Consider the following 72,089-nt stretch of genomic DNA (forward strand, 5'->3'; position numbering starts at 1 on the left):
GTAGTAGTGTCCATCTCTATCTCTAGAGGCCTTCCCTCGTTCATCCTTTTCTCTCACAAGATAAACTACTCATACAAATGCATCTTGATGTTCCGTGGAACGCACGAGGATGTTTCCTTGGGGGTCTCTCCAGCGCGGCGTGGCCGTAGTTGCAAGTTGACGCCCCTTGAGATGCCGACGTTGAGGGGCACTCGGATTTCCTCCGATGAGCAGGTAAGATGAGTTTGATCACGTAGTAAATGCATTCTAAAGACTACTTCCGTGTCCATTTCCTAATTCTCCCCCTGCCCACTGTTTCACAGGTTAGGCTCGGTGCGAGTGGAGATTGGCTTGCATATGTACGGGAGGGTACCAACATCAATTTGCACAACATTTACAACGGTGACACCGTTCCCGTAGAACCTTTGTCCAACATTGGGATCAGCCATGCAACGGGCCACCGCATGAATTGGTACGATGGAACCACGGTGAGATTGAATAAGATAGCACGAACCTTGCACATGGCGGTCAAAGGCGGACCATGCTGTCTGCGGCCGATTTGTTGCCGTACGAGTAGGAAGACGCTGTGCTCCTTTCTAACCGCATCTTCGCGGTGACAAACCAGGGGACTTATTTTGTATGGGACACATCCTACGATATACTCCCTCTCTCCCAGTTTATTTGTTTTGAATCTTTTCGTTTTATAAGTTTCAAATTCAAATTTAGAGCTCCCCATCACATGTTGAGATTACAATGTCCATTAAATCGTTGCGTGCATGTATAGTAAAGAAACAAATCTCGAGTTTGGCACGAGTTCGTGCTGCGGGAGCACCACAAGCCCTGGCGCAGGAGTTACATTTCCCTCTCAGGGCCGTCGGGACTGAGCTTCAGCGCCTTACTACACCTACCTTTGAGTCAATAACATGTGGACCCGATAGGTGACTGGTCCACATGTAATGCTCCCGTAGGCAGAGGGGCAGTGGGGCCAAGAGGGGTGAGCCGCAGGTCGGGGGACGTGTGGTTTCATGGGTTCGAGCGGCGTCGTGGGAATCGCGGGTGGCTGTGGTAGAAACTTGATGCTCGCCGCATTTTAGGTGGCCCACATGTCATGCACACAAAGGCAGAGGGGCGGTGCGGCCGAGAGGGGTGAGGCGCACGTCGGGGGGCGTGGTGCCGTGGGTTGGAGAGGCGTCGTGGGAATCGCGAGATGAAACGTGATGGTCGCCGTAGTTGAACTTCCATGGACAAGCTGTCATGTCTACGGACACATGCACTGCATACCGATCACTGGAAGGAGTAGCAGAGAAAGCTATATATGCGGATAAATAGTTCCTTATAGTCAAGCGGACCCACGCTACTACTCTGTTCCAAAGACATGCACACCATCGAAATAGTCCATCTATATCAATATACACCGAGAGGGAATAATTTTTTTTACAAGAGAGGAAATAGTTCATCCATCCATAATGCCCTCCTGCTGGTGCAGCCTTTTCTTCTTCTTCTTCTTCTTCTTCTCATTCTCTGTGGGAGACGGCTTCGCAACAAGCTCTTTGGACCTTGCAGCTATCTCGAAACTCACACGGGCATCGAGGGCAGCATATTTTATCCGCTCGTACGTCAAGGGATAATTCTCCCATCCAGACGACCTTAATGCCACCGTCTCGTCACCCTTCTGAAGATTTGTACCGAGCACAAAATTTGCTACGTCGAATAGGGATGGTGTCTGTTTATCACAATCTTCTACAGGAATTTTGATTCTGGTTTGTAGGTCAGCGATGCTTTTCAAATCAAGGTTGTACGGCTCCAGCTTCTGTTTGTCCCCTTCGATGGCTGCCCCACAGAAGTATACGTCCTCCCGAGACAAGAAATCGTGAAGCTCACCTGGTATGGAGGGCGAGTGTATGATGTGGTACACCAAAACATCATCTTCGAGGCACAGCTGAAGGACGGCGGCGCGCTGGATCTTCCCAGGGGCACGCTCCGTGTACTCTGCGTCGAGACCGATGACCCTCGTCTCTACCTTTTCGAGGGAGTTGGATACATTGTTGATCCACTGCCGAACAACCCTTGGGTGGACGGTGACGGTGGCAACTATGCGCATCGAGCCTTCGACGAGGACATGTTGGACGCTAAAAACCTGCATCTCGATCTCTTTCGCCATTTGGAACCGCTGGAACGGAGGGCTATGGTTTGGAGAATTAGGATTAGATGGCTAGTCTAACTGAAGTAGTAGATGATTATTTAAAGAGGTTAAAACAATGTGAACGCAGTGGGGTTTGGATGCAAATGAAGACGAAGGGGAGGTGAAGAAGCCGAGGAGAATCGGTTCCCGATGGAGAAGTAAATGGGAGAAGTGGCGTGCAGGCAGTTGATTAGACGGCTAGGTAGACTAAACGAAAAGGCTATGCGGGTAGACTGATGAGTCGTACCTGTTCGTGTACGTGCCCATCCTTCCTGATAGGTGGGACCTATGCAAACAGATAAAAAAATGTGTCGTAGTTTTTTTTTGAGCGCGTGAGTGGGAGACACAACATTCTCTGGTTAAGGAATACTCCCTCCGTTTAGGTGAGTATAAGTCACCTTATGAAAATCAGGTTTTCCCAAAACCTTTAGGCGTGGAGCATTAACTTCCTGCTCGATCCCCTCCCAGCCTCGTTAGCTAGCGTTCTCTTCCTCTGCTGCCGCGTTCTACCTTTCCATTTTTCCTCTTCTCAAGTGTGGAACGATCTGCATGCCGTCCTTGATGCACCAGAACGACCACTGCATGCATCGCGGCAGGGCGTTGATTGGGCATGCACGAGAATTTGGTTCTGCTCGCAATATGGATGATACCTGAACGATGAAGTGAACAGGCATGCTAGCACGAGAGACCTATTTCCGCTATACAATATTGGAGTACTCATGTTCCTACTAGTACTAGTAGTAGTAGTAGTACAACTGTGGTACACTTGATGGTCAAAATACTATTCATCCGGTCCTCACAGTGAAGTGACAACACCCTGCGCCTGACACTAGTCCAGGCGGCGTGTTCGGGTTACCAAAGTCAGCCTCACCCTGTGCACTGTGCAGTCTGTCACCGCCGCTGTACAGCACATTGGCGCCTCGCCTCGTCTCCCTCTCCGCTCCCATAGCACCACTCCATCTCCATTTCCTTCTCCGTCTCCGTCTCCGTCTCCATCTCACTGTGCCCCCGTGTACCGTCGCCTCACTCGCCTCCCCCAGTACCACTATTCCCTCGCTAGCCGCTCCAGCACCGACATCCTTCTCCCCCGTAAATCAAGCCCCCTTCCAAACTCCACCATGGCCGAACGCGAACCGCGCAGCATCCATATGAGCCGCGATTGGAGCAATCTCCCCAGTGACATCCTCGACCTCTGTTGTTCGTGTATGGATATGTTGAGCGCCCTGCGGCTGGCTGCATGCTCGAGGGACATGCACACGGCCATCGTCGAAGCGAGGCCTAAGCTTTTCAAGACACCCTGCTTGCTGCTATCTGGTCTTGCGAGATTGGCTCACCATGATACGGAGGCGTGCATGATGCCCCTCGACTTCAATCCGATCTCCATTAGCCGAAACTTCTTTGCAGGTATGTAGTGGGTCGCCGTACATCATTTCCCTCGACATCGATCCGATCACCATCGCCCGAAACTTCTTGGCAGGTATGTACTGGGTCGGCATGAACTCCCACTGGATGGCTGCCTTCAGAGAAGACGGTAAAAAGTTGGTGCTCGTGAACTTCCAGACCTCCCATGAGATTATCCTTCCTCCGTTGGATTATATAGAGTATTACCATCGCGGTCCAAGTCATCTAGATTACTACGTCAGTTGGACGGACCTTGTTTTGCAGAAGATTGTAATCTGCCAAGTGCCCACACGACATGCGAATTACGCAGACTTCAAGCTAATTGCCTTGTTCGACCGCGGACTCGCCTATCTTTACGCCGGTGCCTTCTTTAGCTGGAGACAACTCGGCTCGCAGTGGATCATCGTCAAAGCTGATACACACTTCTGTGATGCTATTGAACACAATGGCATCATCTACGCGATCGACAAAGCAGATGGCACCACGTATTGCTGGGACGGCGCGTGTAAGTTGTTTCCGTCTCATGTTAATGATGACGCCATGACACTGTTTGAACTTTTTGTGATGATTGGCATATCCCTGTTTGAGCAGAATTTGAGTAGAACTATGGCAATGTATTAGAGACGCCGTAAATCAGCTATATTTGGAATGAGTTAATTCATGCGATTGTGACCATGTCATTACAGCCAATTTGTACCCTGAATAATCAAACGGTTAGGAATATATGGATATTATCCTTATTTTACAGTAATCTATATACTACTACTAAATATGAGTGTGTATCAATGGCCATGTTAGTTTCCTCATTTTCATGATGTAGAAACATGCACCACACTGTTGGTTTCATCTAACCATACATTAGGGAAGTAAATGTGCATATGGAGAACTCTATATTTGGAAGTAGTGAAATCCTGCAATGCTTACCATGTGTACATACCTATATTCGCCCTTCAGCAATCAATGGCTAGAATAATATCCTCACAAAATTTTGCCCACAGAACACGAGTATATAACAATGCATGGTCTGTTAGTTACCTTGAAGAATTTGTTTGTGAGGACAGAACATGATTACTCCCTCCGTTCCCAAATATTTGTCTTTCTAGAGATTTTAACAAGTGACTACATACGGAGCAAAATGAGTGAATCTACACTCTAAAATATGTCTACATACATCCGTATGTTGTGTCTATTTGAAATGCCTAGAAAGACAAATATTTGGGAACGGAGGGAGTACATAACATGCATGACATGGTAGTTTCCTGTGAAGAATCGATTGCGAGATAACATGAGTATAACCATGCATGGCACTTCTATATTTTCGAACCCAGTATACATTTCCCTGTATTTTCCTCCCAGTTCCAACAGGGACATATCAATGTTGTTTCTTGCATTATCCTACTCATACTCTGAACAATGCTGATCTTACATTAACAATGCCTGTCCTTTTTGATATGATGCAGTGTCCCTACAGTTACTGCCCTTTGTAATCACACCACCTTTGCCAAAAACAGGGAAGCACAACTGGTTCCTCGCTCGATCAGACGACGGCAAAAGACTGATGATCATTCGGACACATGAGCCGGAAAAGTTATATTGCAAAAACCCCACTGTATACAAGCACCGTGTAATACGTGAGTATCCGGACAGTGGCTGTTACGTCTATGAGCAGGATACCAGCTTGTTGGGGCCTTTAGGATTTTTTAGTTGGAGGCGGGTAAACAGCCTTGGTTCACACTCTCTGTTTCTCGGACTCAATTATCCGATTAACCAGGAGATCACCGTTGGCAAGGACCTTGATGGCAGAGAGGCTCTGTTTGCTATGGAAAACTGTGTCTACACGGCGAGCCCTAGGAGTTCGGGAGCAAACTCCCCTGATTGTCAACGATACAGCCTGCAGCCAAAAGAAGGTGAGAATGACAAAGGCATCCGGATTAACTTTGATCCTTGGATGTCTCAATTACGACAGGCAGTGATGTGGTTCAAGCCTTCAGGTTGATAGGTAATTGGGCTGTTGCATCGAAAGGGTGGAGTACTGGTGTCTCCGGATCACTGGTCGCTGAAGCGGGGCTGCAAATTATGATGGTGTTGGATCATCTCTTCGAATGACTTTGTTGTCTTTGCTGCTGGTTCTGGATGGGTAGTTCTTTCTTTTGTTATGCATATTCCTTGTCATTTGGTCATCCTCGTCTATGTCACTCTTACTATGTAATAGTTGCTTCTGTTTAGAATGTCATTCTCGTCTGGATCACGAGAGTCTGAGCGCTGCAGATGGGTGCGTTTTGGTGGTGTAGCAAGACTTCTTATGAACTATCATGTCTTGCTGTTTATGTCAGTAGTAGTCACTAGTCAGTGTTTGAATGTTGTATATATCGTTGTTTCGAACTGTTTATTGTCTCGAACTACTGGTGGGCTAAATGAGGGCATCACCATTCTCCAGTGTTCAGAGTATATCTCCTTTTTTCAAGTTATATAATTTGAGCTCAGTGTCTTTTCGATGATGTACACTTGTTTGGGCCAGTGAGGTGTCGTTGAATATGGGCCGAGTAGTAACGCAATGCCAAACAGGTCAATTATGACTCTCAGGCCGGGCTCTCAAAAGATCCTGAAAAAAAGGCCGGGCTCTCCAAAAAGAAAGAATAAGGACTCTTAGGCCGACATGTGGGCGCCACCGGTGTTTTCGTGCGCTTGCGCGCCGAGAGCATATTGGCGCGTGCTCGAAATTCATGCTACCTTTTCATCCCCAGTCTCCCGCCCCTCCCCCACCTCTGGAATCTCGATTCCTACTCCAGTTCCCCCAAATCCCCCTCCTGTACTCCCTGTACTCAAGCGCACTATCATGTCGCCGGTCAACGCGGATCTCCGAGCCGGAGATCCTGAGGTCCGTCCTGCCTTCGGTCGCTGCGTGCTGTCGCTCAACAGTGGCATGGCGGCGCTTGACGACCAGTTTGCCGGCAAAGTGCTGATGGTAACCATCAACGGCGACCGGCCTCCCGTCTCGCCGGACGACCTTGTCAAAGCTCTTGGCATTGCGCACGGCATCCAAATAAGTGACTTGCTCGTCGAAGTCTGTCCGCCACCGGCTGATTTCTTCGTCAGGTTCCGGACAACTTTCGACTGCAGTCGTGTGTTCGAATCTTCCCGGCGTTTGTTCTGCGATGGCGCGCTGGTGAGCTTTGATCGGTGGCACCCAGGATGGGGCTCGGTGCCCTCTGAGCTTGAGTTTTTAACAAAGCTTACCTTCCACGGCATGCCTCGACGTGCTTGGAACAGCGAGTCCATGAACGAGCTTATCAACGACCTTGGAGGTGAGCTCGTAAGTATGTTTGTTCCTCCAGACAGCTGGGCTCTGACGGTTATGGCATGGATGAAGAAGCCGTCCACCATACCGAAGGTGATTGGTGTTGAGATACCGGTGCAGGAACCGGGGTTGTACTATTCGTCGCCACCAAGGCCGCCGCGGACCACGTTAGGGATGTACCTGTATCGAGTGTTCGTGCATGTCGAAGAAGTGGTCAATCCATCAATCGAAGTCCTGCCGCCGCCGCTGGTGCCAGGGTCCGTCGACGACGTCCATTACAGGAGTCAACGTCAGACTTTCCCCGTGTTGCTCGGAACGATGGATGGCACAGGGCCTACTCCATCGCGCGGCGGAGGCCACTGCTTCTTTGGGAGAAGAGGCAGGGCTGGCTGCCTGGATGTGCTCTAATTTGAGGTAACAACTGAATCTTGTCAGATACTAGTTAAATCCGAGCTATGGGTGTGAAGCACTGATATGCCAGTACATTTGATTGTGACCTGTTCTAATTTTGTACCTGAACTTTTTTTAGAAAGGGTTGTACGTCAACTTAATGTGCTAGCAGAACTTATTGTGTTGTCTGTCTGTTTTCTTTGCACAACATTCAAGATATTTCCCGTCATTGATAAAGACGATGAACCGTTATGTACGACTTCGTTGGTTTCAACATAGCCCTTCCCGTAGCGATCCACTGCTTCCATCCTGATTGTGCCGCCTGCGTGAAATTTTTGTATGCAAGTTCAGTGTGCTATGATGTTCTATATGATTGTGTCAACTATATAAGTTTTTACTGAGCATCAGCAATGCATATGGCTGAAAGATGTATTTACGAGCATCGACCGATGGGTCTCTCTCTCTATCTCTCTCTCTCTCACACACACACGCACACACACGCGCACACGCACAAGTGGGACCCGTTGAATTATTTATTTGCTCGTGACAGCTTTTAATTAGGTTCCACTGTAATCTAACTTTTTTCTTAAGTTATTAATTGAGCTCAGTGACTTCAAAAAGTTGTACAGAAGCCTTGTTTGGGCCTTTCCGGCGTCGCTGAATGTGGGCTGAGTAACCATGTTAGGTTGTACTGTACTACACAGGCCTTTTTTTCAACATCAGCAATGCAACTGGGCCGACAGTTGTACACAATATCCGGGTCAACTTGTTATTCTCCGCCCCGCTGGGCTGCAAACTTTCCTAGGAGGTATGCATTAGGCTTAACAAGAAAATGGACTTTAAGAAATAATAAATGGGATGTAATTATAATAACTGGACAGTTACTATGCACCAAACACGTAATTAGTTTGAAAAATATATTATTTTTGGAATTTGAAAATTTTAATTTCATTACTTGTTGCGCGCGCAATATTTCGTTGGATTTTAACGTAATACAACTTTATTTTGAAATTATATTTAACCTGACTAGAAATTTCGGATAAAAATATTTCGGATCCCATCAAAATGTGGGAATTTTTTTTGAATTCTGTTTTGAGCGGTTGTTTGAAATTATTAATCGTTGTCCTAGCTAGAAGTTGGGCTGTACTTTTAACAAACTGTAAATGGGCTGTAGTAAATTCCATTAGAATTAAAAAATGGGTTGTACATTCTTACAAATCGCAAATGGGCTATATGTTCTCTGCCAAATCCGAGCTGTGGGCCTACTAAGTTGACGCGTACCAAGGGCTTTGTCAACTTAGTCAATATAAACGATTCTAGCTGCAGTGATCGTACGATGTCCATCCAACGGCCGTAGTGCTTCTTCAACCTCTGGTCTTCTTGCTCCAGCCGCCCAAAGCAGCGCCGGTCGTGTCGCGTGCTCCTGCCTCCCGTGGCCGGCTGTGATGCCGCGGAGGCCTCACCGCCCCGTACTACTCCCACCGCTGGCCAGGCCATCCCTCTACTCACCCACACCCCCTGTTATTCTGCGGCGACGGCAGCCTCACACCGCAGCCGAACCAGTGAACCCTCGTACTCCTCTCCGCGCGGGCTTCCACTGCTGCGTCTTCCCCGGCTCCGCGTCGTCCCCTTCCTAGGCCTCGCCGTCGTCCAGACCACCGCCCTGGTGCTCTCGGCGCGGCGTGGTCAACGTGGTCAACGACCGACTTCCATCGGAAGAGTACTGTACGTGGAGAGGCTGACAGCTGGGTCCAGGCGGCCGCAAGGAAGTGCCTCCTTATTACGCGCAAAATAATTATTCCTCCACCTGACAGCAGGGACCCACCGGACGGGCCACCTTATTTCGCGAAAAAAACGTTTCCCCCCTGACTGCTGGGACCCACCGGACGGGCCAGCGTATTTCGCGAAAAAAACGTTCCCCCCGCTGTCAGCTCGGACCCACCGGAAGTGCCTCCTTATTACGCACAAAAAAATGAATACTCCCCCTGCTAGCTGGGACCCACCATGGTGGGAGGCTGACTTGTGGGCCTACTAAGTTGACTGGGACGGGGGCCTTTGTCAACTTTAGTCAATATGAACGATTCTAGCTCCAGTGACCGTACGATGTCCATCCAACGGCCGTAGTGCTTCTTCAACCTCTGGTCTTCTTGCTCCAGCCGCCCAAAGCAGCGCCGGTCGTGCCGCATGCTCCTGCCTCCCGTGGCCGGCTGTGCTGCCGCGGAGGCCTCACCGCCCCCTACTATTCCCACCGCTGGCCAGGCCCTGCGGCGACGGCAGCCTCACACCGCAGCCGAACCAGTGAACCCTCGTACTCCTCTCCGCGCGGGCTTCCACTGCCGCGTCTTCCCCGGCTCCCCGTCGTCCCCTTCCTAGGCCTCGCCGTCGTCCACCGCCCTGGTGCTCTCGGCGCGGCGTGGTCAACGTGGTCAAGGAACGACTTCCATCGGACGTGGACTGTACGTGGAGAGGCTGACAGCTGGGTCCACGGCCGCAGCAAGGAAGTGCCTCCTTATTACGCGGAAAATAATGATTCCTCCACCTGACAGCGGGGACCCACCGGACGGGCCACCGTATTTCGCGAAAAAAACGTTTCCCCCTGACTGCGGGGACCCACCAGCTACATCTTCGCACGCAAGGAAGTGCGTCCGGGCAAAAAAACGATTCGCCCCCCTGACTGCTGGGACCCACCAGCTACATCTTCGCAGGCAAGGAAGTGCCTGACAGTCGGGACCCACCTGGTCGAAGCGTACGTAGCATTGTCATTCTGGTCGCGAACGTGTACGTACATACTGGTCGATGTAGAGGCGCGCACGTGTCGTAGTAGAGGCGCGCACGTAGCATGTACACGTACGTACAGCGGCCAGTGTGCAAGAAAGAAAATACGGCCACGTACGTACATACGGGCAGGGTCTCGAACGCCTACTCGCGCATACGTACGGCCAGGGCTCGTGTACATGGCTGGGTCGGAACGGAGAAACAGCGTCGTCGTCGTGTTCATGGGGAGCCAACCGGCTGGGTCGGAACGGAATGCGTCGTCGTGTTCATCGGGAGGGCTTGGACGGAACAGCCGATGGAAACGAGGCCTGGCGTACCGCAGAACGGAGGAAACGGCCTTGTGTTCGACCGGCCACGTTTGAAACGGGATCCTGTTCATCGGGAGGGGTCTGGCGTACCGCAAAACGGAGGAAACGGACCTCCTACGGTCGAAACGGGGGTCCTGTTGATCGGGAGGGGTGTGGCGTACCGCAAAACGGAGGAAACGGACTTGTGTTGGAGCGCTACGGTCGAAACGGGGGTCCTGTTCATCGGGAGGGGTGTGGCGTACCGCAAAACGGGACTCCACGGGACACTGTTCATCTCCACCGTCGACCCCCTCCAGCCTCCACGGGCTACTGTTCATCCACCGTCGACCTCCTCCAGCCTCCACCTGCGACTGTTCATCCACGGGCTCCTGTTCATCCAGCCTCCACCACGCGCTACTCCACCGGCTACTGTTCAACCAGCCCTCTCCACGGGCTCCTGTTCAACCACCCCTCCACGGGCTACTGTTCATCCAGCCCTCCACCGTCTACTGTTCATTCTGCCCTCCACGGGGTGGTCCTGTTCATCCTGCCCTCCACGGGGTCCTGTTCATCCAGCCCCAACCGGCTCGATCGATCGGGGTCCTGTTCATCCAGAGGCAACACCACGGGGTCCTGTTCATCCACCCCCACCGGGAACTGTTCATCCAAACCCCCCCAGCAACGCTCACTGTTCATCCAGAGGCAGCATCGATCGGCTTCAGTTAGCAGCAGTAGCGAAGGAATCGCTCGATCGGGTTCAGTTAACAGCCATCGATCGATCGCTCGGGTTCAGTAACGCGTAGCCTGCAGTGCAATCGCTCGGGTTCAGTTAGAGCCCAACGCCTCGCTCGGGTTCAGTTAGAGCCAACGCCTCGCACACACGCGCGTACGTGTACGAGAGAAACGCGCATCGCTCGGCCCCCGACCTCCCACCGTAACCGGGAACTCCCCGAAATTTTCCTCGCCCTCGCTTCTACCACAGTTTTTTCCGTCATGGACGGCCCAAAGAATGTCATGCAGCTGCGTCTCCGGCCCGCCCAGGACGAAAAGCCCATTTTCTGTCATGATTTTTTGTCATAGAAGTAGGAGCCCACCACATCTATGATGATACCGGGTTTTGTCACAATTATCGTCATAGAAGTGTCATATGTATGACAGAAAAAAAAATTCGCTCGGCCCAAAATGTCATGGATGTGTCTTTTTTTGTAGTGCCCCCACTAACTCTAACCCACTCCCCTAACCCCCACAGACAACTGGGCCCCAGGCCACTATTTAAATATGTTAGTTTTTAATAATTCTTTTAATTAGCCCTGAGTCACTAACACGTGGGTCCCACTGGGCCCTTTGACCAGTCAACTGCTGGCCGGGCAGGTGACTGGCCCCACCAGTCATCCTCTGTGGCTAGCCCACAGTGGGTGTACTTAGCATTTTCTGTCTATTTTCGAATTAATATTCAATCCTGGAATTTTCAGAATATGCTTAAAACTTAGAAAATTAATATAAAATAATCTATAACTCCCATGAAAATAATTTATATATGAAAATTTCTCAGAAAAATCCAACGAACCCGAATACATAGTCCGTTCATCTATCACATGCCCCTAGCATGCTGAACATGAACCGCCCCCATCTTTTCTTTTGTCCGGAATACACCAAACACCGGAAAACCCCTCCGGATGTTTCCCCTCTACGTCTGCAACGTGTAGCACCGCGTTAGAACACCCTCCTAGCTCTACATATTGTCATGTCATGCTTAGTGATGCACTTGTTTGCTATATATTTATTGTTTCTTCCCCCTCCTCTCCGGTAGACCCCGAGGCCGATGTTGCCCTTGTGATCGACTACGTCACTGACGACCGTTCCTTTGCAGCAGAGCTTCCAGGCAAGCAAACCCCCCATTGATCATTCCGATATCGCCCATTCCCTTCTCTCTTATGCTTGCATTAGAACTGCTACTGCTTTTTGTATGATCCTACTCTAATGCATAGCCTGTTTTTCTTACCTGCTTTCATACCTTACCTACGTATTCTAAACTTCTTAGTATAGGTTGGTTAGAGATCCATCAGTGACTCCCCACCTTGTCCCAATTGCCCCTTGGTTTATGTTTGATGACTCGATCAACGTGATCGACGTCCAGGCCCCGACACCGCCATCACCCCCTTAGTTGTGCGACTCTGCAGAGTTATTATCGAGTGCCGAGGGTGATACCTCGTCAGCACTTCTGATGTTAACCCTGTAGTGTGGCTATTCGGTCGTGGTCATCATGGGTGATTCCTCCTTCACCACTCCCGATAACGACTCTGTCGTGCAACCCCTCAAGTGTGGACCATCGAGGGTGATTCCTCCAAGTCCACCTTGATGGTTACATCGAGTGAGAATCCATTGAGGGTGATTCCTCAGGTTTCCCCCTTGCTGTTTCCGACACACGGTTACTTTCACTTACCACAGAACCATGATGACATTTGGTCGGCCCCGAGGGGTACCAGCGAGTGATGTGAAGTCGGGTTGACCTGGAGGGTACCCGACAGATAATTATGTGGCACTGCCGGGCATTCTTAGCCCTTGCTGTAAGTCCATGAGACGGGGCGACGGGGTCACATGATCATGAGTCTCTCCTCGTTACCACGCACTACCAAGACACTAATTGTTTGGATATTTGATCCGAGTAGGCCTCTGGCCTTTTCGCATTGACCACCACGCGGGAATAAGTATGGGCACTCTGCGTCGTATGTATCAGCCGAAAGCTCAACAGACATCAGTGATGGAGCGGCGCGCGCCGGGTTGGACTGTGTAAGCACCTGCCTTATTTAAAGAGGTAGCTAGGTCTGCTCACCGGCCGCGTTCGCAACATGCAGGAGTGCAAAGGGCGATGGGCCCAAGACCCCTGCGCGCTTAGGATGTAGACCGGCTTGCTAGCCTCTATGGAGAGCCTTGGTAGGGCTGCGGCGTGTTGATCGGCCGAGGCCGGTCATGACCTGATGGTGTGTCCGGCCTGAGTTGATCGAGCGTGTTGGGTAAGTTTGTGCACCCCTGCAGGGAAGTATTCTATCTAATCAAATAGACGTGTCCACGGTAACGGACGCTCGGAGTTGTATCCCGACCGATACAACTAGAACTGGATACTGAATGCTGAGGCATGTTATGGATATGTGGCTCCAGGATTGCTTTCTTGCAGGGAGTCGAGAAAGGATCTCTGGGCGCTAGTGTTGCAACATACTTGTTAAATATAATATGCTATTCTATACTCTTCTATATGCTGCAAGATGCTTGAAGATGCTAGTCTTCGATAGGCTAGGCCTTCCCCTTCTATTCTGGCATTCTGCAGTTCAGTCCACATATACTACCCTTTTCATTGATACCGATGCATATGTAGTGTAGATCCTTGCTTGCGAGTACTTTGGATGAGTACTCACGGTTGCTTTGCTCCCCTTTTTCCACCTCTTTCCTTTCTTCTCGGATGCTGCAACCAGATGGTGGAGCCCAGGAGACAGATGCTACCGCCGACGACTACTACTACCGCATAGGAGACTACTTCTACGTGGAGACCGACGACGACAACGAGTAGTTAGGTGGCTCCCAGGCAGGAGACCTTGCATTTTCGATCGTTGATGTTTGTGCTAGTCTTCTTAAGGCAGATCTTGTTTAACTTATGTTTGTACTCAGATATTGTGGCTTCCGCTGAATCTTGTGTATTCGAGCCCTCGAGGCCTCTGGCTTGTAATATGAAGCTTGTATTATTTTAATTGGCGTCTAGAGTTGTGTTGTGATATCTTCCCGTGAGTCCCTGATCTTGATCATACACATTTGCGTATATGATTAGTGTACGATTGAATCGGGGGCGTCACAGCAGGGTCGAGTATATAGGACATGGTTTGTCCAGAAGCTCATCGAGGACTGACCTGTGTTTGATGAGGGATCAGTTCTTCTTCCCGGTGGGCTCATGTTCGGGCGACCGTCGTGAGTATGCGCGTTTTGCCGGAGCTTTTCTGAATTGCTCGGCGTGGGTTGAATCCATGCGTGTTTGTTGTACTTTCCAGACACTTTCCATGGCGCAATATTTGCGTACCAGGTCCGACAATTCGGTGTAACTTTGTACACGGCGATGGGCGAGGGCATTCAAAATTGCTTCGTCCCGGCAATTAAACCGAAAGGTCTCTATTATTTCTTGATCGCAGTATTCTGTCATTTTATTTTTGACCAGGAGGAATCTTGCCCGGTAATGGTGGACTGTTTCTCCAGGCTTTTGTCTGACATACATCAAATCCCATACGTCAAGGTTTCCCGAATTGCTTGGGGAGTATTGGACTTGGGGGGTGGGTGGGACAAAACTCGATTTTCCTGATAGAGGTGTGTCTAGATTTTGAGTGGTGGCGTTGAGTGCCCCTGAGTTATCCGGCGTTCCGGATGTGGCTTCCGGACTGACCACATGATGCGACGCAGACTCCAGGTCGCGCTTCGAACAGAGGTCTGGTTCCGGGCTCTCTTCAGGGAGCCGGAATCCGGGCTCGAAGCCTAAGCGAGGTTGTCACCAACCGGGACGTAGCTTGTTTTCAGTTTCGGCGGTTGTGAGCCTTCGATTGATTCTTCAACGGTGGCGACAAGGTGTGTGATAGGCGGGATGTAGATGTCCCTGTTGTCGGGCCTGAGCCCAATCTGGTCATAGACCGGGGGCTAGCTATAAGAGATTCCCATGGCTCGGATCTGATCTAGAAGATCGTTTAATGACGAAAGATCTGACGGGTCTATGCCCTCCGAATGTTCCGGATCGATCCGTAGCGCGACTGCCATGAGGACGCCCGAGGTTGAGCCCCGGCGGCGCTCGGCCGAACTGACGGAGTCGGGCTTTAGGGCTGGGCTCCATGTTGGGTCAGTCCCCGGTGAGTCTACTTCCTCCGATGTTGACGCATCGGGATCGGCGAGCTCTAAAGGGGTTGAGGTTCTTGACGGAGTGAGGTCTCCCGGGGGGGTCGATGGTGAACTCTAGGCTCCCGAATCTAACCTTCTGGCCGGGGGCAAAGTTTCCCTCCTGGCCGAGGCGGCAGGTCGGATCGGAACGCAGTATGACACTGCCAAATGCGGGATCCTGGCCGAGGAAAGTATCGTCCTTGGTACGGATGGCGTTATTGATGAATAGGCGAGCCATTAATCTTTTGGCGATCCGACAGTGGAGCTCTCAATGAAAACACCAATGTCCGTGTCAAAACTGGCGGATCTCGGGTAGGGGGTCCGGAGCTGTGGATCTTGGATCAATGGGGAACATGGGACTAGGGACACGATGTTTACCCAGGTTTGGGCCCTGTCTAAGAGGTAAATCCCTGCATCCTACTTGATTATATTGCTTGTGTATATGAGGATTACAAAATCGATCTACCACGAGATCGGATGAACTAACACTAGGCTAGTACGATGATGGATCTTACCTATGGACTAAACCCCCTGGTTTATATAGACACTAGGGGTACTAGGGTTACACATGGTCGGTTACAAGGAGAGAATAAACATGCCGATTCTTGTTTACTTGGAGGACACACCAGGATCTTCTCATCCGGATACGAAGTATCTTCATAGTTCGGTCTTCTAATAGTTAATAGTGCGGCGCTCCTGTCCGGCCCATGAAAGTCAGGCCGGCAGCCCGAGGACCCCCTAATTCAGCACTCCCTCAACGTCGGCGTAGGATGCGACAGCAGCAAAGGAACGAGCAGCAGGCCGCGAAGGCGACGGCATGTGCGGGCTGCGGGCCGTGGCGCCGACGGCGGACCGGTCACGGGAAGCAGGTTGTGTTAGCGGCCACGGCCGGTGACGCTGGCGACCGGATTTTTTTTGTTTTGTTTTGTTTTTTGAGATGCTTATGGTTGGCAATCTAATGGATCGCAAAATCAGCGGTGATGACAGTTATAGGGCCGATAGTGATAGCCCAATCTATAGTAGTGTTTTAGGTCATATTATGCTGTCGTAAGTTTTATGAAATAATTGTTGTGATCGCTTAGATTTCAGGCTATATCTATTGGATTTGGTGTTTGTTCCCGTTCCAACGCACGTGTATATTTGCTAGAAAAAAGAAAATTCCCTATGTGACACTAGAAGATAGCCCAATTCCCTATATGACATCCGAAATTTCAATGTTCCTTATGACACGGCTCCAAGTTTCATGCCTTCTATAACACTACAGTGAGATTCACCAACTGACACTGTAGTTTGATAGAAAAAGTCCAAAATACCCCTAACTTTTGGACCTTAGAGCATTCCAGAAAATGATGAGGGGATTGACCAGCGCATTGATAAGGTTCAAACGCCAGGGGTATTTTGGTATTTCCCTGTGAAACTTAACGGTGTCAGTTGGTGAACCTCACGGCAATGCCATAGAAGGCATGAAATTTGGAGGATGTGTCAAATAAGAAACATTAAAATTTCGGATGTCATATAGGAAAAACTAGCACACATGCCCGTGCGTTGCAACGGGGAAGAAAGAGATGATGCCCGTGTGATGCCACTTTTAATGTTCACTACCGTCGTTGATGATGGTAGGATCTTTGGCATCTGCAATTACCGCATTCATGTCCTCCGACGGCGCCTCCTTTAGCTTCGCGCTATTATCGGATGGAGTAATATTTTTAGATATTTTAATGCAATTTTTTTGCATTGTTTGGACTTGTCCAAACACAAGCATTTCACGTATAAGGTATTCTCTAAAAAAAGGCACACACATATGTTGTACCCCCACTCCAAGCGCCATGCAACATCTTCACATATTTACGCTTGTCGTAACACCGCAAGACCAATTCTCTAGTTTCTTTCCATAATGATTATTATTATATTTGTTTTATTTTATTTTGCATTGCATCATGTCATGATGCTTTAATTTGTAATCAGCTTGTTCATGCCCTCAACTTGAATTAAAAATTGCTAACCCAAATAAGTTGTGAATGAATAAATTGCATAGACCTTTGTTTAAATCGAGAGAATTCACATGGTGGTTCTCCTTTTTAATAACCTATGAACATAGCCTCCCAATATTATTTGGGAGCTAAAATAAGGCACTCCACTATTTGCAAATTACACATAAAAATACTTGCAATTGAAATACCTTTTGTTTCTAAATATTTTTAATTCATGCTCTATTCTCCATTACTCCAATTCAAGCTGTGGAGCTTTGATATATGTCAGAGTAGCCACATACAAAAATATCAGCTCAAACAGAAAATATTTGATTTTTCTTCTCTTCTCTCTATTTTTCTCTATTGAAAAATGGCAATGCGCAGTCCCAGTGGGCAGCAGCAGCCTCCCAGCAGGCCAAATAAGAACTCCTCAAAAAAAAAAAGCAGGCCTAATAAGGCCAGCGGGCTCCAAGGCCGAATTGGCCCAGCTGCACAACCCAGCTCTACCCCCCGCTAACCCTAGCGACAGGGGAGAGCGTCTGCTCGATCCCCGCTCGCTACCTCCCTGCTCGATCCCCACGCGATACACGCACGCACCCGCCGCCGCCAGGGCACCCCCTCCTCGCCTGATCTCGCGCCTCCTTTACCGCTCCCCTCCGGCGAGCCTCTTCTTCCCCATCAACCGTGCCTCCTCTTCTCTCCCTTGCGCCCCTTCAGGCAACGACGCCCATGACCACCACCCGCCCGACCGGCCCTTTTTTCCCTTCCTTCCATGGCCTCTCTCTCTCCCTTGCACCCCTTCTCTCCTCTGTACATCCTCCTCCGGCCCACCGGCGCCCTGGTCACCACCGCGTCCAGCAGCACTTCTGCCCCTTTGCCGCTTCGCCTCGTCAATCCGTTTCCTCCTTCACTTTTCCATCGGTCCATTCCTTCCTTCGGTCACTTCCCTTTGGGGAGGAAATTAATTTCTAATGCGGCTTGTGGATCCTCATTGTAACTCTCGTACGTATGAACTGAAGAAAATACATGGACCTCAGCGAGGCAGGACTATACTTGTATTGGAATTTTGCAATTGGCGAGCTACGCGATGCTGAGGACGCAGACACGCAGTGTACAATTAAATAGATGGAACTCTGAGTGTAAGGGTAACAAACGTTGACGTATATACAGTGGTAAATATTAGGAATTAGGGAAAGAAGATGAAGGGCAAATGTCCGTGCTCAATATCTATGCGTAAAATTACTCAATCTTGAAGCCGATCTAAATAGGAAAACCCAGACGTCTGTCCTTTTTCTGGTCTGAACCGGTGCGAACTGTTATGAAGATCTATTTTTAAATCTTGACCGTCAATCTTTATGGCTAACACATAATCAACGGATATAAAGGAATGACATATGGAGAACTATGAAATCCTTCATCCTTTATTATTAGGTATAGGTATAGATATAGATATACATATAGATATAGATTGGGCTATCTTCTAGTGTCACATAGGGAAATTCTCTAAAAAAAAAAAAACCACAATGGATGCCTGTCCAAAGCGTAGCGAGCGGTGGTAAAAACAAGAAAATGAAAGAATGAATGTGAGCACACGAAACGTTCCATGCAAGCGAGCAGAGCCATGTGAGATTGGGCTGAGGCTGATGCGGGTAAAGGGGTGTTCGTCTCGGTTCCGACGCCCGGAGAAGTGATGTCTGTTCTGACAGATGGAAACAAAAACGGACGTGAGAGATAAGCCGGTAGGCCATAGGCGAGACCAAAAAAAATAAGAGGGCATTTTTATCTCCCTGAATATCTCCAAGAGTTTCTAAAACTCACTTCCAATTTGATTTTTTTTAGTAAGATTGGAAAAAAAGTACTCTCCAACAACTCTCTATCTCATCAACTCCCAATATTTTCCGCACCTGGAAAAACCGACCCCATCGTGTGGATATATATACGAGCGCGTATCTATCAGCCAATATAAAGGTGAAAGGACGTGAGAAAGAATAAAGAGTAGGACGGGGTTCCCAATGCAAATATACCGGAGAGAAAGAAAATGGAGTATAAAAGTACCAAGGTGATTTGAATAGTCCGGGTCCTGATACAAAATTGTCTTCTATATTTTAGGAGCAAGATTTTGGAAATAGTTGGAGGAACCTAACAAATATGCTACCAACTTTTTTTAGCCACTAGTAAAATTCACTGATTTACCAATTAATTTTTTAGGAACTATTGGAGATGCTAGAGCACCTCCAACAGTCTTTCTCAAAATTACTTTCCAAATCATTATTTAGAGAGTTGTTTGAGTAAACATCATTTTATATATCTTTGTATCCTCCAATATTTTGTCTATATCTTGTGCGTATTCTAGAAAGCCAACCTTATTCTCCACTTTTCTTTTCTTTTTGTGGGGTAACCTTATTCTCCACTTTGGCTAGAAAGAAATCCGGAATAGATGGTCGCTATATTTGAATAACAAATTAAAGAGCATGTTGAAGTTTTTTTTACCACAATTCTATAAATTAGGAAGGATATAAAAAATCTTTCAAATTGTTCTAATATCACAGGTATAAATATACTCCCCCGGTCCCAAATTGTAGGGTGTTTTAGCTTTTCTAGGTGCATAGATGTTTGTATGTACGTAGACATACAAAAAAGTCAAAACGACCTACAATTTGGAACGGAGGGAGTAGAAATGGTACATGCAGCAGGAGACACCAGCATCGCACAAAGACAAGAAATGAAACAAACTGAATCAGGCTCAGGGGTTGAGCCTATTAAGCCGCGGGCGAACGCCCACGCAAGGAATGCAACAAACAAACCGGGCAGTAGTTGCATCGGCTAGAAATTAAACAAACAAACAAACAGTAGAACTGATACACAAAATCATGGCATCGACGATCCAATTCAAGCATCTGGACGGGGGATTTCCAAACCAGGTAGTTGTGGGCATCGATCAGGCTGTTGGTTCCTCGGCTCCGGTCCCTCCAGAATCTGAGGCTTGTCGGCCGGTGTTGGTTCCTCGTCGTCTCCCTTCAGCATCTGAAGCTTGTCGGCCAGGGTCTTGGCACCCTTGAGCGAGAGGACGAGCCAGACGTAGGAGAGGAACTCACCACCTTCACCCAAGCTCTTAGCGTGCAGGTATCCCCTGCACATGCTGGCGGAGTAGAAGAGCATGCCCAGCCACACCCGGTACATCACCCTCCAGCGCGTGGACGGCGGTTCAAGTTTCAGCAGCTCCTTTGCGAGACTGCATGCCTTGGGGACGTGGAACAAAGATCTTATCACCTCCTTGTCTTGAGCTTCATTATCGATGCCGATGGGCACCTGCATGCGGAAGCGTTCCCTTTCCGGCCCGTGATCGATGATGTTGGTCAGGTCGTCTTTGCTGAGAGGCTTGCCGCTGTTACCTACCATGGCGAGGTTCAAGAAGAACTCGAATTCATCCTTGGCTTCACTGACCAGGTGCTGCCTGCTGCCGGTGAGCAGCATGTCCGGGTGGAAATTCAGCAGCCGGGCCATGTAGCTGGATATTGCTTCCGTGCACTTGATGCGAAGCCAGTGTGGATCTTCCTCGTAGTTGGGGGGAGGAGTATCTTCCATGCGGAAGCAGAGGTCGGTGGCGATGTGCCAGACGAGGACGCTCCTGTCGAACGACCCGCGCAGGGCGCCCCGTACCTTGGGGCCGCACACCCTCTGCAGCTCCTCACTTAGAGCCCAATTGGCCACTCCCGGGCTGCTCTGCTGCATTATCTCGGCACCTGCCTCAGCATCCTCCACCGGCAGTGATTCTTCTGGCACCGTAAAGACCCTGTAATTGGCAAGGTCGCGGTCCTTTGTATCCACCAGATCTGCAAGGACCATCTGCGACACATTCTTGTACAATGTGTAGTCTTGACCGCCGCCTTCGCACTTACAGTAGTCGAAGCACTCCTCCTTGCAGCCCATGCGGGTGGCGCACTTGACCAGCCACCCAATGTCCTTGTGCCTCCGCCGGAGAACCGCGTCTACGAGGTTGTAGCCTGGTACCGTCTCGCACAACGCCGGGACACTCTTTGCAGACATGGCCCGGTACAGTAGCTGGCGGATGAAGACCGCAAAAACATCCAGCGCGGCGGTGAGGCACAGGAGGATGTATGTGATCTTCATGTCCGTGCGGTTGTACCCATCCTTGCCGCTCATCGCAAACAGCGTGAGGGCGGCGATGTGCAGGATGGGCACCACCAGCACATGGTAAACCAGGTACTTGCGAGTGAAAACCAAATTGGCTCTGGTATATATGAGCCCAAACGCACCACGCAGCCAGCGCTTGAGTTCCTTCTCCGCCTTGGTGCTCAGAGGCCGAAGAACGTCCCGGACATTTCGAGCTCTGCCTCGTTGTACAAGGTCATCGGCAGCAGCTGAGAGCGACATGTCTGAGAGCACCATGTAGACTTTATCTCCGTCCGACAAGCCCACATTATCCTCCTCACCCGCCTCCGGCTCCGTCTGCTGCTTCTTGGTCGCCGACTCGGTGAAGGAGAAGCAGTTGTGCCAACCCACACCTGCAAGCAGGCTACTCTTCTCGCCGGACTTGGTGGTGGAGCAGTTGTACCAATCGGAGAACAAGAGATCGTCCAAGTACACCGCCAATCTTGTGCGCTTCTGTGTTCCTTGTATGGTCGCCGACACTGACGCCAGTCTATTAATGCTGGCTTTCTTGAGGGCCCATGGCTTCTCACTGAAACTGACGACCCCGATGACGAAGAGCAGGACCGCTGATGCCAATAGCTTCCAGTCGCCGGGGTTAGGCCAGGACTTGTAGAAGGCGTACATGGCAACCGCGACCTGGGACACTAGGGTCACGGTGTGCCTTGTCCACAGCTCGTTGTCTTCGATGGTGTAGGCGGTCAGCTCCTCCTGCCCGCCGAGATGGATGAGCAGGACAGGAGCCCATAGGACCTCCAGGATCTTGGCCTTGTTGTGCGCAATGCCATCGCAGCTGCTGCTGCTGCTGGTCGCCCTGGCGTGACGGTTGAAGAGGGTGGCCAGCGCATAGATGGCCACAGCATCGCTACTAATGTATGCAAGCCATATGCATAGCCTGAAGGAGCGCCGGACGGTGTACTTGCGCATGGGGGCAGCCACCATTAGAAACCATTGAATGCCGAGGCTGCCGAGGACCAGGATGCGCAGCTGCCACCTGTCCCACCATCCCACAGCACTCCACACATCGAACATTCTCTCTCTCTCTCTCTCTGTGTGTTTCGGCAAGCAAGGGCACAGGTCTAGTAGTCCGCAATGGCCGCGGCTTCCACTGACGATTAGTGCTACTATTAACTTATTAGTACATGTCGGCTTGACTTGTTCAGATGTTCGATACACATTTAGGAACCCTTTAGCTACCATTCTGATTGGGCGCCAATCAAAGGCACAAAGGAAAAGAAGGAAAAGAAAAAGGAAAAGAAACGAAAAAGACAAAGTCGACAGGCTAGCTGTATTGCAGCCTTGTTACTATCCCAGGCCTCTAACCTTTGCGTGTCCATGATCATATTCCAAAGTCTCACGTATTAGGGCAGTGCACGCAGTCATATCCTATAGTGGTCTCAGTCAGAAGTAAGCTGTCGGCTGCCGTCGCGTAGATAAACATGGCGAGTAAAATTCACCTATGGTCTTTAAAGCTATGTATAAAGGTGTCGTCTAGGTCTCCAGGGTCCTAAAATGCATTTTTAATTAACTCTATGAAATTATAACATGTCTATATCCAAGTCTAATTAAACAAGCGTTTACCTCACCTGTTATACATAGAATCTAATAGATGGAACCCACATGTCAGCGGCAGGGCTCCACCTTAAAAAACGTAATTTTTTTCATAAAATCTCCGATGAAGATAAATTTTTGTATGAAAAATGTAGCTCTCGATGATATCTGTACCTTTATAGTTTTGAGTTTTTTCATTTGAGAACATTAAGATGTTAAAAAATAATATAAGGTTTCAGCAGCATATTAATCGTGTAACAGGACTTGGTGCCTTACAAAAAATTATATCCTTATAGTATGATGTCAGATAAAGATACTTCGCATATGAAAAATGTAGCTCTAGATGATATCAACAAATTCTCAGTTTTGAGTTTTATCATTTGAGGGGTGAGGAAGCAAGACAGCGATGCCTCCAAGAAGGTCCACTACGCCTGCAGGCATCACCATCGCTGGTCATAGGCCGAAGACCAAGACAGGGTTTTCACCCGAGCTTCTGACCGCCACCTCAACAACCCACACCGGTGTTGACAAGACCACCAAACCAAGGCCAATCCATCGATGAAGAGACGCAGAGCAGCGAGCCGCACCTCGCGGAGGCCACCCGCGGCCAAAACAGCAATAGCCATGTCAGATCCACCCACGGCAGACCAGGAGCAGGGCCACCGGACGTAGCAATCGCTGTCGCGAACTGCCGAGCACCATGTCGGCCAGGGAGTGGGGAGCACCACCCGAACCCGAGGAGCACCGCGGTGCCCAATCGTAGCCTGCACTGGACAACCGAAGACGCCAAATTTGCCACGCCAAGCCAACCAGCCAGCCAAGGCCATCATCCATGCACGTCGGAGCACCCCGTGGACCGCGCGACCAATGTATGCCACGCGCACCAGCCTCCAGCCTTCGACCCGCGCCCCCGCACGCCAGATCTGGGACGCAATCGCCCGTGCGCCCACTACAGCCTCTAGCCGCCCCCATGCGGACCGCGCGACCGAAGGTCGTCGCGCACACCCGCCTCCTGCCACCGAGCCCTTCCGCCGCATGTCAGATCTTGGCCGCCTGCCCGTGCGCCGGCGCAGCATCTGGCCGCTCATGTGCAGTGTTGCACCACCCCCACCGTCGGTAGGCTGCGTGCCAAGCGCCGCCACCCTGCTGCCTCGTCGCGCTGCCCTGAGCAGCCACGCGCCCGAGCTCCCTTAGAGTCAACCGGCCCGTGCCGCTCGACCCGGAAAGGAGGAGGATAAGAGTCCCGCCGCCGCCCAGCCACACGGGGTTTGCCTGGCAGCGGCGAGGGGAGGGGGCGGCAGTATGGAGCGTTGACGGCGACTGGGTTTAGCTCCCTGGTCGCCCACGGGAGCAACCGAGTGGAGCGCGAAAAAAAGATATCCAGAGAAGACGATTTTAGGTCCTCCCACTGACTATTAGTAGTACTTACTATTAACTTAGTACATGTCGGATTAACTTGTTCAGATGTTCGATACACATTTAGGAACCCTTTAGGTTTACTAAACGCATGCACTTTAGTAGTGTTGTACTAGTAGCATTTCAATTTGAAGTTCTAGCTACCATTCTTTTTTTATTTTGCGGATGAAGTTCTAGCTACCATTCTGATTGGGCGCCAATCGAAGGCACAAAGAAAAAGAAGGAAAAGAAAAGGAAAAGGAAACGAAAAAGACAAAGTCCACAGTCTAGCAGTATTGCAGGTTTGCAGCTTTGTTACTATCCCAACCTATAACCTTTGCGTGGCCATGATGATATTCCAAAGTCTCACGTGTTAGGTCAGCCGCCATGCACGCAGATAGCCTCTAGTGTTCTCAGTCAGTGATAGGGTAACAGTAGTTCGATCTACTCTACTCTCGGAAGTAGTAGCAATATTACATATCAAAAGTTCGCTTTGGCACATGGGAGCGCGCGCTCCTGCCATTGGATTTAGTTTTCAAAGTGTGAAAAAATTCCAAACAAAAATTTGACACATACATCTCGACATTATATGTGTGCACGTCAAGTTTCGAAGAAAACCGACATTTTTTGTGGCTTGTATAAAAAAGACAGAGAGATGTCTACTGAAAAGCATTTTTTAACATCAGATTTTGTTTTTTTCACACGCGAGAAATAACTTATCGGTTTTACACTAAACGATTTTGTGAGCATGTACAATGTCTTGCTCCTCTCGATATCTTGCTTGTGAGTGCGTCCTGCCCTTAAGTAGGTCTGGTCTAGGCTGTCACCCACCCAGGCCGGAGGAAATGTTGGTTGGGATTGCAAACGGGGTTGGGTCGTTGCTCACTGAGCTGGGCTTCACCCGCATGTAGGGCCGTCGTGACAGGGACGCTCACATCCCCTCTTCCTTGAGTGGCGTCTTGACCCCAAGCCCCGGGCTGAGGGAAGCGATCGAAGAGAGGAGCTCAGTCTTCCCAGGTGTCTTCCAGGGCGGCCTCCAGTGACCAACGCACCTTCACTTGCTCCACCATAGTATCGTTCTTCCGCGCCAGCAAGTTTGAAGTATTTCCATGGGAATAGCAAGCATGTCAGTAAAGATGGGGAGATCAGGGGTAACAGTCGTACCACGGAGGAGGGCTCGGCGGAGCAGCGAACCATGAAAAACATGATGAATCGAAGCATGTGCTTGGAGCTGCAACTTCACTAGTGCAGAACCGGGTTTTAGCGCCGGTTCGTAAGGGCCTTTAGTGCCGGTTCTGCAACCGGCACTAAAGAGTGGAGACTAAAGCCCCCCCTTACTACCGGTTCGGCACGAACCGGCGCTAAAGTGCCACCACGTGGCACGAGCCAGGCCCGGGTGCTGGTAGACCATTAGTACCGGTTGGTAGCACCAACCGGTACTAAATGTTTGGGGGGGTTTGGTTTTAATTTTTATTTTTCCATTAATTTTGTGTTTTCCATTTAATTCTTTTTTGTTTGCTGGTATTTTACGATACTACATATTGTACACGTTATGCATATATATAAATAGATTTTCTCGTAGAACCGATCATATATATATATAATCGAATGTCTCACAACCACCATTAATTATTCACACATACACATGTATATATATACAATTTCTCCTACATGTTGCCTTGTTGCCTTCGGAGCATGATGACAAGTGGTTCATGGGCGGTAGCGGGTAATAGTATTCTCCTTTAGGATCTATGATCTGGTCGAGCAAAAATCTCGTTATTTTCTCTTGAAGTGCTCGTATGCGCTCCTCTGGTAGGAGCTGGTCCCGCACCTCTTTGAACTGTTAAGAAGGAGATCAATATGCATGTGTATTAGTTGTGTGACTAGATATCGACAATCATGTAAGATTTGTGAATAGTGTTCTGGCAAACGTACCCAGTCCTGTCTATCAGATCTGCTCCTTTCGGACGCCATCATGCGAATGTTCTCGCAAACGTAGTATGCACACACTTCAGTCCCCGACGCTTGCTTCAGGGCCTTTACGAGAATAGAATTTAATCAGATAATAATTAATCAAGCATGTTAATTAATTAATGGTATTGAAACAAGAATTAAAGAGATGGTAGCTAGCTAGCTAGTACTACTTAATTACTTACCTTGGGTCGATACCAACATAGCTTTTGTCGCCATTTTCCTGGAGTCACCTTGATGTACTTTGCCCAAGCCCTGCCTGCCGGCAAAGAAAATTAATAAAGGGGTTATTAAAAATAGTTCGTATCAGGAAATGACGAACTAAATAGGCCGAGATATAGTTAATAATGATTGAAATTACATGTTGACTATCCCCTTCACGATGCTGTAGTCACTATCTTTTTTAAGTAGTGAGTCCAGTACTTCAACCTTTCCTTCGTCAACTTTAATGTCTAACAAGATCCAATGGAAGCTGCATGCGCATACGTTTGCATGTATAAATTAAGCGGGCATGTGCATAACACTAATCAACTATAACCCTAAACCCTATACACTTATTAACATCTAGCTAGTAAGCAAAAACAGAATTTGTAGTACAAGACAGTGTGACTCACTCGAAGTTGTAAGGAAGTAGTATATCTTCATTGCTATTGAGGCGCTTCAAGAACTCTACCATGTTTTTCTCTACATCTTGTCTACACCATTCCAATTTCCATGTGTATTCATTAACGGTATTTGGGTCAATGAACCCAATGCCATAGCGTCCAGCTTTTTTCATTTCATACATCTTCATCCTGCATAATACCACAGAAAAGAATATATAGTGAGGATATATAATTACAGGTAATTAATGATCAATCAATGAGCACTAGAGCTAGCTTGAGACTTAAATTACAGAAAGAAATCACTTACAGACAATAGCAACTGACGATAGATTTGTCGAGTGCATCTTGATTGAATAACTGAAATAGTTCTGAATACTCAACGGACAGAGCTTTCTTATTGAAGTAATGATCTTCCTCGACTTGCACCATGAGGGACTCTCGATTGGAAATCTTGGTAATTTTCATGTACCAATCATGCAATTCATACATTCTCGTTGGGAGGTTCTTGACCTCCTCGGGCTCGACCAAAGGTTGGCCCCGGACATATTTCCGTTTTATTTCCTCCTCTCTAAGCGGAGACATGGGCTCGATATCGAGGAGTTGTCCAACAGTGATCTTGAGCATTTCAGCCTGCATTATATGCTCCTCGGTTATTACCACATCGCCCAGCTCGGGAACGTAAACGGTTTGCCCACAATAATATTGGGCGCGCGTACTCTCATGTGTTGTTGGCACAACAAGCGGGGGGGTCGATTGCGCCGCCTGTTCTCCCAGCTGGGGAACGGTTTTCCCGCATTTTTTGACAGCTGCTTGTTGGCTCGAGCTCGAGCTCGCTTCTTTCTGTAGTCGTGCTCGATGTGCCTTCCTGATTTGGCGCTCATAGTCTGAGTCAACAGGCTTGGGAGCTGGTGGTCTAGCCATACGAATGAAGTGGTCAATCTTTTCCTCAGGCACTTTCTCCCTCGGCGGCGTTGCCGGTTTCGGTCCAAAATGAGCGTCCACTTCGGCCCGCACTATTGCATCGTTTTGCTCCTCGGTCATGTCGTAAGGCCTCTGAGGAAGAGGAGCGAGGCTGCTTGGACCATATTTATATCGCTTGTCTCCGCCTGTACTTCCTGTACTACCTCGACTCGTACCGCTACGCACCATAGCTGCGGCGTGTCTCTTCTGCGATTGCTTAGGCGGCGGAGACGGCTGACGTGGCTTAGTTGGAGCAGGAGGAGTGGCCTGACGCTGTGCCGGACTTGAAGCAGGAGGTGTGGCCTGACACGGTGTCGGACTTGAAGCAGGAGGTGTGGCCTGACGCTGTGCCGGACTTGAAGCAGGAGGTGTGGCCTGACACGGTGTCGGACTTGAAACATGAGGAGTGGCCTGACGCTGTGCCGGACTTGAAGCAGGAGTCTGCTCACACGTTCGTGGACTTGGAGGAGCGGGAGTCTGCTGACACGGTGGCGGACTTCGAGGAGGAGTTGGCAGACGCGGTGTCGGTGGACTTCGAAAGATGATGCGATCCTTTCTCCATAGGATGATACGATGTATGGCCTCTCCCAGTGTGTGCTCGTCGTCACCTCCAGGAATGTCAAGCTCTAGCCCCAAATATGGGTCCACCAGCACATCAACCAAGACACGAGCATAGCCCGCTGGAATCGGGGCGCAATGGAAGGTTGCTTTAGGGGTAATTGTAAAAGCAACGGCGTCCGCCACCTTCATGGATATGTTCTTCATTTTGAAGTGTAGCTCACAGTTAGTGTTCTCTATGATGTCGTCCACAGGGTATGTATCCAGCAGTGCGTCGCCCGGGGCGGAACCAACGCTGCTTCTCGGCATGAATGGGACGGTGCTATCCAATGCTGGATGATCATCCGCTTGCTGCTGCCGCTGCTGAGACCCCCTTTCCTGGCTAAGTGAGTCGATCTGCTGCTGCTGGAATTTGAGTGCCAAGTCCGCGTGCCTTGCTTCTAGGCCTTGAAGGCGTTCCGCGTCCTGCTTCCTGTGCTCCTCCTCCAGCTTCCTCTTCTTCTCCTCCTCCATCTTCTTTCTTGCACAGGTCCTGTAGTCGTCGTTCCATTCCGAAAAGCCCTCATACTAGGGAATAACGCCCTTGCCTCGTGTTCTTCCCGGGTGTTCAGGATTTCCCAGGGCGCGCGTAAGCTCGTCGTTCTCTCTGTTGGGCGTGAACACCCCCTTTCGAGCATCTTCTATTGCATCAAGTAACTTTTGTTCTGCTCCTTTTAGACTTGCCTTCTTCGAAACCAGGCCTGTCTTCGGGTCCAACGCCCCCCCATGCGCATAGAACCAAGTTCTGCACCTGGGGGGGCAACTCCTAGTAACCGGAGTGACCCCTGCATCCTCCATCTCTTGCTCAGACTTATCCCACTTAGGCATTGCCACCGCGTAGCCACCTGGACCCAGCCTATGGAACTGCGTCTATTTTTGCGGCATTGGCCTTGTTTTTTCTCGACCGTTCCTTAGATAATTCTGATTCATTGAATTTCACGAAAGCGGGCCAGTGTTCTCTTTGCTTCTCCAGTGTTCCCTTGAATTCTGGAGTCTTCCTTTCTGCAGCGAGGTAGTTGGCCCATACAGTTTTCTTGTGGGTGTTGAATGCAATTGCCATCTTCTTAAGAGCAGCGACCTTGACTTTCCGCACATCTGCATCAGTGAAATAATCTGGTAGGGTGAAATGTTCCATCAGAGATTCCCAAAGCTTTTGTTTTGCTCTATCGTCGACCCAAGTAACATCTGGGCGTTTAGTTTTGGCTCTTTCCATTCTTGAATGTAGATCGGGAGTTGGTCCTTCACAAGAACTCCGCACTGACGAACGAACTTGTTCGCAATGTTCTTAGGCGTGAGGGGTTCGCCACTAGCTTTGATGGAATCGATGTTGTACTTTACACCCTCCTTCAACTTTTTGCCCGGGCCGCGCTTTGTCCTGCTGTCTGTAGAAGCAGATTTGCTCGATCCGGAGGGCTGAAAGAAGAAAGATCGATTCGTTAATATATCTTCAAATAAAAAAAACATGTGATGATCACTAGATGCCTGCTTATATAAATGGGACAATTGCATTTTTACCCCTAGTTGGTTCCAACCCACGGGTTTTGCCCTTACTTTTTGAGCTTGCTCAGTTTTGCCCTTACTTTTTCCGTCGTGGTCCCTCGAATGCCCTTTGACCGTTTGACCAAAACTTTGAAAATTCATAACTAATTCATATGAACTCAGAAAAATGAAAATAAGATATCAAAATGTTTAGATAAACATTACCTTTATGTGCATATCATTTGCATTCAGGAAAAAAGCACCCTTTAAACTATCTGAGGTAGTTAACGTTATTAACATCATTTAAAATAAAAAGGTATAAACAATATTTTTCATGAATAAAAATTATATGCAAATGTAGGTGATGTTTTCTGAACATCCAGATATCTTATTTGCATTTTTCTGAGTTTGTATCATCTTGTTAAGAATGTTCTAACGACTTTGACCATTATTTGGAAACTTCATAACAAGTTGATACGAACTCAGAAAAATGCAAATAAGATATTGGGATGTTCAGAAAACATCACCTACATTTGCATGTAATTTTTATTCATGAAAAAAATATTGTTTATACCTTTTTATTTTTAATAATGTTAATAACGTTAATTACCTCAGATAGTTTAAAGGGTGCTTTTGTCCTGAATGCAAATGATATGCACATAAAGGTAATGTTTATCTGAACATTTTGATATCTTATTTGCATTTTTCTGAGTTCATATGAATTAGTTATGAATTTTCAAAGTTTTGGTCAAACGGTCAAAGGGCATTCGAGGGACCACGATGGAAAAAGTAAGGGCAAAACTAAGCAAGCTCGAAAAGTAAGGGCAAAACCCGTGGGTAGGAACGAACTAGGGGTAAAAATGCAATTTCCCATACTATATAAATATACCTCGCCGGTAGTCTTTGTTATTTCAAGATCAACATTGTATTCGTCATCATAATCATTGTCTGCGTCATCATAATCATAATCATAGTTCATGACTTCATCAGCTCGGTCGTCGAGATCGAATATCTTATCATCACCCTCCCCGGTATTGTTCAGATATTGGGAGCCGTCATTTGCTTCATTCAGATCATCTGGCCTGTTAGGGCTGCGTATGATCTCGAATAGGGCCTCTTCTCCCTCTCTGCCGGTATTGTCCGCCATAGCTTTTATTTAACTAATACAGAAGAAATATAAAACAATTTAATATTCAAATTACAATGCATGGATGCAATCAATAAGGAAAAACTGAATCATATAGTACATAATATGCATCGTCTCGAATAATATATAATCTCGAATACATCATCTCGAATAATATATAATCTCGAATACATCACTGGCTAGGTAGCTAATAAAGATCGAATACTATAGAAGAATCTAGGCCACTTGCAGATCCTGGGCCGCGGGCGGTGGACACCCAAAGACAAGGAGCCATCACAGGATCATATCTCCGGTCATCTGCCCAAAGAACCTGCCAGGTATTGGAGAACCTGACGTCCATAGCAGCCATGTAGCGATGGACGTGCTCGTCCTCCTCCCTGACACGACGACGCACCACCTCCGGCGGGGCCGGCTCCCTCTGCACCGAATGTGGCCCATGCGAACGCCGCCAAAGGAGATCAGGGTCGACGACGGGACCCGAGGCCGGGTTCCTCACCAAGCGGCGCGCCCCTCCAGGTAGCACCTCAGTGCCAGCCCGGCGGAGCCCAATCCCGGACATGGGTCAGCCGGGCGTCGTCGCGAACGGGTCGACGGCGAGGATGCGGGCCGGGCATCGTCGAGAACAAATACTATATACCCGCAAAACGTAACATTTTTTAAATGATTGGATTGTGATAACTAAAATTCTATATGCTAATTCTAACAATTTGACATTAATCTAATTCATCTAACTAAAACTAATTCTAAAATTTCTAAAATTTCTATATATATAACTAACATTTCTAATATTTCTATAACTAAAAAACACAAAAATTGCTAACGTTTCTATAAATATTTCTATAACTTAAAAACAGAAAAAATTATAACATTTCTATATAACTAACATTTCTAATATTTCTATAACTAAAAAACAGAAAAATTTCTAACATTTCTATAAATATTTCTATTACTAAAAACAGAAAATTTTCTATAACTAAAAAACTAAAAAACAATGTGTGTGTGTGTGGACATGGCGGCCGGGGCAGTAGCTCACCGGCGAGGCGAGGCGACGGGGGGCGGCGATGGGGACGTCAACGGGCGGCGACGACGGGGATGGGGACGGGGCGGTAACGACGGGACGGGGACGGGCCGGGCGGGGACGACGGGGCGCGGCACGGCGACGACGGGGACGGGGAAGGGGCGGCGACGACGGGGACGGGGCGGCGACGGGGGCGTCGACGAGGGGTGGCGACGGGGGCGGCGGGCGACGGGGCAGAGGAGAAGAAGCAGATGAGAAACTGAATTTTTTGAAGTGTTTTCTTATATAGGATGGGCCTTTAGTACCGGTTGGAGCGACCAACCGGTACTAAAGGTCAATTTTGGCCAGGCCAAGCGGCGGGAAGCGCCCACCTTTAGTATCGGGTGGTGGCTCCAACCGGTACTAAAGACCCACCCTTTAATACCGGTTTGAGCCACCACCCGGTACTAAAGGTGGTGCGCTGGCGCAGGTGCGGTGCGTCATGTTTAGTCCCACCTCGCTAGCCGAGGGGCGTCCGCACTGGTTTATAAGCCCCAGTGCGGTAGCTCTCTCGAGCTCCTCTCCAAGCAGGCCTACTGGGCCTAAATGTTCTGTGCTGCCCTGTGGGCCTACTGGGCCTTTGCGGGCCTGCATCCTGGCCCAACAACATGTTGGGTTTCTAGTCGTATGCAGGCCGCTGTGGCGCAGTAGGCGTGCTTTTTTATTTTCTTTTTTTTTGCTTTATTTATTTTTGTTTTATTTATTTTTGAGTTGTTTTTTCTGTATTTAGAGTTTCTTTGTGAATATTTTTGCTTTAGGTACAAAAAATTACAAACTTTCTATTAGTGCCGGTAGTTTACAAATTTGAATAGTTTACATTTTGAATTATTTGAAATTTATGTGAATCACTAGTTTGTGAATAACTTAACTTTGAAAATAGATTTTTCAGTGATTCTTTTTTTTATGTTTAATATTAGTGTGTTTTATCATTATATTCAATTTGGTAATGCTTAGGTTATTTAAAAAATGAAATGCATTTGTAACGGATGAGTTTTCGTCCGAAACCCTGATACTTCGAAAGAGATTGTCCATTTTGTACACGAAGTGCATCCAGTTTTTGCGGTAACCCTCTCTATTTTTTTGCACATACTATGTGGGTGAAATTATGATACCATGCCAACTTTCAACCTTTTCTGAGTTCATTTAAAATGCTTTTCAATTTCAGGGTCATTTAGCTGAAAAAATCAGTAAATGCATGAAAGAATTTGTTTGCACATAAAATTTCTTCGCGCTTCAAATGCCAAAACACATAACTACCATAACTATTACAGAGATTCCCTCCTGGGTGTGAAACACAGAACAAAGTGATGATAGTGAAGCCGATCACATCCCAGATATTTGGGTGTGAAACTTTTTCTTCGCGTGTGTCCCTTTGCGCCGTAGCCATGGAAAATCTTCATCATTTAACTGGATGCTCGGGTCAATTTCATCAAACTTTTCATAATCTTCTGACATGTCTGTCTTGTCATCCACTCCCACGATGTTTCTCTTCCCAGAAAGAACTATGTGGCGCTTTGGCTCATCGTATGATGCATTCGCTTCCTTATCTTTTCTTTTTCTCGGCTTGGTAGACATGTCCTTCACATAGAAAACCTGTGCCACATCATTGGCTAGGACGAATGGTTCGTCTGCATACGCAAGATTGTTGAGATCCACTGTTGTCATTCCTTACTACGGGTCTTCCGTTACCCCGCCTCGTGTCATATTGACCCATTTTCACCGAAACAAAGGGACCTTCAAACCACGTCCATAGTCAAGTTCCCATATGTCCTCTATGTAACCATAATATGTTTCCTTTCCCGTCTTGGTTTTTGCGTCAAAGCGGACACCACTGTTTTGGTTGGTGCTCTTCTTATCTTGGGCGATCGTGTAAAATGTATTACCATTTATCTCGTACCCTTTGAAAGTCATTATATTCGAAGATGGTAACTGGGACATCGAGTACAGGTCATCTTTAATAGAGGCGTCATGCATGGTACGTGTCTGCAACCAGCCGGCGAAACTCCTGGTTTGTTCACATGTAATCCAGTCATCAGACCGCTCCGGGTGTTTGGAGCGTAGAAAATTCTTGTGTTCGTCCATATACGGAGCCACCAAGGCGGAATTCTGTAGAACTGTGTAGTGTGCTTCAGTGAGAGAATGTCCGTCCATACATATTTTTTGATTCCCTCCTAGCGTGCCTTTTCCATCCAGTTTGCCCTTATGCCGCGATTCAGGAACACCAATCGGCTTAAGGTCAGGAATAAAGTCAATACAAAACTCAATGACCTCCTCATTTTCATGGCCCTTGGAGATGCTTCCTTCTGGCCTAGCACGGTTATGAACATATTTCTTTAAGACTCCCATGAACCTCTCAAAGGAGAACATATTGTGTAGAAATACAGGACCCAAAATGTTAATCTCTTCGCATAGGTGAACTAGGACGTGCGTTATGATGTTGAAGAAGGATGGTGGGAACACCAACTCGAAACTGACAAGACATTGCACCAAATCATTCTCTAACCTTGGTATGATTTCTGGATCGATTACCTTCTGAGAGATTACATTGAGGAATGCACATAGCTTCACAATGGCTAATCGAACGTTATCCGGTAGAAGCCCCCTCAATGCAACCGGAAGCAGTTGCGTCATAATCATGTGGCGGTCATGAGACTTTAGGTTCTGGGACTTTTTCTCTGCCATGTTTATTATTCCCTTTATATTCGACGAGAAGCCAGACGATACCTTAATACTGAGCAGGCATTCAAAGAAGATTTCCTTCTCTTCTTTGGTAAGAGCGTAGCTGGCATGACCCCGATGTATGCCGTCTTTTCCATGCATACGTTGTTGGTCCTCCCGGTGCCTCGGGTGTATCTTTTGTCTTCCCATACACGCCCAAGAAGCCAAGCAGGGTCACGCAAAGATCCTTCGTCACGTGCATCACGTCGATTGTAGAGCGGACCTCTAGGTCTTTCCAATAGGGCAGGTCCCAAAATATAGATTTCTTCTTCCACATGGGTGCGCGTCCGTCAGCGTCATTCGGAACAGGTTGTCCGCCAGGACCCTTTCCAAAGACTACCTTCAAATCCTTGACCATATCATGTACATCAGCACCAGTACGGTGGCGAGGCTTCGTCCGGTGATCCGCCTCACCTTTGAAATGCTTGCCTTTCTTTCTTACGGGATGCCTGCTCAGAAGAAATCGACGATGTCCTAGGTACACATTCTTCCTACAATTGTCCAAATATATACTGTCGTTATCATCCAAACAGTGCGTGCATGCGCGGTATCCCTTGTTTGTCTGTCCTGAAAGGTTACTGAGAGCAGGCCAATCATTGATGGTCACGAACAGCAAGGCCTTTAGGTCAAATTCTTCCCCATGTGCTCATCCCACGCACGTACACCTGTTCCATTCCACAACTGTAAGAGTTTTTCAACTAATGGCCTTAGGTACACATCAATGTCGTTGCCGGGTTGCTTAGGGCCTTGGATGAGCACTGGCATCATAATGAACTTCCACTTCATGCATAACCAAGGAGGAAGGTTATATAAACATAGAGTCACAGGCCAGGTGCTATGGTTGCTGCTCTGCTCCCCAAAAGGATTAATGCCATCTGCGCTTAGACCAAACCATACGTTCCTTGCGTCATCTGCAAACTCCTTCCCGTACTTTCTCTCGATTTTTCTCCACTACGACCCGTCAGCGGGTACTCTCAACTTTCCGTCTTTCTTACGGTCTTCTCTGTGCCATCGCATCGCCTTGGCATGCTCTTTGTTTTGGAACAAACGTTTCAACCGTGGTATTATAGGAGCATACCACATCGCCTTGGCAGGAATCTTCTTCCTGGGGCGCTCGCCCTTGACATCACCAGGGTCATCGCGCCTGATCTTATAGCGCAATGCACTGCATACCGGGCAAGCGTTCAAATCCTCGTACTCACCGCGGTAGAGGATGCAGTCATTAGGGCATGCATGTACCTTCTGCACCTCTAACCCTAGAGGGCAGACAGCCTTCTTTGCTTCGTACGTACTCTCGGGCAATTCGTTGTCCTTTGGAAGCATATTCTTTATCATTACCAGCAACTTTCCAAATCCCTTGTCAGATACACCATTCTCTGCCTTCCATTGCAGCAATTCCAGTGTGGTGCCCAACTTTTTCTTGTCAGCTTCGCAATTCGGGTACAACAATTTCTTGTGATCCTCTAACATGCGCTGCAACTTCTTCTTCTCCAAATCACTTGCACAGTTTCTCTTTGCATCGGCAATGGCCCGACCTAGATCATCAGCGGGCAAATCTGATGCCTCTTCTTCAGCTTCTGCCTGCATTGCCGGCTCGGCTTCTTCCCCCATTGTTGTATCATCGTATTCAGGGAACCCATGGCCAGGATAGTTGTCATCGTCCTCTTCTTCTTCATTGTCTTCCATCATAACCCCTCTTTCTCCGTGCTTGGTCCAAACATTATAGTGGGGCATGAAACCGGACTTAAACAGGTGGACGTGAATGGTTCTTGACGTAGAGTAATTGTGATCATTCTTACAGACTAAACATGGACAAGGCATAAAACCATCCGCCCGCTTGTTTGCCTCAGCCGCAAGCAAAAAAGTTTGCACGCCATTAATGAACTCGGGAGAGCATCGGTCATCGTACATCCATTGTCGGCTCATCTTCATTACACAACACCGAAAAGACCAAATTAATACAAGTTCATACATAAAGTTCATACAAGACTTAAATGCAACAAACAAATAACTCTCTAACTAAAGAATTTAAATGCAACAACAAATGAGGTCAAGATCGCAACTAAGGTAACAATTGATCCAACAGCAGAATGACACCAAGCCTCACTATCAATGGCATATTTTCTAATCTTTCTAATCTTCAAGCGCATTTTCTCCATCTTGATCTTGTGATCATCGACGACATCGGCAACATGCAACTCCAATTCCATCTTCTCCCCCTCAATTCTTTTCAATTTTTCTTTCAAATACTCGTTTTCTCTTTCAACTAAATTTAACCTCTCGACAATAGGGTCGGTTGGAATTTCCGGTTCACAAACCTCCTAGACAAAAATATCTATGTCAACTTGATGGGCATAATTTGTCATAAACACGAAATGCAACAACTAGTTTTAAAAGAGAATATACCACATCCGAATCATAACAAGGACGAGGTCCGACGGGGACGGATATCAAAACCATGGCACTATGTATAACAAACAACGTACGGGTAAGATAATTATACGGTAACTATATATCCAAATCACACAAACATCAATTTGGTAATGTAAAACATTCATGAACAAGAGGCTCACCACAAGGTGGTGCCGGCGACGGAACGGTGCGGGCGATCGACTGTGGTTACGACGGAGATTTAGAAGGCACTAAGTAAACCACACCTACATATGCAAACTAAGTGTTATTTTTGACCTCAAATTGCATATAAATCAAATACTAGCACATATATTTCCTCCCAAATTACTAAACTCATAAATTAATCACTATACAAAGCATTGCAAGAGCTAATCTAGCAATGAGAGATGAAAGGACAAAGTTGCTAACCTTTGTGATCATTTGAATGGATGGGGGCCTTCAAATCTTGACAAATTTTGGGCAAAATGTGTGATGAGCTCGAGAGGAAGAGGGGAAGAACAGAGAGGAGAGGGGAAAGGGGAAGAACAGAGCGAGCTCGGGTGGACGAAGGGTTTATGTAGGACGACCTTTAGCACCGGTTCGTGCGACGAACCGGTACTAAAGGTGCTGGAGGGGCCCCGGACTGACAACATCCTGCCACTACTCACTTTAGTACCGGTCCGTGGCACGAACCGGTACTAATGAAAGCGGCCGGCTAGCCGTTGGAACTGGCACTAATGCACACATTAGTGCCGGCTCAAAAGCAAACCGGCACTAATGTGCTTGACATTTGACCCTTTTTCTACTAGTGCTTGTAGGCAACTGCGTTGATCTTCTTGGGTAAGGGCCATAGAACTTGAATGACAATTTATGGTTTTCCCACGGCGCCATGAAGACTGAACATATGGTTGAAGTTTCAGAGACACTGCCATGCACCCCAAATTCCCGGAATGAGCGATGCTTATCTGTGTTACTCTTCATGCATTGTCGAGCACGATGGGGGTCATGTTGATTCAAATCCGACATGACCGTGTGCTCCTCAAGCCACGCCTCTAAAGATGGAACTGAACATGAGTTAGTGGTTGTGATCCCCCACTATTTCGGTTCATAACCAAAGAGCGCCTTAAAATGAGACATTCCGATGGCCGAGTGGTGAGAAGAATTATGCCAAAATTGTGCCAAAGGAATCCAAAAGCTCCAGCAACGGGGACAAGCATGTGTGAAACAGTGTAGGTAAGTCTCAACGCACTGATTCACGTGCTCTGCTTGACCATCCGTCTGCGGATGATTGGATGTGCTCAAACGCAGCTCGGTGCCTGCATGCTAGAACAATTCCTGCCAAAAATGGCTCTCTGTCGGACACGATTGCTCGGGAGAATCCGTCAAGTTTGTTGATGTGTTGCATATATAACTTGGCCACTTTAGCTGTTGTATAGGGGTGAGCAACGGGCAAGAAGTGGGCTTACTGTGTCCTTTTATTCACCAACTCCCAAAGGTTGTTAGATTTTCCCGACTGAGGTAAGCCATTGATGAAATCCATGGTAATCAAGTCCTAAGGCTCCTTAGGAACATGCATTGGTAACAATAGTCCTGGTTGAGCAGATCTGTCCGGCTTTGCTTGCTGACAGAATGTGGAACACCTGATGTAGTGTTGGACATGGAGCTTCATTTTGGGCCAGGCGAACAATCGACGAATACGACAATAGGTCACTCGAAATCCTGAGTGCCCCCCCCCCCCCACAGAGCTATCATGGAAGGCCTGCATGATCTGCTGCTACAGCGAGATAGAACCGCCGAGCCAAATGCGCCCCCGAAAACGCAAAATTTCTTGCTGCAAAGAGAAGCGACCCTTAGGATTCTCCTGAATTGCCAACTGTTCTAGAAGATGGAGCGCTTGACGGTTGGTCTGCTAGCTCTGCATAATGTCCTGTAGCCACGTTGGTTGGCATTCTGACATAGTTGAGAGAATTTCAGAGGGATTGGCGCGAGACATCATGTCTACAGCTGAATTGTCTGACCCTTTCTTGTACTTGATCTAGTACTGGAGCCCCAGTAATTTGGTGAACACCTTTTGTTGCCACGGAGTGGTGAGGCGCTGCTCTTTGAGGTGCACCAAACTTCACTAATCCGCGTGGATCACAAATTCAGCATGCTGAAGATATGGCCTCCATTGATCGACTGCAACAATGATTGCTAAGTATTCTTTCTCGTAGGTTGAGAGGCCCTGGTAACGAGGACTCAGAGCTTTACTCATGAAAGCCATAGGATGGACATTCTGTTGCAGCACGACACCACTCCTTTTGTCGCTAGCATCTATCTCCACGACGGAAGGCTGAGTGAAATTAGGCAAGCCCAAAACTAGAGCAGAGACCAATTGGTCCCTGAGGGCTTGGAAAGTTGTTTGAGTGGTGTTGGTCCACACGAACGGGACCCCTTTCTTGAGCAAGTTGAAGAGTGGCCTTCCAATCACTCCAAAGTTTCTGACCAATCTTCGATAGTAACCGGTGAGGCCTAAGAAACTGTGCACGCCCTTGATGTCACTTGGTGTTTTCCACTCCGCCACTGCATGTATCTTGCTTGGGTCGGTCGCCACTCCTTGTGCGCTGATGACATGGCCTATGTAAGAAAGTTGTTGCTGACCAAATGCACATTTGCTTTCTTTGACTTTCCATTGATCTTGCTGCAACACTTCTAGGACCTCACGAAGCTTCACTTTGTGCTCTTCCAAAGTCTCACTATATACTAAGATGTCGTCGAAGAAAACAAGCATGCCGTGGCGTAACACAAGGCGCAGAGTGCCATGCATCGCACCATTAAATGTGCCTGGTGCTCCTGCTAAACCAAACGAGACAACCTTAAATTCATAATGGTAAACTCTTCCCATCCGTAGTCTGAAGGAACGCCAGCGACAGACCGCTCGAAGGCCGTCGATTCATTCAAAATCTGACGCTCAAGATTTTGCCTCATTTTGTGGAAAAAATAAATCAGCGTAAACCTCGCACGTAATCCCCTCTCCCTAATCCCTCGCGAGCCCATCATCCATAATCGCCCGCTCCGCTTCGGTCGCCTCACCGCCAGCTTGCGTCGCCGCCAGCTCTCCTCGCCAGATCCACTGCTCCGCCGGCCAGCTCGATCCGCCTCGCACATCCACCTCGCCGGCCAGCTTCCGCCCCCTGTTTCTCCTTCGATCCATGCCGTCCAGCGTCACGACTGCCCCCTATTCCTCTCCACCGATGCGTACCCCGGGCGACGGTTCTCCATCCTGGCATTAGCAGTTCGAGGCCCCAATCATGGCTGCGATTCGTGCTTTGCCGGGCTCCACCATCGATTAAATCCGCTGCATTGGGGTTTCTCCTGCCGGCCGTAGAACAGGCATCTGATTGCAAAAATTCCGCCCTATTCAAAGCACGCACTTCCAAATCCAAGGTATTTGAACTAGGTCTATCGCCCTGGTTTGGGGATTTTTAGTTTTTGCAATGGAAATTTCTTTGTAATTCATCCAGCAGCCTAGTATTGGTGACAATCTTCCTTAGTTCCAATAGTTTTTCAGTGCTTCCATTGAATCTGACGACTGATGTGCCAATTATATTTCAGCGCTACAGAGCTACCAATATATATGTACCCATAGTTAGCGGTAATTTTGTTTGGTTTTCATGTTTAAAATTATCATGCTTCCATCTAAGACTAAAATTGCACTCTCTGCAGTTTGTCCCAGCTTCATACACTCATGCTTCTAATTTGTAACCAATTTGCAACTGCCGTCTAGAAAAAATGCTTCCATTTTTAGTGCTTCCTACATTCGAAAATGTGACCAATTCTGACCAATTTGTCACGCTCATCTCTTAATCGCTCACAATAGGTTAAGATCTGTGTGGTGGCAACACAACAGATGCATCCTCATAATGGCACCAAGCTTACTAATGCCAATGTAATGTGCCGTATAGTTGAGTGTCCATACTTCGTGCTTCCTACATTCTTGATGTCATCAGTACCGTCAACAAATATACTTTTGTTAGTTCTCATGTATTGCTTCTGTACAACTAATTTCCTGTTTAATTCAGTCAACAAATATACTTTATGTTCGCTTGATCTTGCAGTTCAAATTTCTATGCTCCCATCTAATATGGGTCAGGTTGTGATCATACTGATGATGACAATTCTGAATTATAGTTCATAAGCTTTTCCTGTTTAAATAGTTGCTTCCATGAAAACTGCTTCTTCTTTTTGCATTTTTGTTATAAACATTGTCTTGTAAGCATTCTAGAGATCTATATTGCATGGTTATGTGCTTGGATTACAAGCAGCAAATGGAAGGTAGCAAGGTAGCTTCGGCTTGTACTGAGGTGGCCTCCCTGCTTTCTATCCTTGTCTCCTGCATACATATCCATGGCAGTGAATTTATGCATCAACCATTGCCAGTGTGTCCTTATTTTATTGTATATACATTCTGCTTCAACCAATACTTGTCGGTGTGCTTCAATCACTATTCGTGTACGCTTCAGCCACGACTGGTGTTGCTTCTTTGACTACAGTTGTTGTACATACTTTTTGCTTCTTCCAGTGATCCTTATTTGTACATGTTTCCATGGTAGTAAACTTTTGCTTCAACCATTGCCCATGTACGCTTCTTTTATGATATAGACATTTTGGTCCAACAAATTCCATGTGTGCTTCAACCATGGCTAGTGTGGCTTCTTTTACTGATTTTTTAATCAAAATAGTAGGGAAGACCCATACAATTCTTTTACCGATATTATTACACATACATTTTGCTTCTTGCAGCAAAAAAATTGTTTCAACAACTACCATACGTGCTTAATTGTTTGTCACTGATGTTTCTGTTGCAGACATTTCGTTCCGCTCGATGTAGTCATGCTTCCTCATATCCAGCACAAGGGCTAAGGTGACGCAACCTCTAGGCAATGTTGTTTGTTGGTGGTTGCCTTGTTGCCGACGAAGAACTCGAGGTGCACGTGGAGCTCACACATGATCGGCTACTTCAACGCGCAGTGATGCTGGCTATGCAGAAGTGAAATTATTGTTGTTTGGATAAAAGTGTATAATGTTACCATAGAAATAGAAATAATGCTAGTTAAATTTGTATAATGTGAATAGTCAAAAAAAATTGTATAATGTTCTTATCAGTTAAATTTGTGCATATGTATATTCTTGTTTAGCTTCCATACATTTTATTTTGCCAAATGCCATCAAACGCAAATATTGTTTCTGCTACACCAAAATATATTTCCAAATCATCGAAATGCTACCATAGAAATAGAAAAAATGCTTCTATTCATGCAAAAAATATTTCTATCAATACGGTCGATAAAATGGAATAAAAATGTTCTCATCACACCATAAAAGGATGCTTCTACCGATAAAGAATAATGCTTCCATGGTATGTACAAAATGCATCTCGAATAATAATTATTTTCTTATATTTGTTTTCTGGAAGCAAATCACAAATTACCAGATTTTTTTTAATAAAGGATATTTGGCGTGATTTATGGGAAGCAATTTTCTGGCATATGTTGATGCGTGCGTTCAATCAGGAAGCAGTGTTTAGGAAGCAAGGATAGCTATGTTGATGCGTGCATTCAATCAGGAAGAAGTGATTTAGGAAGCAACAGCAGCAGTGATTTAGGAAGGATAGCTGGCATATGTAGCGGACGTGTTTAGCGGAAGGAGTAACAACCGGAGCAATTAATGAAGGATCCAAACCAACAAACTGTGCGTGGGCCATATTAAAATATTGGACGGCTATAATGCTTCTGATCGTAGTGTGATGGGAGCAAGGGATCAGTAGTCCCTAACGCTGCCCATTCATAATGGCCCAAATGTGTTTGGAAGGCCGTCTTGTATTCCTCTACTTCAGCAATCCGTATTTGGTGGTACCCAGCCTGGAGATGAAGCTTCGAAAACCAGCATGAGCCATGTAATTCATCAAGCAACTCTTTGATGACGGGCACTGGATACTTGCCTATGATTGTTAGAGCGTTGAGGTGATGATAGTCCACGCACAAACGCCATATTCCATCTTTTTTCTTAACCAAGATTATCGGAGAAGCAAATGGACTGGAACTTTTCTGAATAACGCTTGCTTTCAACAGTTCTTCCACTTGTCGATCAATTTCATCCTTATGGTCAGGTTTATGCCTGTAGGGCCGAATGTTGATTGGTTGAGCGCCAGGGATCAAGGGAATGTGGTGATCGCAGTCACGCCGTGGTGGTAGCCCCTCCAGCTCACCAAAAATTCTGGGAATTCTGCCAGTACTTCCTGGATGCAGGCTGGTATAGGATCTTTGGCGTGCCAGTCAACAGTCATGGGGATGCGAGCCTTAAGCCAGTCCATACCTAAAATGGCATCGTACGTGCCGACAGCTAAAATCTTCATGTTTGTGTGAAATTCACTCCCCTGGGTCCTCCATGTGCATTGAGGCACCTGAGTTGTGCAGATGAGCTCACCTCCATCCGCGACACGCACCTTATTACAGGGACGAGATAGTGGTTGCGTGCCCGCGATCGTCTTGGCCAGCTCCTGGTTGATGAAGGAGGTGGAGCTACCCAAATCAACAAGCATCAGAACCTCGCCGCATCCTTGGATCCACGCGTGCAACTGGAATGCTTTTGGAGCCACGCCCCCAGATAGGGTCGCCCGAGAGATGGCCATGACTGTTTCTGAGACTGCACCGGTTGGTGAAGAAACATTGCGTCGAGCACTGAGCTGATGCCAAACAGGCCGAGGAGTTCTTCCACGAGGTGCAGTTGGACGGACGTGGGGCAGACGTGCTCTTGGCCCCAGCATTCGCCGCACTTGAAACAAAGCCCACGAGGGCGCCGGTAATCGCGGAGGGCTTTCAGCTTCGACGGCTCCGAGCGTGCACCGTCCTGATGTGGTGCATCCGCTGAGCTCCTTCCAGTCCACGGTGGTCTGTGGCAGTGGAGGACGAACCGGCGGTGCCGACAGTGGCAGAGGTACGCCACTGCAGACGGTTGCCTCTGGCGGCCTTGGTGTCGACGGCTGATGCATATCGCCCAGCGCCCCATGGATCACCTCCTCTTGCAGGAGCGCGAGAGAACAAGTGGTGTCCAAATCCGGTGTCATATAGGAAATTGGGCTATCTTCTAGTGTCACACACGGAATTTTCTTTTTACTAGCAAATATACACGTGCGTTGCAACAAGAACAAACACCAAATCCAATAAATATAGCCAGCGATCACATCAATTATTTCATAAAAGTTATGGCGGTATAATATGGCCTAAAACACTACTATAGATTGGGCTATCACTGTCGGCACTATAACCGTCATCACCACCGATTTTGCGATCTGTTAGACTAGCCACAATGGGTAGTAACATAGAGTAGTAACATCGACATGTTACTAGTCTATGTTACTACCTTTATAGTGGGAAGTAACATATGTGTGGTAACATGGAGCACTTCATTTATTAGGCTATAGACACATCTTGCCTTGATATGTGTGATGTTACTACTACTACTAGTAACTAGCTATGTTACCACTTTTCACTCTTTCTTCATTTATTACTTGCCACATCATCTATTTTATCTAGATATGTGTGATGTTACTATCTATGTTACTCCCATTGTGAGTAGTCTTAGATTGCCAACAAAAGCATCTAAAAAAATGCCCCCTCCGTCAGCGCCCCCGGTATATCTGGCCATGGGCCGGGCCGGGCCGGGCTTGGGCCGGGCCTAAAAAAGCCCACGGCAGAAAACTGAGGCCCAGGCCCTCCCAAGCCCTTTCATCGGGCCTACTTTTCAAGCCCAAGCCCGACCCATCTGGTAAAAAGCCCTGAAAAGCCCTTAGGGCTTAGGGCCGTGGGCCGGGCCTCTTCCTTAAAATGCCAATATGCCAAGCCCAAGCCCGTCCAGGCCCTGCTGATGGGCTCAAAACTCAGGCCCAAGCCTGGCCCACGGGCAAGCCCATCGGGCCTAGGCCCTGGATTTTAGGGCCGGGCCTGGGTGGGCCGACAGGGCCGGGCCTGAGATGGCCAGGACTAGCCCCCGGTCGTGGCCGCCTGCATCCCGCGACCCATCCACCGTTGCCGCTGCGGCCCGCAGCCCGTGCACACCGGCGCTATCGCGGCCTGCTGCTCACTCCTGTCGTCGATGCCACTGCATCCTGCACCAACGTGCCAAGGAGCTCCGGCCAAACAAGGGCGGACCCAGGAATTCAAGATTGTGTATTCAAATTTTCAAAACATTTTTTATGAAGCCTGTAGCTTTCTTTCTGGCGCAGACTGATTATAGTAGCATATTGTACTAGTTGTAATATATATATAAAAGAAAACGCATAATTGTACTAGTTGTAATATATATATATATATATATATATATATATATATATAAGAAAACGCATAATTAATTACATTCATAAAAAATGATCATAGTTTGGAATTGTTCAACATATAGACGTAATAATTGTTCAACACAGCATAGCAAAATCTAAGATATATAGAGGATAGAAAATAGCAAATGATAAGAAAGCTTACAAATCACAGGATAGCTTTGTGATCCTTGGTGCTTTGAAAATGAGTGATGATGTCCTCCTCCTTAATTTGCAAGAAGAATTCCCTTTCAATGATTGTGACCAATCAATCATTCAAGTATTTTTGCCCATCTTGCTTCATGTTTCAAACCGGAAAAGTAAAACTGCTCAAGTGCCAGACTACTAATCTTTACAGATAATGCACATTGTAACAAATTCAGAATTTATAAAGATTCTCACGTTACAAATTCGAATGACAAATTGCAAATTTTCATATCTGATCAATTCTAAATTGACTGCAAACAAGTCTCTAATTTCATTTTACAAATCGAATGACAAATTGCAATTTTTCATATCTGATCAATTATAAATTGACTGCAAACAAGTCTCTAATTTCATTATGATTAAATAGAAAGACAATTGGCAAGTGGTCAAACTAACGTACTTAAGCCCTGTTTGGAATCACTCCGCCCCGCTCCACTCCGCGGAGCTGTGGAGCTGGGCTTGAGCCGCTCTATGAAAACGAGCTACAGCCTGCTCCACTCCGGGAGCGGAGTCGAGGGAGTGGAGTGGAACCGATAGGCACTTAGTCTTCTACGGTTGTACTATAGACTGGTGAACAACACGAGAACAAAACCCCGCGCAAAAAAGAAAAAAGAAAAAAACGAGAACAAAACCGTGCCCTGCCTGGCTGCCAACAGACTGCAGTGATAGATGAATTTAGTTTGACACTTTCGGCTATGAATCGGTATGAGAGGAGAGAGCCCAATTTTTGAAGTCGAAGGACTAATGCATCTACTTAGCAAGTATACCTTCAATAGTTGAATTTGTGGACTGTCAGGCTGTGTCTTCAAAATTGAATCGATGCCTGCTAGGCTGCTACCCGCTACTGACGACAGGGATCAGAAGTTCAGAACCAAAAGGGGCGAGCGATCACGGATGGATTCGTCGTGCCGTCCGCCGGTCCGTGCCGCCGCGGCCGCGCGCACCTGCGATTGATCGCACGGCAACAGCCCTGGCGGTTGGCGTCTCGCGTCGCGTAGGGTGCGAAGAGAACTGACGAACAGGGGAAGGGCGCTGCCGGTTCGTCTCCTGTTGCATCTGATCGACGGACTTTTTTGGGGATATTTTTTTGAGGTTCACTTTTTTCTGGGAGATGATGGGCTAGTCTTTGTTTTTGGGCTAAAATGCTTAACTAGAATGTTCTGGAGTATGCGTATCGTTTTTCCTTATACAACACAGGATATGTAGTATACATGCCTAGTTTTTTCCGGCAAAATAATGGGTATACAATTGAGGCCCACCACTTCCCGCCGCCATGGGGCTCCACCGCCGATCCTCTAGAGCTCCAACCGCCGCGCCCCCCGGAGCTCCCGCCGCCGCACCCATGGAGCTCCCGCAGCCGCTCCTCCGTGGACGAGAAGGGCCAACGCAGCGGGTGGAGAAGAAAGTGGAGAGAGGGGAGGAGACCGGCTGGCGGGTAGAGGAGAAAGTGGAAAGATGGGAGAAGGGGCCGGCGTGCGGCGGCGCGGGCAGCCAGAGGATGGCCAGGGGGCTGGCTGCGATATCTTGTAAAAAGTTCATTGCACAACATAAAAAATGTTGATAGCATTCAAAAAAAAAAACGTTCGAGATATTTTAAAAATGTTCACGCATTTAAAAACAATTTTCATGGCATTTCTAAAAACAATGTTTACATAATCTAAAACAATATGTTTCATACCATTCAAAAATTGTTCATGCATTTTGTTTAAACAATTGTCAGTTTTTTAAATTCTTAAGCAATGTAAGAAAATGCTTGCATAATTATATTTAAAGCTACCATTCATAAAAATTTTGTGACATTAAAACAAGTTCTCGTGTTTCAAGAATATGTTCTTGACAATTTAAAAGAAATCGTACAATATTAAAAAATGTTATCGTAGTTTAAAATATGTGTCATACCATTAAAAAAATTCAATGTGTATTTCATTTACAAAATTTATTTGTGAAAAAATCAAAAAATATTTGAGAAAAATGTTCATCATGTATTAAATGTGTGTTAAAAAATATAATGCATGTATAGGAAAAATGTACGACAAGTATTGAAAATAGACGACTTGCATTTGAAAAAATATTAAATAAATGAAGAAAAGACTGAAAAACTCAAAAACTAAAAATGAACGCATGGAAGGTTACCGGTCCAAACCTATCTGTAGAACCTTCCCAAAACCACTAAGATGGGTCGTCCCACTAAGAAGAGGGCGCTCCAGCACCAGAGGCGATGCGACGATAGGTCTAGCAGTAGGCGAGAAATAGCCCTGGCGCGTGGAATAGATGACAAATCGAACACTACGTGCTCGACTTGGTCTGCGCTGACCCATATTGTTTCTAGCCATTTTTTCTAAAAAAAAATATTTCTAGTGATTTTCTTTGGCTTTTCTTCTTTCTGTTTATTTTCACTAGGGAGATTGTGTTAGTTTTTCTGGTTTATTTATTTTCTATTCACTTTTATATTCTTGCTCAATTTCTTTCCCTTTATGTGTTTCTTTTTTTTTCATTTTCACTCCTTCTTTTCATTTTTTGTTCTACTGTTATAATTTGAATATATTTGTTTTGGTTTTTATTTGCACATGTACAATTTTTGTATCTATAAATGCTTGTTAAGATATAGGGCCAATCTTTAGAAAATGTGGGACAAACTTTTAAAATTATGCAATGAATATTTTGTAAATATGCGGTGATATTCTTGTAAATATGTGAGGAACATTTTTCAAATACGTGATGACCTTTTTTTCCCAAAAAAATCATGTCCTCTGTTGGCCGCTTCAACGGTCGACATTGAGGAGGGGAATCCTGGTGCCTCGCTCTGGCTAGTAGATAGGTTAGGGTTTAAATTCTCGCAGGAGGGTCGCTTGGGCAAATGGCGGCGCTTCACCTTTGACTCGGTCTTTTGAGTTTGTCCTTTGGAACAGATTCAACAAAACTTTGGTACAGATTCCCGCTGGCTTCTCAGGGCGGCGAGGTTAGGGTAAATACAATTAGGTATCAGGTTCTTCAAATCAAATTTAATTCAAGGGTCAACTTCGGGGCGATGGCTCTTAGGGACGTGCTCGAATACTTTCCAATTGTCATCGACGTGGTCAGGCTGGCTCTGGTATGAGAGCGACAACGACGACTCATCAGTGACCTATTCTGACGGTGGCATTGGCTGTTCGGTTGTCTGAAGATATCGATGCAATTTTTTTTATTATGTTTGATGTGCTATGTGCTTTCGGTGCATTTATCTGCGTCTTATGTTTTCGCAAACCAACCTGTGGTTGGATGGTTAGAGGGACTGTGGTATCCCCAACCCAACAGGGTTCAAATCCTTGTGTTCGCATTTATTCCTTGATTTATTTCAGGATTTCCGACGATACGCATTTAGTGGGAGCGTTTTGGAGGTACTCATAGGGGTAGGGTGTGCGTGTGTGTGTTCATAGGGGTGAGTGTATGCACTGATGTTAAAAAATATATTTTAAACAGAAAGATAAAAACATAGAACTGTGACGTGTGCCTAGGAATCTAGGATGTCATGGTGCGGCACGATGCGGGTTCTCCGGGAGAGGCCAAGGCGAAATTTACTGCTAGAGCTTTGGTGGCTGCTGTTTCCCTTCTTCTTCAGAGGGCGCCACAGGTACGGCGGGGCGCCTGCGAGCCAAGAGCGAGGCGTGGATGAAGGAGGAGACCGCGCGGCGACGGACGGCGCGGCCAGAGCGCGCAGGAGTGATGGGATGAGACTTGTGAGCAGGTCACCGGACGGCGTTGGCTAGCAGAATGACATGTCATTCATGGATACTTCTGAATTAGTGCTACCAAGGAGCACAGCGTCCCATCGCAAGTTTCCTTTAATTTGGAGAGTAGCCACACCTTTCCGAACTGCATGCTACTTAAAGTTTCGAACGTGCAAATACGGTGATTCTACAACTTGGCGCAACAGCTAGCAGGCACCAGAATGGCATGCCGTTGCGTTACATAGCTGGAGATTTTCACCCATGCATGGATACTTCTGAGTTACTAGTAAAAGGACTACTACTACTCTCTCAGTTGATCTCTTTCGTCGCCGGCTGTGCCGGGGCAGGAGGGGCCGGGAGGACGCCCTTCTCCTGGAAGCTGACGACGGTGTCGTAGAGGCACTGCGCCACCGGCGTGAACTCCAGGCCCAGCTCACGGAGCCGCTGGTTCGACATCTTGTACGGCTGCTTCCTCGGGTTCACCTCGTCCGAGCACCTGCGATACAGTTAACTGTTAGCAACAGCTTTTGTATTTTGTTGACTGTCCATGTCACCAAATGACTCGATATTCTTCATACTTCAACGCCATTAGCACGTGTGTTGACATGGTTGCAGAGACAGGCCTTGGTACTACTGACCTGCTGGGGATGGGGTACTCGGGGAAGAACTTGCGGAGGATGGTGACGACGTCCTCCCGGTGGAGCACGGCGCCGTCGGCCACGCAGAGGTAGCGCCCGGCGGCGGCGGGGGACTCGAAGACGAGGACGTGCGCGGCGGCGGTGTCGCGGACGTGCACGTACGCCTGCACGGCGTTCGCGTACGTCTTGGCGGAGCCGTCCAGGTACTTGAGCACGTGCGTGAGGCTGGCGTTCACCGCCGGCTGCAGCGCCGGGCCCTGCACCAGCACCGGGTTCACCACCACCAGGTCCACCCCGCGCGCCGCCGCCGCCTCCCACGCCTCCCGCTCCGCCACCGTCTTCCCGTAGCAGTACCAGTTCTGACGTACGCGCACAACAAAATTAGCGATGAGCCGCCGCCCGCCGGCGACCATGTCCGGCCGGGTGCATGCAAAATACTACGTGTACTGCGTACCTTGGTTTTCTTGCAGAACTCGAGGTCGCTCCAGCACGACTCGTCGACGACGGCGTCCGGGGCGCGGCTGGGGTCCATGGCGACGGCGCCGATGGACGACGTCAGCACGACGCGGCGGACCGTGCTGGACTCCGCCGCGGCGTCGATGACGTAGCGCGTGCCTCTCACCGCCGGCTCCACCATCTCCTCCTGCAAAGCGCGCACGCACATCAAGACTAGACGATAACTGCGTCCATGCTACTGTTGACGACTTTGACCCATTGTCCCTCACTGAAGGGTGGGGCCATGCGCAAGCAGCCCCTCCTCCGTGGATAGTGGATACAGTTGTGTCCAGTCCAGCCAGAATAGAAACGGAAAAGTAAATAAATTTGATGGAGCCAAATCCCCAGCAGTTATCTCATCTCATCCCAAATACTCGCAGTCTTATCGAATCCTCGGAAGGCAATAATGGTTGAGTATCAATTCGGCAAAGGTTAAGCAAACGTACGGGATCGTCGGTAACCGGCGAGGCGGTGTGGAAGACGCCGTGGCAGCCGGCGATGGCGGCGCGCAGCGCGTCGCCGTCGAGCAGGTCCGCCTTGCACAGCACCAGCCGCTCCGCCGCGCCGGCGAGGCCCCTCAGGTGCGCGTTCTTCGCGTCATCTGCACGTGCGCCACGAGTTAGAAGTCAGAACCACCACGCGCGCGAGCAGATCGACTTCGCCGGCGCCACCGTATATGCAGGCACGTACCTGGGTTCCTGACGGTGCCTCGTACGGCGTACCCCTTCTCGAGCAGGAGCTTGACGATCCACGACCCGATGTAGCCGCCGGCGCCGGTCACGCACACCGTCTGCCCGTGCCCCGTGGCCTCGCCGCCGACGGTCATGCTGGCTCCTGTCCGGCGCGGCGCGGTGCGGCACAAAGATCTCCCCTCCGGTCGGTTAGGTGAATGAATAGATGTGTTGGCGATATCAACTAGTCAGGCAGATGAGAACAACGTATGCGTGGGGAGCGCTGGTCTATCTGCGTGCGTTTGGTACGTACTTATAGATAGAGGAGCACCCGAGTGTTTGGTGGTGGACTTGACAGAGAAAAATCTGACGTCTCCGGCTGGTAAATCAGATGAGATCTCCTTTCTCTTTCCCTCACTGGCAGGGCTTTACCAGAAGGTATCCAATACTTTTGACGATGTTTTCGTTCATTCATGGTGTTGACACGGTGTAGACTCCGGGTGCACGTTTTTGGACCGAGCAGGTTGCGGTGCGGCCCGGGTACATTTGCGCGGGGATGCATTTGGATTTGGGCAAACGTGTTTTTGTTTTTTATATATAGATGTAGATTTGGGCAAACGTGTTGGGAAAATGGTGAGTAGGGTGCATGATTGATTTTTGATGCTTCTAGAAAGATGGTTATAATAACCATAAAAAAAGAAGGTTATAATAACATTGTATTTTTAGAAGATAGTAACCTTGTTTGATTGAGCCATTTTGGAATGTTTTGTTGCTTTTCTTGGTATACTTATGTTTATAAGCCCGGGAGCTCGGTGGGGTCGCAGTGCGGCTTCGCTACGTTTGCGGGGGATGCATTTGGATTTGGGCAAACATGTTGGCAAAATGGTATAGGTGCATGGTTGATTTTGATGTCTCTGGAAAGAGGGTTATACTAATAAGCTTGTTTGATTGAACCTTTTTGTAATGTTTTATTGCTTTTTCTCTCGACTCGATCGTGTTTTAGAATTCTTGGTTAGCATGCATATTTACAAATATGATCTGCAGAAAGGATAGTGGGTCAAAGGAAACGGAAAAGGTATGTTTATAGTGGTAGTATATAATTTATTTATAGCGGTAGGTTCAGTGTGTTTATCCGAGCGTGTTTTACAAGTCATGTAGTAGATTATAATTTGTAAAGCTTCAATCACGGTAGCTTATAATCAATTTTAACATGGCATTCAAAAATTCTTGTCCATCTCAGGGCACACATCGCGACATTTTGTATATACAACTAAAAGTTAACAATGTTATCTTTGAATGTGTATCCGCGAATAGAAACATGACAAGCTCAACACCAAGTCCAGCCTTTATCGGAAAATACTCCAGCCCATCGCAGCGTGCCCTGCGTGCATGGCCCATGCAAAAGACCGGTACACCTACTTGTCCGATGCCCGACAGCTGCACGCATCTGGCGGTCCATTGGTATCAAACCCTCTGTCTTCCCCTTCGAACAGATCTGAAATCAACACCACCAATTGGTATCGCCAACACACGCAACCCCTCCATGCTACTCATAGTGCTTTGGAAAAGCTGGGGTGCCAGGAATGCCAAAGTCTCCAGACAGATAGAATACACCACCAGACATGTAATTCAAAACATTGTTGACGATCTCACCCTTTGGACGAACCATGTGAAAAGATCCGACGAAAAACCCCTTGTTGGAATGTAGCGGGATTATCTCACCTCTCTCTAGTTTGCGAGCTTCGTGAATTTTCAAAATAAAAATTATGCACCCTACCACCCAGTTCTATTGCACCGGAAGCCCATATGCATGGTTCTGCCCTAAGAGCCTATAAGACTCTAGCCTCACTCTCCCCACACCTCCCCTTTCACGGTGTTGTGGTCATTGCTTCTAATCAGACTATCGCAATGCCCACCAACTTTACCATCCTTCTATGTGAGTCCCCTTTTGCTTTTAAGTAAGTCTAGGTTAATTGTATTGAGTAGATCTGACTCTCGTGAACTTTCTAATCATTTTGGTAGGGATCAATAAAAAGGATGCGTAATTTGCAATTAGTGTATAGCCCTTGTGGCTATGAAGCCGCTGGTACTTCCTCTATATTGTCGCATAAAAATGATCTCAATATAGTTTCTAGATCATGAACTCACTGATGAAAGCTTTGGGTTGCACTTTTAGGTTCAATCTTATATGTTGAGCCTAGAGTTGATTTTTAAAGTTAAATAACCAATTTCTCCTTATTTTTTCGGTCAATATATAAAAAGAAAGTTAAACTCGCTAGTTAATTAAGTTCGGTATACTATAACCGAATTAGGTTTACAAGAGATAGTTTTGCAAAAAAAATACTAGAGCCAGAACTCGAATTTTTTTTCATTTCCTCAGCCAGAGAGAAACTTAATTTAAATTTTAAAACATATGGGTTCCTCTTTTTATGATTTTCTATTATTTGTATAACGTGATTTTTTTTGACAAGTTCTTGATTCGTTGCTTTTAATAGTAGAAGTACCACACGGTAGGTGAGGTGAGCAATCTTCACAACATTGAAAAAAAAACACAAGAGAGTGCCCCACACACACACACACACACACACACACACACACACACACACACCTCACACCTCCATTAACGATTTCATGCTATCTGGGATCACAATACACCTGTGAAAAGTAAGCTTTCGGGGAAAAGATGCTCCATTTGTCGGTTCACACCGACTGATTTGCGCACAAAGGCAAAGAAGTGAAAAATCCGCGGTAAACTCTCTTGTTTTTCTTTGACGAATACAAGTCTCGTGGCTGTATGATTTCCACAGCATGTCTAAGTCGTCAAGCTAGCAAAATACGACCATGCCAATAGCGGCTATCGCCATCACTAACCAGTGAGTTGACTATTAAAGTTAAATAACCAATTTCTCCTTATTTTTTCTGTCAATATATCAAAAGAAAGTTAAACTCACTAGTTAATTAAGTTCAATATACTAAAACCGAATTAGGTTTGCAATGGATAGTTTTGCAAAAAAAATACTGAGCCAGAATTCGATTTTTATTTTATTTCGTCAGCCAGAGAAACTTTATTTAAATTTTCAGACATATGGGTTCCTCTTTTTATGATTTTCTATTATTTGTATAACGTGAATTTTTTACTTTTTGACAAAGGTAAGTTCTTGATTTGTTACTTTTAATAGTAGAAGTACCGCACGGTAGATGAGGTGAGCAATCTTCACAACATTGTTCTCAAAAAAGGAAATCTTCACAACATTGCAAAAAAAACACAGTAGAGTGATACACACACACCTTTATTAACGATTTCTTGCTATCTGGGATCACAATACACCTGTGAAAAGTGAGCTTTCGGGGAAAAGATGCTCCATTTGTCGGTTCACACCGACTGATTTGTGCACAAAGGCAAAGAAGTGAAAATTCCGCGGTAAACTCTCCTGTTTTTCTTTGACGAATACAAGTCTCGTGGCTGTATGATTTCCACAGCATGTCTCAGTCGTCAAGCTAGCAAAATATGACCATGCCAACAGCGGCTATCACCATCACTAACCAGTGACCAGTGAATCTCGCGTATGTTACAGCATAGCTTTGGACAGTTGTAGGCGAGCGTGTGCATGATCGATGGTGATGTTTTGGGAAGATGATTATAAAAGCTCGTTTATTTGAACCATTTTGGAATGTCTCACACCCCTTGGTTAGCATGTTTTACAGTATATTGTGTGCAAAAAATGAGTCTAAAATCACATGTTCGAAGTAACAAGGAAACTGGGAAGACGTGCTTTGTTTCTAAACGCTCTTATATTTATCTACGGTGGAGTAATTTCTAGTGGTATAAGTTCAACACGACATTTTGAAAGTTATGCCTTGTCCATCTTTTTCAAGAACCGGCAACCTAGTATTTTAATTAATATTAGAAACGAGTATCAATGTAGAGAAGTGGATCCTACGGCTGAGTTTACTTGGAAGTCTAGGGCACCGCTACAATGTGGATTCTTGGCTTGGCTGGCTTTGCGTGTTCGGTGCTGGACATCGGACAGGCTCGCCGGGAGGGGACTGCCTCATCAAGACAAGTGTCCCTTGTGTGCGCAACATGAAGAAACCATAAACCCCCTCCTACTCGAGTGCCCGTTCGCCAAAGAGGTTTGGATGAATGTTCGCGGGCCTTTGGGCAAGTCGGACTGGACTCCAACGATAAATGATACCCCCAAAGAGAGGTGCATCAGCAAGCAAGATGATGGACATAGCATAAAGGACACCTGGGCCATTGCAATTCTAGTGATCTGGGTCTTGTGAAAACACCGAAATGATATAGTTTTTGAGAGGGCTAGGCCATCGATGTCTCATGTAGGAGTGGTCATAGAAAGACAGGGGAGAGTCTAGATGCAAGCAAGGCTACTAAAAGGAGAGTTTGATCCTTTGTTACGTAAGGTCGCACTGCGGGCGAACGAGAGAGGTTGGAATAGACTTAGAGGTGGATGTTTGTGCTTTGCACGTAATTGTTAGCTTCACATTGTGGACATGTGCCTTTTCCGCTTCCTTCTTTAATATATGATATGTACGCTCGTGCGTATTTGAGAAAAAAAAAGTATCAATTACATGAGTTACTACCTAGGTGTGCACAAGTCACCCGCCTATAATTGAACGTGTTCTAATTCCCATGATTATATGTCGTTTGTCCTGCCTTGTTCGCCGCCACTTCCGAAAGATGGAATTCTAGACATTATATATATAACTTCAATTTGTCATTGTCATTTTTGGCTGTGAATGCCCAGATGGAAATATGGGAGCCAACCTTACCACCTAGTCTTTTATTACCTCGAATACCCGTATGTGCTATTGCGCCCTAAGAGTCCATAAGACAAAGCTCCGCTCTTCCCCACCCTCGGTCTTCTTATTTCTGTTTTGTACCGCTTTGTTAGCATGTTTAATATGTATAAAGCATATTCATTGGGTATAAGCAAACAAAAAAGATATACTCCACCAGATACATATACTCTAGTGGTAAGTTCATGTTTCATCCGAGCATATTTGTGAACCCACACAGATTATAATTTGTAGAATTTCAGCATTTTTGCTCTTCCTCAGAGTTTGGCTTACAAAGCTTTGTTTTTTCGGTAGTGAGTTCACACCGGCGGTTGAGGAATGCTGGAACTCGTGGGCGCCATTGGAGATGAAAATATTCATTTTGGCTTGTGTTGCACGACCGTCTCTGGACAGCGGATCGCCTAGCCCGTCTCCTGTTGCCGCATCTGGATCGCTGCAGCTTTGCAATGGTCTCCGGAAGATGTGGAGCAGATGCTGTTTCGGTGCGCCTACTCTCGACAGGTATGGGTGGCTATCCTCAGACCTCTGTAGTTGGTTAGATTCACTCCGATTGACAATGCTTCGCTGGCGGACTGGTGTCCTTTGCTTTCCTCGGCGATGCACATCGGAAGGATTTGAATACGGTAGTTAGACGAATCCGGGCGATGCTACAACTCTGGAGGATGGCAAGAGGGGACGAGACTTGCCTGCTCCCTTCCCATGCTTCCATCCGTGCTCCCGCATACGTGGCTTGATTTGATTGGAAGAAAATAAGGTCCGGCCCCACCCCCTGAAAATCAGGGGGGAGATGATTAGATTAAAAAAGAAAAAGGGAAAAGAACAGCCGTAGGATGAAGTGGGAGCACGGATGAGAGCATGGAGAGGGAGCAGGCAAGCCGGATCCGGCAAGAGGGTACGGAGTGAGTGGTGAGTGATAAGTTTCCTTTTATCGCGGTGCTAGGGGACTGCATGTGGTTGCCTAGTTTCTACATGAACAAGGTTTTCTTCTCGTTCTTAATGCAAAAAGCACGCAATTCTTTTGCGTGGTCTTGTTAATTTTTTTCACAAGGTACTTTTTCACAGAAGGTTATGAGACCTCTCCCATCATCGACATTGTAGTCACTACTTTTTAATCAAACTATCGCCATTCCCGGCTACTTCTCTTCCCTTTGTTTTCAGGTAAGTGTAGGTTACTGGAATGCAGTATATCTTAGTCTTGATCATCCTGGTAGTTGTCGGGATATACCCCGCGGTATGACCCGGCCGGAGATATGACCCGGCCGGGACTTAGTGTTTCATTGATAACCCGGCAGATGATAACCCGACAGATGTTAAGTCAGATCATAACCGGCAGACAGTTAAACCAGGTGGTAAACCGGCAGACAGTCATAACCCGGCAGACAGTCATAACCCGGCAGACAGAGTCGCCTGGGGTTAATAAACCCGAGAAGTTAAGAAGCCCAAGATGTTAAGAAGCCCAGGAAGAGAAGTCGGAATAGTTTAAGTCTTAATCCGAGTTGGATTCTACATGTAACCCGCCCTTTCAACTTATATAAGGAGGGGCAGGGCACCCCAAGAGGGGAGAGAAAAATAAGCTTAGGGCTAGACACAACTAGGAGAGCCGGTTTACGGCGACTCCCTCGTGATGATAATGAGACCTAGCCACAAACAGCATTTAGGGTTGTTACCGGATGATGTTTCCCGGGGCCCGAAGCTGTCTAAACCATTGTCTTGTGTTGCGTCTCTCGACTCCGCTCAACCCCTCTCAAGCTACCACATAGATGCGTTGGCCTCACGACTAAGTCCTCACACTAAGACACATCTGCCGTGACAATTCTACAACAGTAGTCGTTAATACAAGGGATGCATTATGCAATTTATGAACAACCCTTGCCCCTTGTGGCTATGAAGCCGCTATTAGTTCCCGTTGTTCTCCGATAAAAAGAATCTTGGGTATAGTTTCTAGATAAAAAAACTCCTTTGAATGCTCTGGATGATCTTTTAGTTCGCATTCCTGTGTTGCAAGCTTAAAGTTGCTTCTTATAGTTGAATAATAACTTTTCCACATTTTCTAGTCAAAAAGACTGAGGGTTGAAAGTTGAACTCGCTAGCTTAGCTTCGCTATACTAGAGCCGAATCAGGTTACATAAATTGTTTTCTCTTTCTTCCACTAGAGCCAGAACACAAGTTTAAATATTAGTACTACTTATTTCTTGTGCCAAAGAGAAACTTAACTGAAATTTGGAAACATATATGTATTCCTTTTTTTCATTTTTTATATGCATTAGCTAGTTTAGTAACGTATTGGTTTGTTGCCTTCAACATTAATGATACACACACTGACGATTTCTTGCTGTTTTGGATCTACCTGTGAGAAAGACGCTTTGGGAGGAAAAGATGCCCCCATTTTCCGTTCAAACCAGGTGGCTTGCACACACAAACAAATAATTGAAATTTCTGCGGTATACTCTTCAGCTAGGAGCACAAGTCTCTTGTGGCAGTACGATTGCAGCTAGGTCAACTTCTTAGATTTTTCTTCTGCAGTAGAGTGCAAGCCTCGTGGCTGCACGTTTGCATAGCGTGGTCAGTCTCGCACAGCCACACACTGTTGATGCTCGGTACACAGTAGGATGTAAACCGGTCCTACTTAAGTCTAACAGTTCATTAAAGTATTTTTTCGGAAAAAGGAACTATCGACCTAGTAACTAAATGAGACTTGCCGGGGCCGTTTATTGTACCATTTACAACCCTACACACACCTCCATCGTAGATTTTACGGCCGCCTCGACGTTCTTGCTATTTGGGACAGCAGTAACACTTGCGAAAATGAATCTTTTTCCAAGAAAAAGGTGCCCCATTTTCTGGTTCAACCAGAGTTGCTTGCCCACACAAACAGACAGTTGAATCTTTATCGAAAAACAGACAGCTGAATATGCCGCGGTAAACTATTGGATTTTTCCTCCATGTAGTACAAGTCTTGTGGCTGTACGCTTCGACGGCTCGGCCAGAGTCTCCCACAGCCATCCATATATGTTGAGGAGCAATGCTACATCCACGCAAAGCTACGTAAGGTTTACGTAATGCTGCTGATTTGGCAAATTTTAATTGGAAAAGGGGGGGGGGGGGGGGGGGGGGGGGGGGGGGGAGGCCCCACACCCATGAAAATCAGGGGGGAGGAGGGAATTAGAGGGGAGGTTACGTTAAGAAAAAAATACTATAATTCATATTTCAAACAGGCATGGATACAACATATATAGGATAACTTCCATCTTGATAGTTCTTTCTGAGTTCTGTTTGATATCCACGATCTCTCTTGATCTGTAAATCAATACAAAAATCAATGGGCTCTGTCAAGTTAGCTATAGGTTGTGCCGTATCAACGATTTCCACGGAAGGTGGTAAGATGATATCTTGAGCAGTTATGTATCTAGGACCTTTGACGCAAATGGATGCGTCTCTAACTTCATAGAGATTACTTCTCAATACAATTTCTTTCAAAATTAGGCTATATCCGCATCCATAACCGTTTTTCATTTGTGTGTAGAAAGTGTGCGTAGAAAAAGCCACATACCCTACCATATTATATTACTTACACAAAAAAATACTAAACAATCTTATTTTTTTACACATAAAGAAATAAAGAAGTCATTGCAATTGCCGGAAATACTAAGCCTACTAAAGACACGAAAATAGAAGGTAAGTTTAAATCCGTCATGGAATAGGTGTCTCAATTCAAATTTACTATTTCTATCTAGTCAAAAAATATCTTAAGATTCTTATGATATAATTAAGTATATCTATTATAAGGAATATTGACTATACGTAACCTTCCCACTAATTCTCTCCCCCCTTCGTCCAATTAAAATTTGCCAAATCAGCAGCATTACGTAAACCTTACGCAGCTTTGCTAGGATGTAGCATTGCTCTTATGTTGAGCCGTCAAGCCGGCAAAAGATGACCATGGCAACACCACCGGCCAGTACGGGACAGTGACCAGTGGTTGAATCCCGCGTGTATTACATGCACGGTGTGGATGCGTGCCAGGAACTGCCCTCGACGCTGGAGTCAGCGCGGCGCTGCTGATGCCGGCTTGCCGTTGCAGGTAACTGAAAGTGGCCTTTTCCCCTCTTGCTTTCCTGCTGAAGAGTGAAGATGCTGCTGCTGCTGTTGCTTCTGCTGAGTCGTTGGATGGACGGATGGGTCGACCAACCCCCGCCGAGAGAGACCCCGTGGCTGGCTAGCGTCGGCGTCGGCGGCGGTTAGGAAGACGACGCCCTTGCAGGTACGTTGAAAGACGGAGGAGGAGGAGGAGTGCTGACTGAATGCTCTGCTGGGTCGTCGTCATGGAGGTAGCCAGTGGGTAACTAGCTGACGGGCTGACTGACGGTGCCAGGAAGAGGATTAAGGGTAGACATATAGATATTCGCAAAAAAAAAAAAGGTAGACATATAGATGCGCGCTAGACAGACAGACACTTAGGGATTAAGGGTAGCATGTTTAAGCATTGCTTTCTTTGCGGTTCTTCTTTGAGGTAACCAGGCAAGTGTGTTTTTTAGATAGCTTGGCAGTTACCACACGTACAATGTGGTTTGAGGTAGGTGTGTTGCGTGGTTAGTAGTTTTAGAAAGGGAGCGGCGAGTTAGCTGTCTGAAAATTTAAAAACAGTCAGTCGATTCTTATCTCCTGTCGTAACTGTTGGATCAAGATTCAACCGACAATGCTTTATCTTCAACCTCATACGATACGTAGTGTTTCTCTTCTTTCTCTCACCCCAGCTGGTCCAACCTAGGCCTAACCGCGTGCCTAGTCGCCCAGTCCTTCCTCAACCGTCGCCCACCGTCGTGCTACCGCCGCCCCCGATCATCCTTCTAATCACGGTGATGACCAGTTTTTTTCCTCGGCGAACCTGCACCATCCCAACACCCGTAAGATAGATAATGGGGGTCACCTACCGCCCTAAGATAGACCCAGAGGGCTTCTCCGGCGAGCTCTTTCCTTCCCTCTGGCTGTTTCTTCCTTCATGCAAAATTCAACTGATCCAAGTTCGAAATTCACGCGGCGTACAAGTAGCTAAACTGTTTTAGAAATTAATTAAAGTCGTACCTATATCATTCGAGGAGAAGCTATCACAACAATGACATCAAGTTTTGGTTATCAAGTCTACTCCATGGCCATGATTACACACGCCTTCTTCCCTCCAAAAGAAAAAGATTACGTGCGCTTCCTTTATCATATGCTAAATTGATGTAGCAAGGGCATCTCCAACGACCCGCAAATATCTTCCCGTATCCTTAGCGGACGGGGGACCAGTTCGCGGACACGGACACGGGAGGACGCCATCCAACCATAGCCGTATACATGTCTACAACAACTCGAACCAACCGGACGAAATTCGTGCAAACACAACCGGATTTCATATAAACATGACGGATTTCATATAAAAATGCCGGATTTTCATGTAAACACGACGGATTTCATTACATTTACATCAATTAAGTGGTGCTAGTCCGGCTCTAGAGGTATAATAATACCTAATCTAAATGATCGCCCACGGATCCCTTTGTCTTCCTCATGTCCGACAGCCCGATCACCGGACTATCGAGAGCCCCAGAGGTATATGCTTCAACGCAAAGGATGTCTCGCTTTCCCACCTCTCGTCAGAGTGAAACCCCGGCTGATGCTTCTGTGGGAGGGGAACGCGGTGCCTCCGCTTCCGTGGAGCCCATGCGGGATCTACGAAGGTCCGCGCGAAAGAGGAACCGGGCAAGTCACCGGCTGTGTACGCCGGCGTCTCCTCGGTGGTGGCCTTCATGGGACCCAAGTGGCGGCGACCTCCTATGTTCTACTTCTTCTCGATGATGGCGGCGGACGCGGGGGCGCTGGCCACCGACTCGTCGCTCTCCGCGCACCCGGCTTCTGTCTCTGCCTGCATGGCGCGGTCGCAGGCATGGAGGTGTTGTCGCGAACACGGGAGGCGTGCTACTTCTTGAGCTTGCGTTGGTTTTTCCCTTGAAGAGGAAAGGGTAATGCAGCAAAGTAGAGTAAGTATTTCCCTCAGTTTGAGAACCAAGGTATCAATCCAGTAGGAGACAACGAACAAGTCACCGAATACCTGCACAAACAATCAACAACTTGCACCCAACGCGATAAAGGGGTTGTCAATCCCTTCACGGTTACTTGCAAAAGTGAGATCTGATAGAGATAGATAAACGATAAAGCAAATATTTTTTGTATTTTTGGTTTATAGATCGGAAAGTAAAAGATTGCAAAGGAAGTAAATCGGAAACTAAAATTGTAGATCAGAAACTTATATGATGGAAAATAGACCGGGGGGTATAGGTTTCACTAGAGGCTTCTCTCAAGATAATATTACGGTGGGTGAACAAATTACTACCGAGCAATTGACAGAAAAGCGCAAAGTAATGACGATATGTAAGGCAATGATCATGAATATAGGCATCATGTCTGTATCAAGTACACCGACTCCTACCTGCATCTAATACTATTACTCCACACATCGACCGACTCCTGCCTGCATCTAGAGTATTAAGTTTATGAAGAACAGAGTAACGCATTAAGTAAGATGACATGATGTAGAGGAATAAACTCAAGCAATATGATGTAAACCCCATATTTTTATCCTCGATGGCAACAATACAATACGTGCCTTGCTGCCCCTACTGTCACTGGAAAAGGACACCGCAAGATTGAACCCAAAGCTAAGCACTGCTCCCATTGCAAGAAAAACCAATCTAGTTGGCCAAACTAAATCGATAGTTCGAAGAGACTTGCAAAGATATCAAATCATGCATATAAGAATTCAGAGGAGATTCAAATTATATTCATAGATAAGTTGATCATAAATCCACAATTCATCGGATCTCGGCAAACACACCGCAAAAATGTATTACATCGAATAGATCTCCAAGAACATCGAGGAGAACATGGTATTGAGAATCAAAGAGAGAGAAGAAGCCATCTTGCTACTAGCCATGGACCCGTAGGTCTGTGGTAAACTACTCACGCTTCATCGGAAGGGCAATGGTGTTGATGTAGAAGCCCTCTGTGATCGAATCCCCCACCGGCAGGACACCGAAAGAGGCCCCTAGATGGGATCTCACGGGTACAGAAGGTTGCGGTGGTGGAAAAGTGTTTCCGTGTCTCTCTCTGTTGGTTTTGGGATATATGAGAATATATAGGCGGAAGAAATAGGTCGGTGGAGTCACGAGGGGCCCACTAGGGTGGGGGGCACGCCCTACCCCCCTGGGCGCGCCCTCCGTCCTTGTGGCTGCCTCGTGGCTTCTCTGACTTGCACTCCAAGTCCTCTGGATGTCTTCTGGTCCAAGAAAAATCATCGTGAAAGTTTTATTCCGTTTGAACTCCGTTTGGTATTCCTTTTCTGCGAAACTCTAAAACAAGGAAAAACAGGAACTGGCACTGGGCTCTAGGTTAATAGGTTAGTCCCAAAAATAATATAAATAGCATATTAATGCATATAAAACATCCAAAACAGATAATATAATAGCATGGAACAATCAAAATTATAGATACGTTGGAGACGTATCAAACATCCCCAAGCTTAATTCCTGCTCGTCCTCGAGTAGGTAAATGATGAAAACAGAATTTTTGATGTGGAACGGTAGCTAACATATTTATCGATGTAATTTTCTTTATTGTGGCATGAATGTTCAGATCCGTATGATTCAAAACAAAAGTTCAATATTGACATAAAAACAATAATACTTCAAGCATACTAACAAGGCAATTATGTCTTCTCAAAATAACATGGTCAAAAAAGCTTATCCCTACAAAATCATATAGTCTGGCTATACTCCATCTTCATCACACAAAATATATAAATCAAGCACAACCCCGATGACAAGCCAAGCAATTGTTTCATACTTTTGATGTTCTCAAGGCTTTTTAATTTTCACACAATACATGAGCATGAGCCAGGGACATAGCACTATAGGTGGTATAGACGGTGGTTGTGGAGAAGACAAAAAGAAGGAGATAGTCTCACATCAACTAGGCGTATCAACAGGCTATGGAGATGCCCATCAATAGATATCAATGTGAGTGAGTAGGGATTGCCATGCAACGGATGCACTTAGAGCTAGAAGTTTATGAAAGCTCAAAAATAAACTAAGTGGGTGTGCATCCAACTTGCTTGCTCACGAACACCTAGGGCAATTTGAGGAAGCCCATCATTGGAATATACAAGCCAAGTTCTATAATGAAAAAATTTCCACTAGTATATGAAAGTGACAATATAGGAGACTCTCTATCATGAAGATCATGGTGCTACTTTGAAGCACAAGTGTGGTAAAAAGGATAGTAGCATTGCCCCTTCTCTCTTTTCTCTAATTTTTTTTATTTGGGCCTTCTCTCATTTTTTTGGCCTCTTTTTTTTCGTCCAGAGTCTCATCCCGACTTGTGGGGGAATCACAGTCTCCATCATCCTTTCCTCACATGGGACAATGCTCTAATAATGAAGATCATCACACTTTTATTTACTTACAACTCAAGAATTACAACTCGATACTTAGAACGAAATATGACTCTATATGAATGCCTCCGGCGGTGTACCGGGATGTGCAATGAATCAAGAGTGACATGTATCACTAGTAGAAAAAGGGCCATTTGTCCCGGTTCGTAAGGCCCATTTGTCCCGGTTGGGGAACCGGGACTAAAGCGTCGGTACTAAAGCCCTAAACCTTTAGTCCCGGTTCTTACACCAACCGGGACAGATGGGCCTCCACGTGGCTGCTGCGGTGAGCCCAGGCAGGAGGGCCTTTGGTCCCGGTTGGTAGCACCAACCGGGACCAAAAGGCATCCACGCGTCAGCAGCTGGCAGGAGCTGAGGTTTTTGTTCTTCTGAAAGGGGGTGGTTTAGGGGGTTTTGGGGGGTTAATTTAGGGTGTTAGCTAGCTAATAGAGAGAAGTGTCCTCTCTTATCTCCGTGCTTAGTTTACCAACGCTACTGCTATGCCTAAACATGGCTTACATTGAAGTGAAGGCAACATGTGTGGTGCATGTCGAAAGTAGTACTAATCCAAACTTGATCAAGTTTGGATTAGTACTACTTTCGACATGCAGCACATGTTGCCTTCACTTCAATCCAATTCATGTTCATTTCACCCACTGATATATAATAACTCTTCATGCTCGCATCATGCATCATCATAATAACAAGTCCTACTAATCATCATCATACAACTTCTACTCGTTATTAATAACAAGTCATATGATCATCATCCTCATAGTCATCGAACCAACCGAACATAATTATTCTTAGCACATGATCATCAGTATTAGGTAGGACCTAAATACCCTCTTTAAGGTAAAATAGCATAAAATAATATAAGCCCTGACTCTCCATTATGGAGAATGGAGATCATCCTGTCTCCAATTCTTGCGCTTCGCTTCCTTTTGCTTCCAAGAACCTCCTTACGACTGTCCATACATTTTTTCCATCCTTTGATTTTCATGTCTCCACTTCTTTTAGAAATCTGATATGAACAGGTGAGATTCGTAGGATGACCTGGCCGTATGTTCAAAACATCAAGGCGACCATTCTGATACATCAGATGAGGCACACAATCATTCAGGATTTTCTGTTGAAAAACATAGTAATAACTTCATAGTTAGCAATGTAGTTAAGTTTCAAAAGAATTTATGCAAAAGATGCACGGATGTCGTAATAGTAAAAAATCTTACCATGGCATCTCCATGGATGTTACCGTAGTTCAACACGTGCATTAGTGGCACGTATTCACCATAATGTGGAGGAGTTTTATAATAGATATTGTAATTCTCAAGATCAGTACAAAATGCGACAAGATGATTTTTCTCCTGATAAGTTAACTCAGAGCCATCGGTGTAGTGGGTTTTGTCTATCATCTTCCGCACATTGTTTGAACAATGAAAATAAGCTGTCAACTATTTTGAAATAAACAATATAAATTAGCTAATAACTATGTTTGAGAAACTCACATAGCGGTAGAATTGGAAGCATATCAATAAGGACCCAAATGTCCATATTGTTTTGCTCGATGTCAGGATCACCAAGATCCATGGTGACAAGCATATCCTCATAAAAACCATACATCTTGCAAAGTGCTTCCCGATTTGGGCAACCAAAATGGGTTACGCTCTCAGAATTATACAGATTTACTTCAAAATCCATACCATGATGAGTCCTTAGGTGAATTTTCTTTATTTCAAAACTTTCATGGTCTTCAAAACCCATCCTCTCCAAGATAGAGCGCCTTGCATGGCATGGGATAAGCTAGTCGAATTGTGAAAGATGAAAATTACACGTTGAAGCAGTTGAAGTCGTGCTTAATCACGAAGAAAAACACTTGTCGTCGTTGCGTACCATTTCAACATCAAAGGTCTCCTCGAGCTTAATGCTGAAGCGCCGATCTTCGTCCAGGTGAGGCCTGTCGCACAGACCTCGGTCATCGTGGCACCAATCGCACTTCCCGGGAGACTTTCGTCGTCCGAGTATGACATTTCCTATGTTCATAATTCAAATATTAAACTTGTACAATTAACATATGTACTAAAAAACCTAAATTAGATCATTATTATTCATCACGGGTTGACTATCGGTCTGTCGAGTCTTTTCTTGAAAACTCTCAGCTGACGTGGTGTATATATTCGACCGTCGGTGATGGTAGTTCCTTCTTTCGTTCCCGAGTGCATTACACCAAATTGTCTAGCATGGGAACGAAGGAGAAGCTACCCCCACGACAACAGTCGGGATTCTTCGTCCTCTCATATATATATTGTGGAGACTCTCCCTCACTGCTTCCTCTCTGACATTTGCGACCGTCAGTGATGGTAGCTCCTCCTTTCGTTCTCGAGTGCATTACACCAAATTGTCTAGCACACGGGAACGAAGGAGAATCTACCCCCACGACAACAGTCGGGATTCTTCGTCCTCTCATATATGGTGGAGACTCGACAGACTTAAAGTCAACCCGAAATATCATTTAATCATCTTTCTAAAAAAGGACATATCGAGTGCCTGAAATTTGCCGGAATGGAAATATACATGTTTTTATCTACATCATATGAGCATTCAAACTTGATGGCCATTACATTTCAATGGTTGAAAATATGAGCAAAAACATTTCAAAATATCTTATGGGACTCATATTGACATGGAGATTTGGCTGGTCTCACCTCGAGGTCGGAGGGGGGGCGGTGACGGGGACGACGGCGGGGATGATGGAGGGGGCTCCTAGATTTCTGCAAAAACAAAAACCCTATAAGCTATGAACTAATCAAATGCATACGCCTTGCATAGTGCTCTCCAATTTTAGCATTCAAAGTAGGAGTAGTTTTCCAATTTGAGCATTCAATAAGCAAAACCAAATCATAAAATAAATTAGTATTCAAATTAGCATGCATTCAATAAGCAAAACTACAACATCTCTTGCGTCCGTACATCGTCGAATATTATCACTAATACACCTCGAATAGTATCATACATATAGCATCGCTAATACAGCTTGAACCGTAACGCCCAACGGGTATCCGCGCAGGCGGTGGACACCCAAAGAGAAGGAACCATCACAGGATCATAGCTCTAGTGAGATCCCTGAAGAACCTCCCAGTTATTGGAGAACCTGCCCTCCAACGCAACCATGTAGCGACGGACGTGCTCGTCCTCCTCGCTGACACGGTGACGTACCAGCTCCGCGGTGTCCGGAAGCCTCGGCACTGTCACTGGCCCACGCGACCGCCACCAAACAAGGTTTGGGTCAACGACGGGCTGGCTCCTCACCAAGCTACGCCCCCCGGAAGGTAGCACCTCCCAATACCAGCCCGGCGGAGCCCGGCGGAGCCCAGTCCCGGACATGCCCCCTCTGAACAAGCAGACCTCCTCCGCCGAGTCGACGACGAGGATGCGGGATAGGCATCGTCGACGTTGATGCGGGAATAATTGCTTTAACTAAAAAAATAAACTAGTTCTATTAATTTTCTTACTAAAAATAAACTACGTCTATAGTAAAATAAAGTAGTTTTATTAAATCAACTAGTTCAACTACTAAGCACTTACTATAAATAAAATAAAATAGTACTTACTAAAAATAAACTACTTCTATAGTAAAATAAAGTAGTTCTATTAAATCAACTAGTTCAGCTACGTACTAAGCACTTACTATAAACAAAATAAAGTAGTAGTTACTAAAAATAAACTAGTTTAACTAGCTAGTTTTATTATTTTTCTAACTAATTCTATTAAACACTTACTAAAAAACATCTAATTCAACTAATCTAAAATGCACACTAACCTAACATCTAATGCACTAACCTAAATCAGAGAATGTTCAAATAAAGTAGTATTGCTTGGTTTTTTAAAGAATTGTTCAAATAGAAAATTTAGTCAAAAAGTAAAGGTTTTGCCTAATGCATTCTTCATATAGAAAATTGTAATAATTTAGTACTGCGTGACTATACATAATAATCTGCGTGACTATACATAATTACTAGTATATATACATGGAAAAAAAATACATATATGAAAAAAATGAAAAAAAGAGAGCCGGGGCGGCGGCGGCTCACAGCGGGGCCGACCGGCGAGGGCGACGGCGGGGGTGGCGAGGGTGTCGGCGGGGGTGGGCAACGGCGACACGGGCGACGGCGACGGCGTCCGGGGGCGCGCGGGGACAGGGGCACCGACGATGGCGACGTACGGCGTGCGGGGGCAGGGGCACGGGCGGCGGATGGCGTCGGTGTGGGCTCCTGGGCGGGGGTGACGACAACGGCGTCCGGCAGCCTGGCGGCATCGAGGAGGTCCGCGCGCGCGTCGTCGGGGGCAACTGCTAGATGAAAAGTGAAATTTTCTAAGTGTTTGCTATTTATATATGAAGCATTGGTCCCGGTTCGTGGCACCAACCGGGACCAATGCAACCTTTAGTCCCGGTTGGTGCCACCAACCGGGACCAAAGGTCTCTTTTCAGCAGTCCAAAGGGCGGGAAACAGAGACCTTTGGTCCCGGTTGGTGCCACCAACCGGGACCAAAGGGGGAGCATTGGTCCCGGTTGGTTCTAAGAACCGGTACCAATGCCACCCATTAGTCCCGGTTGGTGCCACCAACCGGGACCAAAGGTCGTGTGCTGGAACTGGCGCGGTGCGGTGCGATGTTTAGTCCCACCTCGCTAGCCGAGAGGGGCTCGGAGTGGTTTATAAGCCCTGCCGAGCCGACTACTTCGAGCTCCTCTCTACTACAGGCTTACAGGACTAAATCCACTCTTTGTGCCTGTGGGCCTACTAGGCCTACTGCGGGCCTGTATCCTAGCCCCACTAGCGGGTTTCTAGTCGTATGCAGGCCGTGGTGGCCCAGTAGGTGGCACTTTTTTTTAATTTTCCCAGTTTTTTTGCTTTCTTTTTTGTTTTATTTATTTTATTTTGTTTCTACTTACAACAAAATACTCATCTGTTACATTTCATTTTTTTGAACTTATTTGAACTCTAGACTCTTTGTGTGTTCAAAATGCACCATTCAAAGCCACATCATCAATTTTCAACCCTTTCTGACGTCATTTGTTATTTTTCATGCATTTACTGATTTTTTTGAGCTAAATGACCTTGAAATTGAAAAGCACTACAAATGAACTCTGAAAGGGTTAAAAGTTGGCATGGTATCAACATTTCACCCAAATAGCATGTGCTAAAAAGTTGAGAGGGTTACGGCAAAAACTGGATGCACTTCGTGTACAAAACAGACAATCTCTTTCGAAGTATCAGGGTTTCATACAGAAACTCGTCTGTTACATGGATATTCTAGATCAAAGGCATCATCATAATAGTCGTGGAGAGAAAGTATTCACTTTTTCTTCGCTTCTGTCCTTTGCTTATTGCGCCGTAACCATGGATAATCTTCATCGTTTAACAGGGTGCTTGGGTCAGCCTTGACTTTGAAGGGAGGAATTTCATGAAACTTTTCATAATCTTCGGACATGTCTGTCTTGCCCTCCACTCCCGCGATGTCTCTTTTTCCTGAAAGAACTATGTGGCGCTTTGGCTCATTGTATGATGTGTTCGCTTCCTAATCTTTTCTTTTTCTCGTTTTGGTAGACATGTCCTTCACATAGAAAACCTGCACCACATCATTGGCTAGGACGAACGGTTCGTCCGTGTACCCAAGATTGTTCAGATCCACTGTTGTCATTCCGTACTGTGGGTCTACCTGTACCCCGCTGAGGAGTCCTGGATTAAGGGGTCCTCAGGCGTTCGGCCTGTTAGCTATGGGCCGGACTGATGGGCTGTGAAGATACAAAGACCGAAGACTCTACCCGTGTCCGGATGGGACTCTCCTTGGCGTGGAAGGCAAGCTAGGCGACCAAATATGAAGATTCCTTTCTCTGTAACCGACTTGATGTAACCCTAGATCCCTCCGGTGTCTATATAAATCGGAGGGCTAGGTCCGTAGAGGCGAATAATCATAATCATAGTCATACAGGCTAGACTTCTAGGGATTTAGCCATTACGATCTCGTGATAGATCAACTCTTGTAATACTCATATTCATCAAGATCAATCAAGCAGGAAGTAGGGTATTACCTCCATCGAGAGGGCCCGAACCTGGGTAAACATTGTGTCCCCCGTCTCCTATTACCATCGACCTTAGACGCACAGTTCGGGACCCCCTACCCGAGATCCGCCGGTTTTGACACTGACATTGGTGCTTTCATTGAGAGTTCCACTGTGCCGTCGTCAAAAGGTTTGATGGCTCCTTCGACCATCTACAATGATGCTATCCAAAGGGAAATCTTCCTCCCCGGACAGATCTTTGTATTCGGTGGCTTCGTGCGGGCCAACTCGCTTGGCCATCTGGAACAGATTGACAGCTACGCCCCTGGCCATCAGGTCAGATTTGGGAGCTTGAACTACGTCGCGGATATCTGCGGAGACTTGATCTTCGACGGATTCGAGACCACGGCAGCCGCTCCCTGTCACCACGATGAATATGCCATAAATCTGTCATCGGACCATATCCAGGAGATAGCACCTGTAACCGCTCCGGCCTAAGACCCAGAGCAGATCGCGCCGTCCGAGGACGAGAAGCTCAACCCCGCCACGGAAGCCGCAAACTCCGCGGTGTTGGAGCCCGGCACACAGACCTAACCTCGGGGGATATCCGTGTCACCGGAACCTCGGACTCGTTTCCGGCTATTAGTTCCGAACCATGTGCATCCGCGTACGTCGAGCTTGATCAGTCATCGATCTTTGAATTCAGCTCCGCGGACATCTTCCGGCACTCGCCCTTAGGCGACGTGCTAAACTCATTAAAAAATCTATCCTTAGCGGGGGACTCTCAGCCGAATTATATCCAGCTCGAACTGGAGGCTGATGACGGGGAATTTCGTTTCCCACCCACCGCCCACTTCATAGCCACTGTCGAGGACCTAACCGACACGCTCGATTACGGCTCCGAAGACATCGACGGTATGGACGACGATGCCGGAGAAGAGGAGGCCCAAAACCCGCCGTTCACCGGACGATGGACGGCCACCTCCTCATATGACGTATACATGGTGGATGCACCAAAAGATAATAGCGGCGACGACAAGGAAAATCCAGTTGAGCATGAGCCTCCTAAGATACAACCAAAGCTCCGGCGTCAGCGGCGCCACTCTAAATCACGCTGCAGCAAAGACAGCAACACTGGTACAGGAGAGGATAACACTCCGGACGGTGCCAAAGACAGAGAAGATCCCGACGAACAAAATGCCGAGCAGGACGATATGGAAGATAGGCAAGTTAGCCCTGATGAACAGGCCATAAACGAAGACTCGGAGGATAGTAATTACGTTCCGCTCTCCGAGGAGGAGGTGAGCCTCGGCAACGAGGATTTCATCGTGCCTGAGGAACCTCTTGATCAGGAGCGCTTTAAGCGCCAGCTAATAGCCACTGCAAGGAGCCTGAAAAAGAAGTAGCAGCAACTTCAAGCTGATCAAGATCTGCTAAACGATAGATG

At 46.9% G+C, this 72,089-nt stretch overlaps 2 protein-coding genes and 1 long non-coding RNA gene across 3 annotated transcripts; 1 reads left to right on the plus strand and 2 right to left on the minus strand.

The window, feature by feature from the left end:
• Positions 1-19,745: 19,745 nt before the first annotated feature.
• LOC123171019 (uncharacterized) lies at positions 19,746-22,449 on the minus strand. Its single transcript, XM_044588696.1, has one exon. It carries the CDS (start codon positions 22,387-22,389, stop codon positions 20,077-20,079), a length of 2,313 nt encoding a protein of 770 aa, XP_044444631.1. The 5' UTR covers positions 22,390-22,449; the 3' UTR covers positions 19,746-20,076.
• Positions 22,450-40,251: 17,802 nt separating this feature from the next.
• Positions 40,252-42,372, plus strand: LOC123167267 (uncharacterized). Its single transcript, XR_006483883.1, has 2 exons — positions 40,252-40,654; positions 42,076-42,372. It is a non-coding gene; the product is annotated as an uncharacterized lncRNA (long non-coding RNA).
• Positions 42,373-49,564: 7,192 nt separating this feature from the next.
• On the minus strand, positions 49,565-51,600 carry LOC123167496 (cinnamoyl-CoA reductase 1). The gene is made up of 5 exons (XM_044585333.1): positions 51,316-51,600; positions 51,072-51,226; positions 50,585-50,773; positions 50,131-50,489; positions 49,565-49,988 (listed from the first exon to the last, which is right to left on the minus strand). The coding sequence occupies exons 1-5, from the start codon at positions 51,449-51,451 to the stop codon at positions 49,802-49,804; spliced, it is 1,026 nt and encodes a 341-aa protein (XP_044441268.1). The 5' UTR covers positions 51,452-51,600; the 3' UTR covers positions 49,565-49,801.
• Between the last annotated feature and the right edge of the window lie 20,489 nt (positions 51,601-72,089).

The sequence above is a fragment of the Triticum aestivum genome, chromosome 7D (assembly GCF_018294505.1).
Source record: "Triticum aestivum cultivar Chinese Spring chromosome 7D, IWGSC CS RefSeq v2.1, whole genome shotgun sequence".
Taxonomy (NCBI): domain Eukaryota; kingdom Viridiplantae; phylum Streptophyta; class Magnoliopsida; order Poales; family Poaceae; genus Triticum; species Triticum aestivum.

What these genes read in the sequence shown, in the direction of transcription:
- LOC123171019 (XM_044588696.1), bottom strand. Translation starts at nt 22,389, where the DNA reads ATGTTCGATGTGTGGAGTGCTGTGGGATGGTGGGACAGGTGGCAGCTG.
- LOC123167496 (XM_044585333.1), bottom strand. Translation starts at nt 51,451, where the DNA reads ATGACCGTCGGCGGCGAGGCCACGGGGCACGGGCAGACGGTGTGCGTG. An exon ending in CGCCGGTTACCGACGATCCC is followed by an intron (nt 50,774 to 51,071) that starts GTACGTTTGCTT and finishes CGCGCTTTGCAG; the next exon opens with GAGGAGATGGTGGAGCCGGC. An exon ending in AGTTCTGCAAGAAAACCAAG is followed by an intron (nt 50,490 to 50,584) that starts GTACGCAGTACA and finishes CGCGTACGTCAG; the next exon opens with AACTGGTACTGCTACGGGAA.